This window comes from Numenius arquata, chromosome 5 (genome assembly GCF_964106895.1).
Source record: "Numenius arquata chromosome 5, bNumArq3.hap1.1, whole genome shotgun sequence".
In the NCBI taxonomy this organism is placed as follows: domain Eukaryota; kingdom Metazoa; phylum Chordata; class Aves; order Charadriiformes; family Scolopacidae; genus Numenius; species Numenius arquata.
This window is the reverse complement of record NC_133580.1, coordinates 29,573,999-29,646,087: the sequence shown is the minus strand read 5'-3', so window position 1 is coordinate 29,646,087 and position 72,089 is coordinate 29,573,999. Positions and strand designations below refer to the sequence as shown.

The 72,089-nt window shown below is 39.0% G+C and overlaps 1 protein-coding gene across 1 annotated transcript; it reads right to left on the bottom strand.

Annotated features, from left to right (window-relative positions):
- Window positions 1-27,397: 27,397 nt before the first annotated feature.
- Window positions 27,398-71,109, bottom strand: PAPSS1 (3'-phosphoadenosine 5'-phosphosulfate synthase 1). The gene is made up of 12 exons (XM_074147271.1): window positions 70,814-71,109; window positions 63,809-63,923; window positions 60,140-60,375; window positions 58,644-58,782; window positions 56,453-56,571; window positions 49,646-49,759; window positions 47,637-47,748; window positions 46,521-46,726; window positions 44,364-44,499; window positions 42,481-42,749; window positions 37,329-37,558; window positions 27,398-28,222 (listed from the first exon to the last, which is right to left on the bottom strand). Exons 1-12 carry the CDS (start codon window positions 70,871-70,873, stop codon window positions 28,084-28,086), a joined length of 1,875 nt encoding a protein of 624 aa, XP_074003372.1. The 5' UTR covers window positions 70,874-71,109; the 3' UTR covers window positions 27,398-28,083.
- Between the last annotated feature and the right edge of the window lie 980 nt (window positions 71,110-72,089).

Here is a 72,089-nt window from a genome sequence, read left to right as displayed (position 1 = left end):
TATTTTTTCTGCCAAAATATGCAATTACTTGATAACTAGCAGAATCTGACTTAAACTTGTCTCCTCAGTACTGACTTCCCAAGTGGCTACAAATAGGCACTGGAGGGTAATTAAATCAATAAGATTGCAGCGAGTGGAAAACTTGCTTATCTTGTACTTGTCAGCATGTATATAACACAGCTTTCCTCTCTGCCAGGAGCCCCTAAAGCTCTGCAAAATTAGAACCTCCTGCTTCAGCTGATTGTTTGGCAAATTGTTCTTATGCTACAGCTGAGTGCATTTTTTTAAATTTTTTTTTTGGCCACAGATTATTTTTACAATATTTTTAAAACTCAAACCACTGACATTAAATTTTTTTAAACATAAAATTTTGGTGCACTGTTGACTAGTTGATTGTCTTTATGCAAGGTCCATTCCAACAAAAAGCACTGTTAACTCCGACAGTGTGGATCTGGACTGAATGAAAAAACCACGCTTATCTTCTGAATCACCAGTGATTCAAAACACTTCAATGAAGTCCATCCACTACTATAATCTTTCATGAATACTATGAATTACCCAACAGAAGCTGCCATGCTGTTGCAGGCAAATTATTAAAAGGAAAATCTGTTAGAACCGACTCTGAAGTCAACATCAAAGACATGGGGAAGAGATTTTTAATTTGGAGTTTAATCACGAAAGATGTCACAGCCTCTAGTCTTCACTCACACAGAGAAACTTGAGTGGAAGTTTTGTCTGAGAAAGCAGTTCAGAACTGGATTTATTACTGGTCTTCAGATCCATATCAAGTTAAAAACCAGTGGGGATTATCTGCCTTGTCTCAAACACTGACAACACTATCTATGACTTTCTGGGGCTGCAGATAGTCAACTTTCTGAACAGCTTTTTAATATCTGATGAACTTTCTGATTCTTAAATGATATCTGCTTTTCATGTTCTTTATTAATACTACAAATTAGTGATTATTAGATCAACAAATTAGAAAGCAAAGTATCTGGGATCTCTTCTCACCTTCAATTGTTTGATACATATTATCAGTTAATCATGCCTTTTCCTCTATTTCCTGCTCATTTACTTCTACTTGTAAGGAATACTGAAGGAGAATACTAAGAACTGTTTATTACTCTTAAAAACGTTTGTATGGCAGGGTTTTAGTTTTGCTCTAGTGATCTGCATTGTACTGTTACACAGCAATACTGCTGAAGACCTCTATAAATTTGCATAATGTTGTTCATGATTTTTCTCTGCTTAAATAAGGGCAAATGTAGTCCCAGTAGCCCCATATTCCAACACGAGCCAGTGAAGACCCATGTGTAGATTTGAAAATGTGTGCATTTAGGTACAATGATTACAGGTTAATGTTTTTCATGAGATCCTCTGAATAAATGCATACAATAGGAAGCAAAATATAAGCAGTACTAAAGTAATACCTGCATGCAACAATACTCTAAAAATGGGTTTAATCTAATAATGTAACTTTACATGCAATAGGCTTATAATGTCCACCAGATACAACAAGATAGGAAATTAGGTGGGGGATATATTCAGTAAGGAACTTCAAGTTTCTAAACAACATCAGCATTGCTGACTACACGGGTTAACAGCACTGCTAATTAAATTTATATTGATGCAGGTAAACTGTCCATGGAAAATCTCCAATAAATTCAAAATGCATTTTTGAAGATAGGCAATACACCACTGAAATCTTGTTTTGACACCAATACCACAGTTTTCCATTCCTCTTAAACCTTTCCAAGGCAGGATTAGTAGTGCTTTAGCTGTATTAGGGAACTTCTGATTTTCTCTATTCTGCCTAGTCCCATGTCTGTTCCCCAAAACTCTGCCTAAGGAACTTCACTCCCTCTGAAGGTTGAAGTTCAAGATGGCAGGGGGATCTGAGCCTGTCCCCCTTAGGTATATGCAACACCCTACATCAACACAACTCCCACCAGCAGGAATGCATTGACCACACCAACGCAGTAGCTCTGCCCCAAGTCCTTGCCAAAGAGACAGGAGCAATGCCGACTGTAGACATAGAAAGAAATGTGTAAAGTATCAACACACGTAGTTTTGGGAGGGTTTGGGCATGGCCACAGAGATAGCAGGGACACAGTAGGGCCAAAACAAGCTCTAGAAAGCAAACTGTGTTGCAAGTAGTGAACCGTTACACAGCTACTACATTAAAGCCACAATACTACTGTGGTACTGATATACTATATTCATCACTAGTTCACTCCTGATAATCCTGGATATTTAATGAAATAGAGTCTAGAAGAGTTAAAAATTACCCATTGAGGAAGCAGGAATAGTAGTAATTTATTCTCTGCATCAACTTTGCCTGAGGTATCTTTTAATTCAACCACGTTAAGTGATGAAAAATTTGTATTACGGCATTCACCAGCAGCTACACGAAAGTGGGGTTGCACTTACACAGAAAACTTAGCATTTAAACAAAGAGGAAAAGATTCCTTCGATCAACAGATAATGCAAGGCTAGGAACAATGAAACCAGTAGGGGATAGATGCCTAAGGAAGGGTGGATTCACCAACAAGGCAGAAGCAATAGCTGTGGTAGGACAGAGCAGCATGAGCTCTCCATCGTGTGGGACAGCTGCATCCTACTCAGCTAGGCACCTCTGAACATCTGGCCACAGCGCCTTGTTCCAGATCACATGGGAAAGAGGCAGCAAAGCCAAGATTTCTTTCAAGATCCAGCCTAGCTCTTAATCATAAGAAATCCCTTCTTTTGGGGCTGAATTTACTGTGTTTAGAATAAGAACAGTGCGCCCAGAACTCTGAGACAAGAATGAAACAGGAGTGCTAGGACATAAATGTACTTTTTTTTTTTTTTTCTCCACTTGAAGCACTTGCAATTACAGTCCAAAGGTCTATTGAGGCTTCTGGTTGGTTGGTTGGAGGGGAGCTTAATGAGGTGGGTGCTGTTGATTTGTTTTTTAACTAATGCATATGATCTGGAAGGTTTCAGGCATTAAAAGGTACAGCAAGCCAGTTCCAGACTTCTTATTTCCAATGCCACAAATAGCAAATACTTTTTATCAACGAGTAACCCACATCAAACAAATAAACCACTGTAGAAGGACCAATTCTGGTGAATACACAAGACATTACACAGAAAAAACCAAACTGTTCAGGCACTTGATGCAAACTATTCACCGGCATTTAATGTTTGTTGTCCAACAAATAGGTTGCTAATTTATCAATATACAGTGTGCCAGTCACACAAAATCTCCTGTAACTAAAACTTGGACAATAACTTTATGAACTGTATCTTACTTATTAAATTCTACCCTTTTATTCATGTAATAATGCACCATACCACTTGCAAAGTAACAGGGCACTCAGTGCAACTAATGATGACGGTGTCTTGCAATTAATAAAAAAATAATCTTTCCATCGACTTGAAGGTGTTTGGGATGAATAGGTTTCCTAGCAAAATGCAAAAGCGAAAGGTTTGATCCCTGTCTTCCCGAGACTCACTGTGGAACAAGTGGGAGATTTTGCCAGATGAGCCGACTAACTTAATTTGGAATTCCTTATCAGCACTGGCCTGAAAAGCTTGTTGACATCAATCTGTATCTCACTGCTCAGGAAATTATTTACTTTTTTCACTTCTCCTTTGCCCTTAGCTTTCTTACCTTTCAGCTATATTGAAAAGTTTATCAGCATAACTTCTACATTTAAATCCTTCTCCACCAGCAGCATGCTTTCAGTCTTTGTGATTTCCTCTCAGTAAAATGGAGGTTAAAATTGTCTGCAACAGCGTTCCCAACCTGTTCTCATTGGTTCCTTACCTAATGCCAGAATAACTGATAGCTGAAGTGCTATATTCTCAGTCTTCAGATGTCACATGAATTTAGTTTTACCTTCCTTTAAAGATGCCAAACGCTGAACAGGTGGTTTTGATTCATTATACACTGTGGCTCACTCAGCCAAAATTCAAGCAGAAAGGTAACGGACATGGTGTATCAGAATAATCAAAATAAGGAAGCAACAGGCAAACCAAGAGTAAAATTATTTTGCAAATTCACTGAACATTTCTTTAAGATGGTCTTAAGTTTGACCCTGCTGACCCTGCCTCCACCCCACGCCACGCTCAGTAAATATTTCAGCATACGCCTAACCAGGTATCTGCCACAGAGCAAAATTTATGCCCCACTTGACTATGTTTAGTCAAACAATGCAGTGAAGAATCAGGTCATTAAAGCAAAAGAAAATAGATTAATCACCAGATATTTGCTAAAACAGGGGAAGGGATGAGATTATACTTGGACTTCACGCTTCTACAACATACTTGTCTGAAAAAATGAACAAGCAGGTTTACCTTTTCACTCTTATCTGGAAAAACAGTAGAAATATGGAATCTTACATTCCCATTCCTGAAGAGATAATGTTTCTTGTTCACTCAGTCGCATTTAGAGGCTGGAATCTGGATAATATGAGTGCTGTCAAGAGAGGAAATTCTCTGACGTTGTCTGACACTGAAGTCTGCCTTTAGTCTCAGAATTCCCAATCTCTGCACTGCAGTGCAAGTCTATGTTTTTCATAACAAAAATAGAAAATTTTGAAAAGGAAGATACAACTGTATGTAGCACTACTGCGATAACCGTTACAACTGACTATCTATTGACATTATTATGTTCTTGCCCCATAATAGAAGCGTTAGGAGCAGCATGGCAGAGTGTTTCAAGAGAAGCTTTCTTAAGCAAAGTTCAATCTTTGATTCTCCAGCTAAAAGAGAATTACACTCACCGTGATAAAAATAGAGTAAGGGAATCAAGAAGCATTACTGGTGCTCAATATTGTCATTTACCTAAAAGGTGAGACAACTGGTGGGAGGTGCTTTTTTGTAAGGCAAACACAGCATATTTGAAGTTAAGAAAATTAATGGCTGAGGAGCTAGAGCTGGAAGGAACATTTACAAAACTGTGTCAAAGAGACAAAGGCAGACAAACAACAGCTGAAAAAGGTCAAGCCCTACAAAAACAAATTCTATACCTATTTTAAGGTAGAGAGGCTCTGCTTCTACAGTCTCCAAAGTATCCAGATGCATTATTCATCCATTCTGATCAATCTTAGTCAAAGTAGTTTGATTTCCTTTGGAACTTATAAATTCACCTATGTCAATATGCATACAAGGTATTTACTGAACCATAAACTGTTACAGAATAATTAATGTTATATAGTTTATTATGCTATATAATTCTTATCATAAGCAGTAAAAATGGACAATATTTACAACACAGGATGAATTTCATTAAATCTGAAGCCAATTTTGTCCTTCATTATTTAAGGAATTATAAAGTTTTTATTCTGCATCCAGCTCACTTAGTACCTACAAAAAAGAGCAAGTAGTACATTTTCGTTGCTAATTAAAAAAAAAATTTAAAAAGTGTTTCCGAGTCTTTGAAATAAATATTGTTAAAATGAGTCAGATAAATTCACATTAAAAACCAAATTAATATGTTCATGGTATTTTCTTAATTGTTTTTCTATGTGAATACTTTCCGGGTTCCACCCAACATCAGGATCTGGCAAAGATATTGAAATAAAGCCAGGAAGGACACTTTCATGCTCTTTCCAGCTCCCATCGAGCTTCTGGCATGCAACTTGTTCAGCCGTCTGTGGGACCAGAAGAAGAAAGTGGCAGTGAAAAGAGCATATGCATGACAGCAGTTAGTCAAAGCCAGCCCAACAAGAAGACCAATTATGACATTCAAAGCAACAGAAATAAGTGAAAAAGAAAAACACATTCTAACCCAGCACCATCATTCTAGGATATGATATTTCTGATTTTGCCTATTGTTCTATAACATGAATGGATGGGAGCAGCCCTGAGGAGAAGGACTTGGGGTGTTGGTGCATGAGAAGCTCAACATGAACCAGCAATGTACGCTCACAGCCCAGAAACTCAACCGCATCCTGGGTTGCATCAAAAGAAGTGTGGCCAGCAGGTCGAGGGAGGCGATTCTCCCCCTCTACTCTGTGCTCGTGAGACCCCACCTGGAGTACTATGTCCAGCTCTGGAGTTTACAGCACAAGAAGGATGTGGACCTTTTTGTGGACGTGGGTCCAGAGGAGTGCCACAAAGATGATCAGAGGGCTGCAGCACCTCTCCCATGAGGACAGGCTGAGATGGTTGGGGTTGTTCAGCTTGGAGGAGAGAAGGCTCCAGGGAGACCTTATAGCTCCAGGGAGACCTTATAACTGGAAGAGGGTAGATTTAGATTAGATACTAGAAAGAAATTTTTCACTTTGAGAGTGGTGAGACACTGGAACAGGTTGCCCAGAGAAGCTGTGGATGCCCCATCCCTGGAGGTGTTCAAGACCAGGCTGGATGGGGCTTTGAACAACTTGGTCTAGTGGGAGGTGTCCCTGCCTGTGGCAAGGGGGTTCAACTAGATGATCTTTAAGGTCCCTTCCAACCCCAACCGTTCTATGGTTCTATGAACTGCGACAAGACCTAAGCCTTTGGTTGTTTTGTGCAACAGATGTGTCCATAATTGAAATTTTGAAGACACATTAGTAAAGGTCCAGCTTGGATATCTTCATAAAGCTGATACCGCATGATGTTGAGTGCATTAGCTGCTCTTGAGTTCATATGAAATCAAAAATATCCTTTGCTGCTTTGGATCAGATGCTCTTAAACAATGCAACAAGAAGAGCCGAGAATTTGGTTGAAAACAGGTAGTAGTCTGACACAGCTGCTATGCAACACTTCATTAGTGGTTTCTGACTGCTCCAAGGAAAGTTGATAGATATTTACTTGGAATGGACACATCTGGAAGCAACAGAATCACTAAAAAGGTCAAGAGAAAAATGAAATAACAGAACATTGTGCATAGAGTTGTTCAACACAGTTGGGCTGTGGTACAAAATATGCTTGATGTTCCCTTTCCTGTAAAAATAAGAACATAGGTGAAAGGAGCTACTTCTGTTTTTTACCTTCTTGAATACAATAAGTTTATAGTGGTAAACAAATAGCAAAATTTTCACTACTTTTTGACTTACAGGTGCAGAAACTCAGCTATCCAACAGCCAAAGTAAATCCTCCTCAAATTCAGGCTCCTCCTTCTGCCCACAAATCAAGATGGTAGTTTAATGTCCATTTTCCATCTTCATGGCAAATGTACAGTGCCTTCTTGCAAGCCTTTACAGAAAAAGCTTGTACCAAGAGAAACTGGATTTATGCCTAAACCCGCTGTGACAGACAAAATGTTTTGGGTTTTGTTTTGGTTTTTGGTTTTTTACATTTTATTGCTCCTCTAAGAAATTAGGTGGACAACTTGGAGAGGGGTGCAAAACACCGCACTTGGTAGGCACAAGATTAATGGAAGGAGGCCAGAAGGATTACAATATGCAGCAGGCCAAAGAGCTGCAGCAGGAAGCTTCATACAGGGGACAGAGTCACTGAATTGACAATGGTAAGGATGAGCCTGCAAAAAATAGAGCAGGCAGGAGAAGTGGGGGCAAGCGGGAGCAGGGGAAATCTTCAACCTGTCATGCCTCTCCGTGTCAATCACTTTTAATTTACTCTACTTAAAAAGTTAATTACTCTATTTTTTTATTGTAGTAAACCCTAGCCTTGAGCTTAAAAGCACTTGAGTCCACTTTATGGAAATCATAGGAGGTCTAAGGCATGCCAATAATGAGCAATCTTTGGCCTCAAAGCCTTTTCTTACACTTTGCAAGGATAAATTTCTTCCTTAAAGTGAGAGAAAGACTACAGTGAGAAAACAATTGAGAAGACAGTATTTTTCCTTAGTTTTTCCTGAAGTTCACCTTTTCTTTCCTTTTCTCCCCCTCCCCTTTTTTTTGCCACCTGAAGATGGAGATTAACAACAAGATGGTAACGCCTATGGAACAGATGTCCTTCTACAGCTGAGGAAAGTGATACAATAAGACAAGTAATTCTGTTGTCTTATAAGACGGGGGGCGGGGGGGGAGAAATCATACATCTAGCTTTGTTAGAACAAACAAAAGCAAGTATTTTTATTCCAAAGCGTGTCCCTCAAAGTGTCTAGATTTTCTTTCATGGGTCAGTTTTAACACCACAAGAAGTAATTTTCATCAGATCAATAAGATTCTTTTATTTTTTTTCCTAAATAAAACATTTTGTTCTTCCTTTTTCTCCCTCAAGATTCATAGAATAATTTATATCAGAAGTGACCTCTGGAGTTTATCTGATTCAACCCCCTATTTAAAGCAGGTTACTGAGGATCTTGTCCAGTTGAGTTCTGAACACCCCCAAGGACAGACATTTCACCTGCTCTCTGGGCAACTTTTTCTAATATTTGGCTACCCTTGCTGTGAATATGTTTTTTTCTAATAACTAACAATTTCGTTTGCTGTCACTTGTGTCTGTTGCCTCTGCTTTCTTGCTATGTCCCTCTAAGAAGTGCCTGTCTTCGTCTTTTTTAAACCCTCCCATTAGATAGCTGTAGACAGGCACAAGGTCTCGCTTTAGCCTTCTCAAAGGCTGACTGGCCAAAGCCAGCTGTCTCACCCTCCTCTTGTTCTTCATGTGCTCCAGTCCTCTGATGATCCTGGTGGTCCTCCCCTGGGCTTGCTCCAGCACGTCAATGTATGGCCATACTTGCCTCGTGTCCTCTTTGTCTCCTAGAAATCCCAGGTCCCTTTCGGCACAGTTGTCACTTAACCCTAAAGCGAAAAAGGAATTCATAATTTTAAGTAGCCATTCCGGTGAAAGATTCTAGTGTTTTACTTTACCAGGGTCTTCGGAGTCCATCAGTTCTCTTTCTGAAGAGCTTGGATTTGGTCTTAAATTGTGAAAAGGTGATAGGACAAAGATTCAGAGAGTCTTACAAATGCCCTTAGAATATAAACCCTACAATTATAGCACTCTTGCATGTGTTATTAGGGCTATTCTAGCATAACCTTGCATGATTAATAATGAATCAGGTATCTTTACTTCTCAGTCCACTATCGCATCTTAATAATTTAATTTTTATGGAAAAATGAAGCAATAATTTCATATGCTTCCTTCACAAAAAAACTTTGATCTGACACCAAACTTTTTAAATTGTTATTTAAAAAGGTCAGCTAACCAATATTTGTTACAGCCAGGGGACTCAGCTTACATAATGCCAAGAGACAGAAGGAATGTATAAAGAAACTCTTTTGAAAGAAAGGCCATCTGGGGAAAGGATTACTCTGTCCTCATCACACATGCACATACACAAAAAAAACCCAAACCAAAACAAAACCAAGAGAAAGTCTCCATTATTAATTAAAAGATTTAAGCAGCCCTGCAACGTACTTTTTAAACATTTGTATCAGAGAAGACTACATATTTCATTTGCTTATTTGATTTTGCATGTTATAGAACAAATAAATTCTCCCAGAGTTAACTAACAAACAAAACTATGATATTTATAATAAAACCAATGGATCCAAGTGGTGTTCATGTAGATCTCTGACCTCCTGCCACAACTCTATCTAGCGTTACTTACCAAGATTAATCAAATCACCTCCTCAGACTTTGCCCTTGGGGTAAATGACAGTACAGTTTTCTTTCAAGCATGGAAAGAGAATAGAGGAATTCAAAAAGTTTATAAATCTGAAGACGGGACACCAAATGTACGCAGCATTTGTTTTTCATGACAGTATGCCTTACTACCATTATATTTTCCTATCTTGTAATGTTTTTTTCTTCTACAATAGTGAAAGGCCGTAAGGTCTTCAGCAGACTGCTTCCCCCTTAACTCAAAAGCACGGCATTCATTTCAGCAGGGACGTGCAATGTATGCCAGCAACAAAACAGCTCATGAGATCTCTATAATTATCATCACCCTCAACAATTTGATGTAGTAACAGCACACTTTGTACCATAAGATTGGAAAAATGCTATCTTCAGCTGTCAATTTAAAAGCATGAATAGGTGTAACATCCCATACACTCTGGATGGACTTCCCAGTACACTGAGTACAGAGAAGATGGGTATGAAGTTAATGTATTTCAAAAGTATACAATAAATCATCTGTATTTTTATAGACATTTTTAGAGATATTTTATATAGATTTTCTTTTTTTCAGATTTTTTAAAGTAGATATTTTTAGATGTATCCTAATATCCTACACTTCTAAGATGGCATAGAGTATTCTGTGGTAAAATAAGTTTGTCTTTCAGAATTAATAGCACATTTAAGCAACTATAGTATTCTATACAGGACAGTTGCTATTGATTTGTGCACACAATGACTATATAGTGGGCAATGATGTGATACATACATCCATTTTATATGAGTATCAATGCAATTTTATATATATTTCATTTTTAGCAGCTAATGATCCAGTCTTCAAATGGCAAGCCTCTGATTATGAGTGTGTGTTCCTGTATGCAAATATAAAGCCTTGAAACCATCTGAAAAACGGCCAGCTTCAAACTGGGGTGTTTTTGGAGTGCTCTATCCCTCCCTTTTCCCCTTTGGGCCTATCAGTAGGGCTAATGATGACATCCAAAGCCATACGTCAGAACTCTCAGGATTTTGATAAAGGGCTGTAACTGAAGATTTATTCAAAGTACAGTGTTAGGGTAGCAATGGAAATGCTTCAATTCCTGTAAACAGTGCTTGCAGTGCAAAAAAAAAGTTTTTGCTTTGGTCAAGCAGGAAAGGTATTCTGACCGTGGCAGGGACAGGAGTCACTTTATTCCCCATCTCTGCCTCCTTGCACCTACTTTATATGTCATATCCCTCTGTGTAAAAAACAACAACATCGCACTGGCATAATTTTTACACAAAAGTTGTTTACCTTCTACACATCTTCTTACCACCAGATAACAAAGCTACCTTGGTAGGGTCTGGAGTGTGTAGTTACAGCAAGCCTGCTACTCCAAAAGAACCACAGAAGGGCATACTTCACTTGGGTTACTCCTTTTGAAAGGCAGTAACTTACCATGAGGCAGGAGAATTGAGAACTTCCACACACAAGCAATTTGCAGGGGGCAGCTTGCTCCCTCTGTGTTAACATCACTGCTCTCCACTACCAGTTGGTGAGTTTGACCTCTGTGAGTGAATCAGCGCTTTCCTCTCAAAGGCACTTTGTATACTACAAGTTCTCATGCAGCAGTTCCACTTAAAATCATTAGCAAGAAGAATATAAGGGAGAGTCATACTACTTGATATAAAACACTCAAGAGTTGTTATTTTTTTTCCGACCACAATGAAGAATGATTTGCAGTTTATGAGCAAGAATTTTCCAAAAATGAAGTGTTCCAACCCTCTCCTAACAACAAAAACCACAGCAATCAGGGCTGGCAGCTAGCATGCTAAATTTCGGCTGGGTAAAATTAGAAATGCCTCACATGTGGGAGCTTAGAAATTGAATTTGCCTAGCAAAAATGCAACAATTCTCTGTACAAATACCTCTGTTCAAAGAGTTTTTAAAGTCCCTCTCTACCACAGATGTTTATTTCCGTCTTTATAAATTACAATGAACTATTTTTCGTTCAAGTCTTATTTAAATATCTTGTTAAAAGAAAGATTAATTGTCCTGAAGTATTTATTTTTCTTTGCAATTACATCTTTTGCTAGGATTAGGTAAACATCTAAATTAACAGTAACTTCCAGCTTTATACATTTCTTGTTGAAATCAAGGTATGCCTCTCCTAGGTACTCTCGTTCATCTGACAGTCACAGCGAAGGGTTGCTGGCACTCATCACCCAAAATCAGCAAAAAAATGCAGGTGATCAGCTTTCAAATCCAAAGCCAAAGCGGTGTATTAGAACCATCCACACATGTGCATTTCACACTTGCCCAACAGGAATGCATAATGGATAATACTGGTTAATAATATGCATATTTTCAACCTTTTAATTAGTCATTACAAACAATGGTGGGTAAACAAAAATTTAAACAATAGTGAGCAGCGTTGCCTTTTGAAAGAAGTTAAAAGAGCTTAAACACAGTTTAGCAGTTTTAATTGTGAAACAAGTTCTCACTAGAATTGCCTGGCTGCCTGCGGCTTATGATTTCCATATTCCAAGAGTTTTTCTGTAATGAAACCACAAAACCATCAGGCTTTTACCACTATTGGCTTTTCTGGAGTTCATAGATCCACCAAGCAGCATCATCAGGAAATACGTTGTTCCTCTTTTGACATCATTAGCCTGCTTATGTTCCCCTCAACCTTATAAGGAAGAAAAATTTGGTCACAGTTGAATGCTTCTGCAAGTCACATTCCTCTGTCACTGCAGGCAGAGCGACATATGCAATCTGGGAACTTCTCATTCAGGACAAATTATAGTAGAGATTAATATATTCTGTGGAGGGACCTTCCTGTGGATCAACTGTATACCTTTGTATAGCTTCTCCTCTTGCCTACAGTGTTTCACCTGGATACTCTCACATCATGCCCAGTTTTGTCTACAGCACCTTTCAAAGACGTGGCCTTTTTATGGAACAAAAGATAGAGAAACCATCACACCTCCCACTGGTAATCATGCTAACTAGAAAATACATCCTTATTTCTCATTTGAATTTCTTTGACCAGTTTTGAAACACTGTGGCTGTGTCTCCCTTTATATCAAGGATCTCTGTTCCTTCCCAACTTTAGCCTAACTTGGGCACTTCTCAGTTTCTTTTTTAATGAATTGAATGAATGATGGAGAATTTCAAATGTCTTTCTGTAAACGCTTTCCAGTTCTAAATTTATTTTGATCTTATTCTGATTTTTTGGTATTCTTCCCTCCTGCACTAACCTAAGATAGAATCTGATGCCAGTCTTCCCTGATCTGTAGAATAACAGAATCCCACACCCCTTCCTACTGCTGTTTCTGTTCCCTGTTTATTAAAATTCAGAACTTCAGTAACCATCATAGTCTCACTGCAAATAAAGTTTCAACATTTTTACTCACTACAACACCGCAATCCCTTTTAGTGTTTGCACCCTACGGAATTTGCATGCTTTAGTGATCTTCCCACTATTTGAAACACAGCCCTTATGAGAAATACATGATGAATTCACTGGGTCACATGAAAAAAAGGGGAAAAAAAGGGAAAAAATAATAATAATAAAAAAAACATACAGAAAAAAAACCATAAGATGAGCCTCAGTGAAGGTTTAAAGAAAGTTTGCTGCTCATCCACTGAGTTTGGTAACTATCAATTATGAAACACTAAGAGTCATTTTCTGAAAAACAAGAATCTTGCATTTTGTCATTGCTCTGTGTAGAAGGAAGGTCCGCTTTATTTTTCAGAAGGTAAAAATCTAAACCAGGGCTATGAAAATTACAGTAGGACCACCTTCCAGGGCTCACCTTTTAAGTTATATTTTATTTATTCCAAGACTCAAAAATCACATCATCTCTTACAAAGTTGCCTGTGAAGCTACAAATATCTTGATATTACGATCAAGACAAGTGAAGAAAAACTACAGCAATGGTATTTAAAAAAGAAACCCAAAACACCACACTGTCTCCGATTCCCTTCCCTATAATTTTTAGCAATAGGCATAGAATTAATATCTTCTAATCAGTTCCGTATTCTGTTGCCTTGAGCAGTACAGGTGCCCAAAATGCAGATGAAACTTAGAGTTCATACATGCTTTCAGAGGTCATGTGTTTTGGGGTTGTTCCTTTTTTCTTCTTTCTAGTAATCTACAAGACTCCTGGCTATAAATTGTTCCTTCTAGCAACCACATGCCATGATTTTGCTGGCTATTTTTATTCATTAATACCAGCTGCTTCACAGTGCCTGGAGGTAACAGAAAAAATATGTATATGTGTTTTAACCATATGGTAAAAACTGATGAAGGCCTTTTATGTAGGATAATCCATATACCCAGGGTAAAATTCACTCTTGTGCAAAGACCAGGCTAAAAGGCCTGCTCTCCACTTGAACCTTCAAGGACCCACATCACTTCAAGTTTCTGAGCCAAATCCAAATTTGCACTGCTCCCCTGAAGTCAGCAGAGCAACACCTGTTTCCATCAGTGTGGATTTTCTGACCAAGTGGTAAGCAAGCCTTTACTAGCCTTCTGTACAGGCATAAATTTTACCATTGTACTTGAAGCTAGAAAAGCATAGACTCCCCTGTAACAATCACTAGCCAAGCTAAAGTGTTCTGTTGCTATCACTGCTAAACAAATAAGGTTTTCTCTGAGATTATCTAGTTCCAAAATTTAACACACAGACACACAAAAAAAATGGGGATGAGATCGCTGCAAAAATAACGTATTCAAATGATGTGTCCTAATCATCTAAAGTATTAAATAAAATCAAGGACATTAAATGCTAGCACATAATCAAGTGCAGGAGATTTCACTTCAGCAAATACTAAGTTTGTTCACAATAGCAAGTTTCATATCTCTTAACACAATAGCCCTGAGCACAGTATCACAGGACACATCACAACAAAATATAGGATCAAAACAGGGAGGGAAATGGGGTTGACAGGAGAGCAACAATAAAAGAAGGTAGAGAAGAGTCATGAATGGACTTCTCCAGGCGTACTAATTAGGATCCCAAGTTGAACTAATTCCCAGAAACTACCTTGATTTCTTTTTCCAGAGGTTACAGAATATTCTACGTGACCCTTTTCTTTCCAGGATGATCTGCCAATTCAGTTAATGAATTATTTTTAATTCCTGACATTTCTGTTACATAGCAATAGAACAGGATTTTGTTGTTGTTGTTGCAGAAATGTACACATTTGTGAATTTTCTTTCAAATCAGTCCCCCATTTTCTCCTTTACTACTACTTTCAGAGATAAAACATTTTCTCCTTAATGTAGCCAGCATGTTCTCTGGCACAAAAAAAAAAAAAGGACAATCAAGTCCTATGAAATCTTGAGCATTCATTTGTGCTGCAACTTAATTAAGAAACTGGACACGGAAAAAAGTATCCTTGTATCATCAGGGATACGACGCCTTCAAGATTTGCCGTTGGCTTAAATAGAAAAAAAATTTCTAAGCATGGAAAAAAGTTATACCTACTTGGAAAGTTAATTCTTACAGAACTCCTCAGTCCTATAGAGTAAAATTAATCTCTTAAAATGACACCAAACTGAATTTTACCAAGTGATTAAATGAAAGTTAACAGTGGACTTTTTCCTTACTATGCTCTCTGTAAATATCAAGGTAATTCAAACCATGATTTCTCTATGTTATGCATTACAAGAGGAAAAAAAAATTAAGAGCTTTGTTCAAATCTAAATTTACTTTTAGGAAATCCTGAACAGTAATAAAATCTAATAGCAGTGAAAATCTCTACACTTTTGGCTTAACAGGCTTTTCTCAGTGATACTATCTATTCTTTCTTTGCCGTTGCACATGCACCATTAAGTTAAAACAAGGTACTGCAAAATCACACTGAGTGTGCTTCTCTGAGCAGGGAGGACATCACCTTGAATACTAAAAAGCTTCCCTTATGTGTTATATGTTGACTTTCTTCTCTACTGACAATATTAAGAGGCCTAGGAGGTTTGTCTAGGCAACTTTGACAACTGACGTAACCTGAAAGTGCTTAATAACTGTTTGCTCTTTCTCACTGGGTTTCATACTACTGACCTTCAACACACAAAGCTTGGTTGTATGGCATATATCTTTTTCCCAACTGCCAGCAGAGAAAGAATGACAGCACCTGAAAAAATCACGCTGCATTATTTTTGCCAGAGGCCATGCATCTGCCCTCTACACAAAATAACCAGACTAACCAACCACTTGGCTGATTAAGCAATATGGCATCCAGCTCATTCGTCCATATCTGTATTAGCCTGCAACCCCAACAGGGATAATCATGTGGCTTTGTCACTGAAGAAAACAGATGAAACTCAATAGAAACATATGTTGTGGTTAAGATGCTTTCTCTCTTTTCACATCTCTCTCTATCTATTCATGTATATACAAACACAAATACCTTAGTATCTCTTAAATGTGAACAACACAGAAGAAAAAATATATGCCTCCCCATTGTCACTTCATTATGAAAATAATCTTTGCCTTACAGGCAGAGTTTTTTTTTAAAAAAGCTCTCCTGTATTTCTCATTACGTGCTTAGTACTAAATAACACTTAGCACTAGAACTCTACAGAACTAATTCTGCATGTCAGAAAGGATCAGTTACAAACTCACCTCTTGATCATAAGTTAGGATAAAACTCATCTAGTGACATGATTTCACCATACTGAGTACACCTTGCTCACCCATCAGGCAACTTGTCCTGTGGAAACAGGATAGCATTTCTAGTGCACATTCCCAGTAAATGAGAAAATCATCACAACATGAAAAATGAATGCAAATTTATTTGGAAAAAAAAAAAAAATTGCTTCTAAAGATGGCTGAAGATTTATGTCTGGTTTTGATGTTAATTAAACCGGTTAAGCCACAAGCAAAGCAGTTTGGTTTATAGGTGATAAGGATAAATATAATTTAGTTTAAATACAGAGAAACCAAAAAACTAAGTGATAGAAGTTAGATTTGGCAAGTTCTTCTGAAAAGCAATGAGAAGCCCTATCAAACAGCAGAAAGGTTAATCTAGTCTGATTTTATGTCCCCTGTAAAACTACATATCCCAGAAACAAAAAAGCAAGTATTTTTGCTTAGGACTGACAGTGAGAGAAAAATTAATAATTTAATTCATTATTTTCTTTATGACGGAATTAGCCTGATGTCATTACACTAAATGTAGGCTTCTGTCAAAAGGAAATTAAACAAAAAACAACAAATCAAACACCAGTGCCTAGATGGCTCCTTATTAAAAAGAGAAAACGGAGAGCAGATAGAACCATGCCTCAAAAGTTCTACTCGGATACATACAGACTCCACAACTGCCTGCATAAAAGAAAGCTTTAAAAAGCCCATAATTAAATCCTATTCAGTTCCTGCTTTTTTATTTGGGCAAAAGATCAGAGCAAATGCAAATAAGCGTGTCACATATGAACAGCAGGTCTGGCTGGTATTTAATTCTGAGGAAGACCAATACAGTCCTTATTCAGCAGCGCTCTGCAAAAGGCAGATTTTTATTCTTCTACACATATTCACAGAGAATGCTCAATTTTACCAAATAAGACAGAAGGGGAAAAAGAAATCCCTCAGCAACCGCTGAAGTTTTCGACAGTATTCCAATCTTCCAATTTAGCCATTCTAATATACAAGACAGAAAGGTCTGTTCAGCGCTGTCAGGAAAAGATCAAGTACTGACTCCTGCAGTGAAACCACAATGCCCTTTTTTTGCACTTACAAAATTACTTTTCCAGGGACAAGATTCACCTCTGAACATAAAAGGGCATCTGCCAGCACTGACTGCCACTGAAAGAAGGTCCAAGTAGCTTGAAAGTCTACCAAGGCAAGAACATGCTAAGCCAGCTGTTCCCATAGCAGCCTGTTCTCACAGAAGTCTATGTAGCATTTTGCACTGCACCCATTAAATTAATCCCAGAGCATGAGCAGTAAGGATATTGTTATAATGCAGTTATCCCATTGGGAATATCTTCTAATTAGTGCAAGGTCAACAGGTCCACAGAGAGGCTGTGACAGAGCTCAGAGACATGCTCATGGCTAACAACCATCAATCTGCAGATTCAGCTTTGTATTTTCAGGCTGGGCTGAAAATACTCATGGTACCAGAGAACAGCAAAAAATCTAAACCATCAAGAAATTTATCACATTCCAAGTGCACTTTTCTGTCCTCCTACAGTTTAAAAGTGCTATTGATTAAAGCAAATTTAGCAGCTCTTGAATAATTGTGTCAGTTTGAAAACAACAAATACTGATACTCGGTTCTCTGAACAAGCTTAATCTTGCAGCTTTTATGCAATGTAGTCTTCAGTAAAGAACCCTGCTTAAGACCAATATTAGTGAAAACACTAAAATCCTTTAGTATTTTGTCCCTGCTGATTTGAAGTTTTAATGATCCCTCATGCCCCCTTTTCATTGCAGGATTGATTTGTTTTTACTTGGAGAACAGAGGGCTTCCCTTTTACTTTTTGTTTCCAATAAAGCCTGTAACAAATAGGCATTTTTGATTATTTCCCAGTTTGTGCATCAGTACCGTGGATGGTGTTAGAACAGTTCCGTGAACATTTTGCAAATGAAGTGCTACCAGATGCAACTTAACTGTGTCATACTTCAAACAAGGAGGCTTTCCTCGCTACCATGATTATTTATCATTTTACCTTGAAATACTGAAGAATCATGGCCTTTATGTCAGACTAGTAGTGAACAAGGTTTAATCTCTTTGATCCATATTGCTCATCATGGAAGCATTAGAGAAAACGAAATATAGAACAATGCAGAGATGAGGTCAAAAGATGATGTATTATTAAGAGACTTTAAGAGAAAAAGACAATTCAGAGCTCTTCACTTTCTTAATTTCAATTCAGAATTTCAGTTCCTTCCATATCACTTAAGCTCGTACTAGTCTTCCTCATTTCTTGAGGAGAACCCATTCTGATTGTTGTGCTAAAAAAGTGATATATCATGGCAAGAATAAAAACCCTCCTGCAAATAATCGCAGTGCTCTGCTTCCAGATCTGGCACAAATTCTTTCAGCACTTCACACTTACATTACCACTTGATGTTCCACAGATCGAAGCAGATAGAAGTACAGCAGTCACACGCAATTGCAACTACCTTTACCATCTCTCTGGCTACATCAGAGGAGCAGTTGCTGCCCAACGTGGAAAAATCTCAGGATTTCTGGAGCTGCATCTGCTCCAGCCTTCACAGCTCCAGTCAACAAGCAAAGGTTTACTGGGTTTGGTTGGGATGGAGTTAACTTGCTTTACGGCAGCCCATATGGCATCGCCTTTTGGATTTGGGACTGAAACAGTATTGATAACACACCAGTGTTTTGACTACTGCTGGACAGTGCTTGCACAGTATCAAGGCTTTTTCTGCTTCTCAGCAAGTAGGCTGTTGACTGGAAGCTGTGACATGAAAAGCAGAAGCACAGAGAGATGACAAACTAGGGACACTTTGGTTCATACTACAGCAACTGTTGCTTTCAGCTCCACAAATATGAGGGGGGAGCAAAAAAAAACAACCCCACATCCCCAAAACCACAGACCACAAAAACATGTTCCAAAGACAGTAAAAATAGCAAAGCTCACTGAAAAGCACGCTTCAGGAAGCCTAAAAAAAAAAAGTGTCTGTGAAAGAGATCCAGCATCTGCCACAGTGAGAAAGCAGCTTAGAGTCCAAAGAGAACCCGCTCCTGAAGCCCCACAAAGACAGCTAGAGTCCAGGCAAACCAGTAAGAAAGGTTAAGGCCATCAGGCCCAAGACAATCCCAAAGCAGCCAAGGTTAAGGCAGCAACCACGTGCCAGACAATGCTTGCTTTTCTAATGAGAAAAGCAAGTGGAAGAACATTAGTACTCTACACGATTTCTTCTTTCACTGACAAGGCTCAACATTTTCTGTATACAAGACTATTTTAGATGGACCACCATCCAGGTTCCACCAGGTAAAGCAGTGCTATTTGTCTTGGCTCCTACTGCACATCTAACATACAAGAGATCCAGTCCCTAAGTTCAGGGTCTCAGTTCCTCTTTTGCTCCACTTCCTTAACTAGAGGGCAAGAGTCATCTCTCCTTCAGAAGCTTGCCTTCTAAGCCTTGGTTGGTTTGGAGCTGTTGTCTTAGTTTTCACTGGGTTCTTACCTGCATTTGTGGTGATATACAAACCCAGACAGCCAATACATACCAGCAACTGTCCTGTATGTGGTGAATGTAAAAAGGAGTTTGCCCTAAATGGGAATGTGCTAACCCCTCAAATACTGCCTACTCCATTCATTTTCTTTTATTCTTTCCTTTTCTTCTTATTCTTGTTTCTTTAAATGCTTCTGTACTTTGTAATTTTATACAGACAAAATTCATGAAGACTTTTAAGCTGTTATTCTAGAGCAATGGTTTTAAACTTGTGAGTTGCATTTCCCACAAAGGCTCACAGACTACCATTAAAGGAAGCTCAGAAGATAATTAAACAATAACAAGATTACAGGCTGACTGACGCTTACTAAAAACAAACAAAAAAACCAACAAAGGAAGAAAAAAACCCCAAATCTACATACCTGTAGTAGTCTGCCACCAAAAAAAGATTGTAGGCCCCTGTTATACTGGCCCTGACCAAAATTAGAAACTCCATTGTCACAGAACACTCTTCAGCCCCTTCTCTCATAGTTTTCACGGCTGACTGATGAAACTCTAAACTGCATGAGTTCCCTTGTAAACTGTGATGCTTCTCTTGGCACATCCAAGTCTAGAAAATTTTCAGCTTGAAACAATAACAGAGTGTTTTATGAGAAAAGGAAGAAAAAGATACAAGAGCAGAACGTACTATAAGCCCGTATTTTATTAAAATTGTATAGATTGAGCAGATACTGAAAACTCCACAGGAACCATGAAATGCATAATAAATTCATACTGCATAAAATCCTCTTCGATTCTGGAATTCTTCACATTAGTGGTAGTCTCCCTGGGGATATACACAGGCAAAAATCTCTGGGTTTTAGTGGGCAGGCCTTCTTTAATTTGTACTGATCATTTTGTATGCCACTAGCTAAAAAGCTCCTAGTTTACATTTTTATCTTTATTTTACTAGTTAAGATAAATCTATTTCTTTGGAAACCCCCATTGTGTCACATTTAAGAAAACAGTGACTTATGCCTTTTCTGTCAAAATAAAGATTCTGTATCCCAGAATTCAGGCACAGACTTAAAGATAGGAGAGTTAGCAGGCACTCTGCGGGCTCTCAATACAATCAGAATCATTTCTCCACAGGCAGCCAGATCTTTCTTCAAGTTCACATTAATGAACATCAGTGTCTTCCAGAGTTAACGTCACAAAATCAATGTGGAAAGGCACCTACTTCCTTAGCATTCATTTCAAGATCTACCGACACACAGAGGATAATAATCAAGTCAAGAATGGGTGAAGAGACTGAATATTCTTTCATTAGTTACATGGTTATGTATAAAAATCTGAAACGAGGAGTTGTTGCAAGTTACATACAGGTGAAAAAAAGTAAATTAATTATGTCTAAATGAAAAGACAAGTTTGCTTGTTTGAAACTATCTAGTGTAGGGTTGGTCTAGATAGACCACAACTTTCAGTTCCTTGCCAATATTCAGCAAATCCTCAAACTCAAGATAATGCAACTGGTTGAGTAAGAGAGAGAAAACACGTCGGTCTCACATCAAGACACATCTTTAAATATGGAAATGGAAAAATCTGGACATTTATGTTTCATTTTTCAAGTACAGTAAAAATGTGAAAAGGAAGTGGGGAGTTTTTCACTTCTTTCCGTACGTCGTTTAAAAAGAATATGCTGCTTTGAATTTGCATTTATATCCCAACTATGATTATAGAAAAGGCACAATATTCTTTTGAAAGAATTACATATTACAAGATGTGGTCTTCTACTGCTAGTGCTTGAATGAGGCTGTCCTGGAATTCTCCACCATCAACTCACCATCTTCAAATACACTCTTCTCCTGCACATGAAGTATTTGACAAGAAATCCTCATGATATGAATGAAGGACATCTCTGAACCAGAAGGTTGTGTATGAAAAGGAAACCAGCTACAGTTATTTTAATAGCTGATGAAAATTCTGTACCCAATCTCTCTACGTAAGATTCAGATAAGATTTTTTAATTTGTTGCGAGGGAGAAAATGACCAAACTACTATAAGTAAAATAGTCAAGAAAGTTTACAAAGACAAACTTCAAACCTTTAACATTCTTTGCAAAGCCATTTAATTGTGGAACTCAGAAGCGTGCATGTATTTAAAAAATACTCACAGTAAAAACTATGAAGAATCACTGCCATTCTGAATGTCTCTAACTACCAAGTAAGGCAAACAGATTTTCAGTTTTCAGAAAGAAGCAGTATTTTCCCTTGAAGAAATAATGAACAAAGGAGTTATTTATAACTGTCTCTAATGAAGAAATGTCAATAATACTTAGCATTTTGCACTGTACTTCTGTTGTTGACTCTGATGGCGTGTTTATTGCTTTGCCGTCACATAGTATGACAGGAAATCTTCTCTCATACAACACTGGATCTTTCGGGCTGCATCCTAGTTTAAATATAAACTATAATACTGCTAGGAAAGTTATGTTTAAACATGATCTTGTCTCACGATTGCCTTATTATCTAGAAACAATTGAATCAAATGATCAAAATACTGTTTTTCACAGGTGGTAGATGAACTATAAGCAAGGCAGAACTCAATGTCACATGAGCAATCCTGCAAACAACCTTCTGTGGACCATCAAGCTGCGGTTCTCCATTCTACAGTGGGCAACCCATTTGAACCCAATGTCTAAAGTTTAAGGAGTCTTTCCTGCTTCCACTTAAGCATTTGAGAAAGCTGTTAATGAAATCAAATTAAGTACAAAAGCCTAAATGTTTTCTCTTACTCTGAGGAGCACTCCTGGTATCAGAAAAATGTTTCCTATGTTAGAAGAGTGGGTTTGTACTCCTGAACAAAATGTCATGTTTTGTAATAAATAAAACGCACCAATGATGTTCAGGGAATATTAACACACAGATACTGGTGTCTCTCATCTGTCTCATCACAATTATTCCAACAAATTTTACTAGACCACAAAAATTCAGGCACAGGTCATCTGGGTAGAAAGCCTGGAGATCTGCAGGTACTCAGCAAAACCTAGAATCTTTTGCTTGCAATCATAACTGCTGTTATGAGATGAAAATAAGTGGATATGGCCAAAATGTTTGTATTGTTCTCATACGAGGCAATTTAGAGTGATGAGTGTAGGACTCCACAGACAAAACAGCTTTGTTTGCACAGGATAAAAGCAAGATTTGGGCACTATTTCCACCCCACTGAAGTTTATACTGAAACTGATTTATTATTTTTTCCTCCTTTTATACATCGACAGGTAGCGTTCTGACTGCAATCATACTTCAAAGCATTGTGTAGATGGATTTTAACATGAAGGTCGGGTGACAGTCCTTATACTGAATCCAAGGCTCCTAGAGTTTTATGGCATATAAAATCTCTGTATTCTCTGTTTTAAGTTGGAGCCATTTACTGTCTAAGAATTCCAGATGTGGCTTTAAAGCAGTGTTTTCTAGCTTTCAGTGTAGTTGCCTTCCCCACTCAACTTCAAAATGATATCAAGATGAGGTTTCTAGGGCAAACGGCTCTGGAAATGTTGAAGGCATGTTTCTGGCTCATGCACATACATACCCTCCCATAAAGAAGAAAAAAGTGATTTTAATAAAGACTAAATAATGAAAAGGGATACAGGTAAAAAAAATCCTAGTACCACAAAACGCAGACATAGAGTTTGCAGGAGACACAAAGAAAACCCTTCAACGGACACTTCAAAAGCCCAGTAAAAAAAAAAAAAAAAAAATCTATATTCATAATCAAAAAGTTTTTTGTGAAATGAGAAAGCAAACTTAAAAGAGGCCCTGCTATTCCAGCCCTCAGGCTTTCTTCAAGGTAAAACACCACAACTGAGCAGAAACCTCAGCACAGTCTTCCTTTAAATCACGTTTACACAATACTTGTTTGGCTGCTGGCAAGGAACTCTCATATCCAATGGGTCAGCCACTGAAGGCTTTAAGTTTACCCTTGGCAATCTAGCTTCTCGGCTCCATCTTGTAAAAAAGTCTAAACATGAAAAAAATGGAACTAGTGTCACTCTTCTCTTGAACACCATCTAAATCGGCAGTTTTGGTAAGCGAGTGTCTGAGACCGATTCATAAAGAACCACAAAATGCTAATTCTGAGCTACCAGTTGCTTTCATTCTACAATATAATTCAGCCAACTCACTCCATGCTGAAGTCCCTATTATTTTACAGGTGGTGGTGAAGGATTCTGTGCCAGGTTTGAGGAGTTCCATTCCTACACATTCTTACTAGTATTCAACCACCACAGTAAATCCCATGCCTATAGAGGGATAAGCAGATCTGCACGTAAAGGTAAATGAAGATTCTGTTTCCATCTTACTTTGTCCTGTAGACTCTCCTATATTAAGTGAAGGAAGAGTTTTCCCTTTCCCAGTCTTTGGAGATGATGCCACAGATGCAGTAAACTTATCTTCTGACTCACAGGTGAGAAGAGATGAGAGATTTTTTTCCATGTTCCTACAGTGCCTCGCACAAAACCTTAAAGATTCATGACCAGAGATATAACGGATGACACGTGTGTAAATACTGAAAGTGACACACACAAACATTTTTGAAGCTGTCAGCATTTACAGGGAAAGGGAACAATACATTGATTAGCACCTTTAATCTGCCAGGAAGGGAAAAGGATCTGGACTACTGTTAGTATTTGGTCAGATGCTCAAAGTAACTTTTATTCTTCTTGTAGCACGGAAAGGCAGTTAGGTTTAACCCTTTGTGTGACTCACCTGTGGAACTTTTTGAAACTACAGAAATATGAAATGCAAGGGAGGTCCAAACTCAGGCCAATTACAGTATTGGCTACACAGCTCATGGTAGCCCTGTTGTATTTCCACCACCACGCCAAGACATCCACTATTTTCCTCCCTCTCCTCTATGGAATTATTTCAGACATAGAAGCTTGGTTAGCTCCAGACTGCATCTAAAAAAATAACCTGTGACCTAGTCTACATTTTCCATTTTGCATCTCTGATATATTACTGAGTTGTTAGTGCTCAGATCCCCTACTGAAAGAAAAAAAATCAGACAGAAGTCAGCATCCTCAGCATTCCTCTATTTTTCCATCACAACCTGTAGAACCTTCCGTGAAAAGTTACCCTGAATATTCACATTAGTTAAAAACAGGCATACGGGAGCTCACATAGGAAAATAAAATTCTCAGCCATGAGAATACAAAAAGAAAAAGGCAATTTTTTTGTAGAGAATTTTTTAAGTTGCTCATAGGTACTGCAGGAATCAAATTCATCTGGAATTAATCATTTCACCTAGGAGAGGTAGTAATTTTGTACCACTCATTTAACCCTGAGGATTAGGGTTTGGTAATCTCCACCTACCTCATTAATCTGTGTATTTTGGAAAGCTGGGTCCAGATTGCCATTCTATCAGCCATACGAATTGAGGGTGTTATTACTTTCATACATCACATGTCCAATACATCAGAACGATCAGCTAGAAGTGAATAACCATCCTGAGACTGTACAAAAAGATACGGTAAAGAACCATTTATAAGGTAGATCACACAGAAGGTGGGAGGCAAGGGGAATACTTTTTGACATTTTTCATCTTAATGAACAGAGTAAAACTCCTCTTGATTGTTAAAGCAAAATCACCTTTAGAAAAAGGGCATACTTGGAAGCTTGATTTTGCAGTTCTTCCTAAGAAAACAACACACCTATATAATTCCTTAGATTCGTGATTCACGTACGTATCAGTATTTTTTTAGTAAAAAAGAGTTGGTTTAGGAACTGAAGAAATGAGGCATTGGAGCTTTTTTATTTTCCCAGCCAGAAAATTAGGTCCTGCTTGTCCTCATATCCATGAGGTCATTGCTATTTGGTGACACAGCAGGTGTTGAAAGACAGGTGTTGGGTGCAACAACCATTACCTCATTAGTCCTGTTGCCGTCTCCTGGAAGACACCCAACTGTTGTCTCAGAAGTGTCTCAAATGCCATAGCACCCTTAAGGAAGCTGAACCTACTGTTAAAAATAGAACGTTAGGACTGGCCAACTGGCAACGCTACCCACTGAGATAAGGTAGAGAAAAAGCTAAAGAGACACTGGCAAAAGAGTAATTTCTGAGGTAGCCCTTTCCTGTAAGTATGGCTTCCTTAAAAAAAGCAGCTGCAGACAAGAGGAAGAATGTGAACTCTACAGTGAAAATTCATATGATACAGGAAAATACTGTATAGAGCTAGTCCTGCCCACAAATCGACCAGATGCTCCTGTTCTTAATCAGCATTATGCTGTGAATGCCATGGCCATTGGCTTAAAAGTTAGAACAAACCTGAAAGCTTCTTTAATACAGAGCCTTGCAAGGAATGCTTTCCAGAAGGTCTCTAAGAAAGGGGCCTCAGCATCAAACCAGCTAAGTATGAAAACTAGATCTGCTTGTTATCACTATATTAATTTGCTTGAAGGCATTCCTGCTTCTAAATTAGCTTTACTGGATGATTCACATTCATGCTCATCACTACCACTTATTTTCTGGACTTCATACAGCAATGTAGCACTTTTAAAACATTAACTTCTGTAGACTTTCACCTGTGTCTGCTATTCTGCCAGAATATTTTTATTATCTTTCATCATACCTAGCAGAAGAACCAAACCTGGCAGCAAAGAGTCCAAACTCCAACTTCCAACAGCAAATCCCATTTTAGCAGCTGATAACCCTTTTTTACCTTCACAGTTGAACTTGAAATTTTGCATGAACAGCTGCACACAGATGAACTGACTCTTTCTTCTGGATTTTGCATATCCTACATATTGATACAATCAAAAAAAGAAAGCCAAGTTTTAAGAAAATCTGTTCAGCAATTCTGAAGAACTAAGCTTTACACTACCAAAACACAGCCTCAAGTAATTGTTGTGGTTCACTAATAAACATGTTTCTTGTCTTTTCCCAATTCTGTCTTACTTTCTATCAGACGTAAGAATCCCATTAAAAGATACTTTCTACATCTCTTCAAAAGAGACAGGGGAAGAAAACAGAAGGAAGTAATTCTCAAAGCATTTTTCTTAAATTCTACTGTGAACAATTAAACAAAGATTGCAAGTAGCATTTGTCCCATTCATTACACAGTTCCCCTTCTTCACAACCTTCCCCCCATCCAAAAAAATCTAGATGAACATATGCTTCATCCAGGCTCAGCAGCAGACCAGTATCAACATTCTAGAAACAACATTGAGCTTGTTCCTCCTACATAAAAAACAGAAAAGTAAGTTTCCGTGAGAAAGATACGAGACAGTTTCTAGCTAATAGGCCAAAAGGGGTTATGACTGTTCATTGATTACCTGCAAATGCTTGAAAAGACCCCAATAGGTCAGTGTTACTTTACAATTAAAGATTTTGTATGTTTTCCTTTGGCAGTTAATGTTTCACATACTGAATTAGCCAACTTCAGGATTTTTGAAGAATCCTAGAAGAAGAACATATGCTTTGCCCTTCAAGCAAGCAAGGCTGAACCAAGAGAAGGAGATTACTCTTTGGAGACCTTGAAAAACAGCCAGAAAATTAACCTCAGGACTATGCATTTGTACCACAGGAAATTACAAGTTTTAAGGACTTTTTTTATTTTTCTTGCAATAATTAAACATGAATTCAAGGTTGGTCTGCCATATTTTTTTTTCAAGTTGTAGTACACTGAACAAGTATATCTGGAACCAGAACCTGGCAAGTTATAGCAAATGAAATGAAACACTCCTCATTGGCACCTATGGCAACAAGCATATATAAAAAAAATCTGGAGCAGTTATCAAATGAAAACAAGATATTTTCTTTTATTCATTACTTGGCCATCTTTACAGGTCCACAGCAGAAGAGAATCACCAGACAACTCAATGAACTCCAAAACTAAATAAAAGAAAGCAAAAAAGTTTAATTATTTATGCTACATAAAAAATGCTGCTTTTTGATTACATACAGTGAGAAATAAATGTTAAGTGCTTCCAGAGATGATGATGAGATAAAGTTGAGGACACTTCTATGGATGTTTTAAAACTTACTTACTTTTTTGATTTATAGATAATCTATTCATAGTTAAGGGTCTAACCATTACATTTTCTCCTACAAACTACTAAAATCAGACACTACCCAGAAGTTTAAATAACATGAAAAAAAGCTGCATCTATTTAACAGCTGCAGAACTTATAGGACAGAGGCAGTAAAATATAAAAAAAAGACAAGAGTTAAAAATCCTACTGCAAGAATAATAACTGTAATAAAAGAGAAGACATTAAACCCAGCAGCTAGTTAGGTGCCAGGACATAATAGATCCCATAAGGACAGGCAAAGAATGATGCTAAGTTAGGGAGAAAGAGTCTGTTTTCAGAGAAGAACTTCCTGACACACACCACAACAAAGCAACATGAACGGTGACTGTGTGGTCCCCTTCTCGTAAATAAATGAGGAGTCAAAGGTTGATCTGCAGTTAATAAGAGGCCTAAGCCTTCTCCAAGGATTTGTAGTATTCTGTCAGCACAGTCCAAGCCTTAGGAGCCATGAAGCCTTCCGGTGGGTTTTGTCCTTCTCGAGCCAGCTTGCGCATGCGGGTCCCCGATATAAATTCAAAGTCTTCATGGCTGAGAGAGTAGGAGGGGGGGCAAGAGGGGAGAGGGAGAGGAGAAAGCAGGGGCAGGAAAAAAAGAACATATTTTAAAAGCAGGCAAAGTTGCTCATATTCCTTCTGCTTTCCATATACGTTACATATTTCTTCTTGGGAGTATAATGCTGTATAGCAAATGTCATTTCCAGACATTTCAGCCAGTAAATCTCTAGAATATACACCCTCTACAGTATTCAGCTTAGGTAACTCCTGAGGTTTAGTAGCATGGTCCAACTGATCTCCTGCGGACTGAATTGAGTCTGTGCTTTCATCTAGGCTGGGCCGCTCTCTATGAGGAAACAGGGAACTGCTGTTGGGAGAGAATCACCTCCTCCACCTCCTGTCTCAGCTCTCTGCCAAGCAACAGCAGCCATCCTATTTTGCACTGCCAGGGCAGCAGACCAACCCGATGTGCTGGCTGAAGGAGATCATTTCAGTGCCACTAGAGAATGTGAAAAAACAACATTGCACAAAATCTTAGTGAAGGACAGTTTGCAGAACAGAGAAAGTAAAAGCCTCAGAGTCCAAAGGCAAGCTCTACAGCTGCCGCAGCTGGGCCGCTGCAAGCCACTGAGCATGCATACATATATATATGCATATCAGTAACGTGGCATATACAGTTCAAAATAAAGAAAAAAGCAGGGGAATAATAAGAAATACCTTCCCCTGGAGATGTTTTTCCTTAAAAAACCCCCCCAGAATTCAGTTGCACAAACACACAAATGAACCCAGATCAGGATTATCATTGTTAACATGACAGTCTGAATTAACTTCTCAGATATGTGGTCATAAGCAGCAAAAGCTCCACAAGTTAAAGTCTTACTCCTCACAGGATTGAAACAGTAAAAGCAAGAGACAAATGTTAGAGTTCTACCAAATGCTCCAAAGGAAAAATTATTCTTAAATTAAATATGCAATTTTACTTACACCATTTTCTCAATTTGCAACATATATGTATTACTCATTTTTTACTTGTCTGTTTGAAATAAAAGCCAAATATTGATCTCAGATGAACATGCCTTAGACGGAAAGAAGAGCCAAGTGCCTGCATCAGAAGGCAGAACTTGGCTCTAAGTGCTGAGCTATGCTCAGTAGGGTATGGAAGTTAGCAAGATGCAGAAAGCATTCCACAGTTCCCTTTCACAAAACCATTAGTCCCATGACTTTTTGATTTGGATTGTATACATTTACACAGCAGCACTGCCATACATGCTCTTTTCTTATTGCTCTCAATTTTGTTCCTTGGCAGAGAGATGCCCACTGTTCACTAACACTGCCTGAAAGTAACTTGCATTCTTTGTAAACAACTATTTCTATAAAATATATGTGGGGAAGCGATAAGCCTGGTTAATTCCAGTGAAAAATTAGTAAGTCTTCAGATGACCAGGAACACAAGAGTAAAGCAAGTGCTATAACGTTTCTCCATGTGTGGTTTTCTCCACCGTGTGCTAGCAATACCAAAGCTTGAGCATGAAAAAAAAAAAAATTAGCTGTTTTATCTCCTCATCTGTTAAGTTTTCAGAACACTCAACTTCCACCCATGCCCTACAAGTAAAATAAAGGTATTAAAATAAATTTAGATATGCCATAATTTTGCTTCAATAACACCCCCAATTCCTTTAGCATATCTTTATCCCTAGATGCATAAAAAGCAGCTCTAGGAATTGGAGATATCAAGAAATAGAGAAACACAAAAAGAAGCTAAGGAGATCTACAGAAATTATAAGAAAAGGAAAGAAAAACATAAGTGAGAATTATTTAATCATAGAATGCTTTAGGTTGGAAGGAACCTTAAATCATAAAATCATAGAATGGTTTGGGTTGGAAGGGACCTTAAAGATCATCTGGTTCCAACCCCCCTGCCATGGGCAGGGACACCTCCACTAGACCAGGTTGATCAAAGCCCCATCCAGCCTGGCCTTAAACACCTCCAGGGATGGGGCATCCACGGCTTCTCTGGGCAACCTGTTCCAGTGTCTCACCACTCTCAAAGTGAAAAATTTCTTCCTGATATCTAATCTAAATCTCCCCTCTTCCAGCTTGAAGCCATTACCCCTTGTCCTATCACTACATGCCCTTGTAAAAAGTCCCTCTCCTGCTTTCTTGTAGGCCCCCTTCAGATATTGGAAGGCTGCTATAAGGTCTCCCAGGAGCCTTCTCTTCTCCAGGCTGAACAACCCCAACCATCTCAGCCTGTCCTCATAGGAGAGGTGCTGCAGCCCTCGGATCACCTTTGTGGCCCTCCGTTGGACCCACTCAAACAGGTCCACATCCTTCTTGTGCTGAGGACTCCAGAGCTGGACACAGTACTCCAGGTGGGGTCTCACCAGAGCAGAACAGAGGGGCAGAATCACCTCCCCTCGACCTGCTGGCCACACTTCTTTTGATGTAGCCCAGGATACAGTTGGCCCTCTGGGCTCCAAGAGCACATTCAGCATCTCATAACATTTCTAGAAATGTTTCAAAAATACTATTAAAAAGCACAGAAGTACTAATGATGCCATCTCACTATCCCAAACTTCTCTTCTGAATGGGTTTTTCTTTTTAAAAAAATAATCAAAATAATCTCTCAATAAGTAATCACTAAAGCAACTCAAATGGAGCTTTGGCAATATATACTGTATGTTGAAACAACATGGTAATTTTTGCATTTTTAAAATTACTGCATTGGCAATTTTATGTTTCCAGTTTAGTCTCTACTTTCATACTTAACACAGAGTATTTGAATAACCACTCAGTACTCACTGTCTTTAACGAATGGTAAAAATCAAATGTCTTGAATATCGCAAACTGAGACTTCCACTAAGCAGAAATACCTTATCAGCACTGGCACTGTGCTGTGAACCACAAGCATTTTGAAATAAAACGTATCAGTACGAGTAATTTGCTTTTATGGAAAAAGAAACCAGGAAGAGGAGTCAGGTAATTTTGTTCATAGAGAATGTTGAGGATATTAGGAGATATATGGATTTGAGCAGAAGAGGGGGAAACACTGGACCGTTAAAGCTGCTATGAAATATAAATGCCAAAGCCACCCAAATTCCACTCTCAAGTGAGATTTAGGAAGACTCTCAATGAAACTTAACCCAAGCCTTTTCTGAGCATGGGATTTAAGTGACTGACATTTTTATTCAATGGCTGCTGGAATTAGCTTTCTTTGTGCCACACTGTATGTTAGTACATGCTTTTAACATTGATTTGACCTTTCACTACCAATTGAGTTTGACTAGATTAATGCAATTAAAAGCATTCTCCAAGAGAAAGAGGATTAAAAAGGCAGAAATAAATCCACAACAAAAACTTTTCAACAGAAAACCAGTCTTGAAATATATTGAGACTGATATTTGTTCCATGGCATAGCAACGTAGAACCCTAATACACTCACTGTATTGAAAAAGCCTTACATACATGAGTTGCAAAATTTTACTTATGCAGGATGGGTCTAGGGAGACAGAAAATACATAACTGGTTGGGCTCTCATACACCTAGCAAAAGCAGAAAAAGAATCTTTTCTTAAACTTCAGATTGTTCCCACTTTCCACACACTGAGTTATACGTATATACAGCCACCAACAGCACCTTAATACAGTGACAGAGGAGGATATTTTTTCCACTTCAACAATTATTCCCTACATGTTTAATCTAGGTATAAAATATATTACGTAACTGATTTTTCACTTGGGAGCACTAAAGATCAGCCATAATCTTGGGAGCCTCGACCTGTTAAGAGTTTCTTGTGCTGTGTAAATGACCTTCGTAGAATTCCCATTCTCTGTGCAGGGCAAAGTCTGGTGGTCTTAAGGTCTTAAGAAATCACTCTTAAATACAAGAATCATCCATAGTTTTGCTTATTCATAAAAATATGAATATATGAAAATAAATATGAAAATATTTATTTTTTGAAACAAATGCATGGAAATTAAACCATAACATGACTTATTCACCCTGGTCTGACTTCAAAACAACTGCTGTGTTCTACTCGGCTGGTACACTTTAGGATTAATTGCTAGGACAATTCACAGCCTCCTTATCTGGGGTCCAGTCCTTTAACAATTCTCCTTCTCCAACTTCATGCTTCCTGAACAGGATATGTCAATGAAGTGAAATCTAACCTTACAATCCTTTTCAGAAGGATTTTCACTGAATTTAAATTTGCTTCTGCAGCATCAAGCCACAACTTAGACTCTAACTCCTATAGGAATACAACACTGTCCCTTACGGTGTCAAGTCTTTCTTACGTCAGTCAATGTTATGCCTTGGGATAATTGCCCCACGATGCTGAACGAGCAAGCTAGTATCACGCTAGGTTCAAAACCTAACTGGCCACGAACAAATTCTTTGTGAAAGCAGAACACAAAAATGTGATCAATATCAACATATACAAGCTAATCCTTCATCTGTTGTGAATGAAATTCCTTCCTGACTGGCAGGAGGGTTTAAGTCTTTTGAGCTGCTGTAGTGTTTCTATGTATCTTAAATTATGTACTAATGTTAATTGAGAAACCATATTTCACATAGCTAAATTAAGGAGGGCAGACAAGTGTGCTTATCTCAGCCTCTTACTATCACTTTAAAAATCAGGTATCACACCAAAGGAATTTGAGAACAGTATGTACTTAGTGAGATCAGCTTTCCTGTAAGTATGGCTTGATAGTATTAAAGCAGTCATGACAACCAAATTAAAGGTTTTTCCAAATAAATTATATAAAGTTAAAATCTCTCCTTTTCACAAAGACCCATTCACATTTTACAGGAAGTGTGAACAGTATGCCCCAGTAACCTGACTTATGGGTTCCTTTAAGCCAAAATGACCTTGTCAGTTTTCTTTCAGGACCAAAATAAAAAATAAATTAAAAAAAATCATCCCTTTTTCCAGACACTGCTGTGGTTTTTTTAATTGCCAAACTAATTTCCTCTCTTTACTGTTTTTTTTTTTTTTTTTTTTTTTTCTCAGCAGCAGTCTGTGGCTGCATTTTATAGGACTGATCTTCTGTAAAGAATTGGGAACCTCTGCTCACCAAACAACTACTATTATTAAGCCACCAATTCCAAATTATACTTGTCTGTGGTAACTGCTTGAGAGGCCTTTTTTGGGTGAAGAAACACACTAACTGTCTTTCTGAAGGGATTTCAGAACCACTTGCAACTACAATTGTTGTGCAGCTAGTATAAATGCTTTTACATCAGTCTTTTCTTACCCTCTTTCCTCACACACAATGCTCCATGATTATTTCAGAACGCAATCAGGATATCTCTGCCTTCCCTTATAAAAAGAGGCACATGTAGATACAACCTACTGGTAAGTGACTTCAGCTCCAACACAGTATCACAGCAGCTCAACATTGCCAAGCACCAGCATGAGGTCCAGACACCCAAAGTTAACAGTCATGTTCTCCGGATTGTTCCCAAGCAGAGATACTGGGTCTACTGAAACTCCAAGGGCAGCATGTCTTCTGGACAATACTAATGGAAGTGAGAAACAAACTTAACTTCTGTATCAACTCCACAAAACTGCACTTGCATGGACACCTTTGGGAGCTGAAGACCTCTGAGAATCACAGGTAGCACACCTGAGATGTAAGAGCCTTTGTTACTAATTTGGAGGCAGGGCCAGTGGGAGGCTTTTTGATGCTTCCCAGGCTTGCCATCAGGTCACGAGCAGCTTAGCCACAGCAAGGTAGCACATAATCGCCCAGTATCTTATGGTACATAGTTGACCAACGTATGAAAACCTATCCGCACAGGCATATATGGAATGCTGTCAGCAAATGTTAACATCTTTCTCATAAAAACCGAGTTTAGAGATGTCACAAGCAAAGCAACTCTCTGCCACTTCTAACGCTGCAGCCCCAACTTGTCACATCATTCTGGCAGTTGGATCAAGCTTTTGGTGAACTTTTTTCACCACCAGCCAAAGATTCATCCGCCACAGTCCCCATGGCTTGGTATCGTCTTCAGAAGGAGAAAGATAATTCACTAACATTAGCAAAGAGCCCAACTGCAATAACCTCTGCATGTCTTTGCTGCCAAGCCAGGAGTGCATCCAACTCTGCCAAATTAGAGAGACACCCCAAGATAGAGGTCGGTGTCCATTATGGCTTCTCACAAGCACCTTCCCAGATAGAGTAGTCTAGGAGGCCTGAAAGAATAGAAGGGATGACCTCTCAGGGAGAGAATAACTAATTCCAGCAGCTAAGACACACAGCTCAGCTATAGCTCAGTCCAAAACAAAACCCATGTGCCATAACCTTCTGTGCATCCATTACTGATGTACATTCTTGAATTGCCTAGTTGGCTGACAAGTCTCCAAGCCTCAAAGAACTGAGAAAGGTGCAACAGAAATCAAGTTACCCATTTCCAGAACAAGTCAGAGCAATGCTTCTATGCATACAACCCTCTTCCCCACATTTTCATTTTTTTACCAGATAAATGGTGAGTTCAGGGAAGATTTCCATGAACAAGGGTCTTCCACCAGTACTGATCCTCTCGTATTTCCAGACAATCCTCTGTTCCCTGCCATCCTCCTTACAGAGTTAAACACCACATGGTCCAGAAGTCTGCCACATTTTCAGCATTACACAGACAATCTTGAAATGCAGCCAGCTGCACCCACCCAAGCTCTAACTCTGTCTGGAGCCTACCACAGTGTTCTGTCTATGGCAAGCAGGAGCAATAATGGCTCTCTCTTCAGGGACTCTACATGTGTCTGCATTGCCATCTAGAGGATTGCTGCCACACTCCAGTCCACCCTGCAGTTTACAAACAGTATCTAGGGAAGGAGAGGACAAATGGTCTTACACTCTTGACAGCAACAGGGCAAAACTGCATGTAATAGCAGCATGGTCTTTTTTCCATGGTAGTGGAAGAAATGGGGAGGGGGGGAAAATGCCTCAATCCCCATAGGCGCGATACAAAGATAACAGGGTGTGCATAATGCAGTGTGTGACAACAGGCAAAACCTCTTACCACAGAGGCTTTTTTTATCGTTCGTTCTGGCTAATGACAAAAGTACAATTTTACTCCCCTTGATCTAAATCAAATCTATCCTGCTACAATATCAATGATCACAGAATCAATATTCCTCTACAAAGATTTTCTGTTCCATGCAATGGGAATTCTGGCCTCTCACACTCTCAACATTGCAACTCCCCTTCTATTCTAAATTATTAAGTGACACAACAGAATAACTATCTCACTTTAATCTTTGTGTCCTTATCTTCTAAAACTTGCAGAATCGCTTGGACAACAAAAAAGGACAAACACCCATAGTGTCTACTATGACAGCCTTTTGAATCATTTGTTATAATGTATACAGGTTGGCATAAAACTAGCAATATCTCCATCACAATCTAGTTATTGTGCACAACAGATACATCTCAAATAATGAAATGTGGAAGTGTTCAACAGCTATCTAAGAGGCAATCATTTTAGGAAAATACTTTCACACGTCTAATACTGTAGGAGCATCCTTTCCTAATGAAAATACCATATACACCAGGGCACAGGTCTGATGTGATGCTACCATCCATAGCTTCACTTGAGAAGAAAAAAACAAAACAAAACAAAAAAAATCTGCTGCAATGCCATCCAAGGAAAAGGTTCACAGCACTAAGGAGAACCTTACGCTGGAATGCTGCCTGTACAGGATAGAAGAGGAAGGAAGAACAACATCAGCAAACTACAAGAGCTAATAAAGCCTCCCTGATTAGCTCCAATTTTAAAACATCTGCAATGTAGCAAATCACCAAATTTCTAAACACATATGGATGTCATAGAGTAATACACAGTGAAACTATTTTAATTCTTGTCAGGCTTCAACAGATTTGCCTTTATCATGCTACTTATGATGTCCAAACAACAAAAATACATACCATAAAGTTATATTTAGTTATGTAAGAGATGATAACACTTTGCGACTTTTAAAAATAAAACCAGACTAATTCAGGTGCTTGGAATTTACTGCTGAAATATAAAGAAGTTACATAACTTACAATCAAGGTTAAGCCAGCACACTATCTACTAATAAACATAATTCATGGTAAGAAAGACACAAGTTGCTGAATAAAACTTGGTGGTTGATTGTCACAAGCCGCAGTGACACCCTTGGAGACTTTTATACTCAGTGTCACTGCAGCATAAGCAGCTGAAGAACACGACATAAGAGATGGGTTCATTTTTCACAGATCAATCCATCCCATGCTGAGTTCATGCTTTCAAAAATGAACTGCATTGTACAGACATACTTCTTCAGTTAGAAGCAGTAGGAAATAGTCAGAATATAAAAAAATATAAGCTTTTTTTTGAAAAACACTTTGCTCGACAGTTTGTATTTCAGTACTAACTTCAACTGCAGTTTGATGTAAAACAAAAGCACAGTTCAATAATCTGAATAAAGAGGTTTAAACTAAAATGACAAGTCATCTTGCCAATCCTGCTCATTGGCACCACAGCAACACATACAGTGAGTTTTGGGCTCCACTATGCCATTAGTGAAAAAAAATACTGGAACATGCAGAAGGTGAAATTACCTGTCATGTAACTGGATTTAAAAAAAAAAATTCCCAGCTGAAAACCCTGGGACATACAATGGACTTAGGGCATCATTTTGCATTATTGTTAAATAGAGCAAATAGCTATTTGTCACCCTCTCTTGTCCAGAATCTTCTCCCTGCTGCACTCTCTCGTTGTTTGTCTTCCATCATATCTGATGCATACCTAACACCTGAGAAGCATCTTTAGAAAGATAAACCATCAGGAAGCTAATCTTACCATTATAATAAATAGTAATATTTTTCTGCGGATTTAGCAATCTGTGCCAACATATTTCAGAATTAGAGAAACTCCAGTGCCTGGGAGGAAAAGGGGAGCTTCCAGTGGCAGCTAAAATTGGATCAGGTTAGTTGTGCCATGAAACTGCACCCAAATCATGCTGAAGTCAAGTTGCATTTCATGATCTAAAACCACATCTAAGCACTTCCATCTTTGAGCAATATGAATTTAATTTAGAACATTTTTTTTTTTTTTGGGGGGGGGGTAAAAGGCAGTTATTGCTCAAAAAGCCTTAAAACAAAAATACTACTTACTGATCAGAGTTATAATAATCCATGCACTTCTTTTTCTTATTATAAGCTGCAACTCTGAAGGGTACAATTTCCAGTGCTCGGAGGCCTGGAGCCATTGTCAACACTTTGGCACCATGGGTTGGCTCATACAGATCTTTCCCAGTGTCAGGGTGTGGCATCCCTGCTGGATCTCGCCCTACAATGTAGAAGTTCGCTCCTGCAACCATCCGTGATCTACAGTGCCACTGAACCTGGAAGAGGGACAGGGTAAAACAGTTAACAGAAGAAAACTGTCGAAATATGACCCTTAAAATGAGTGTGCATTGTATAATTACCACTTTTTCTGTAATCAGACATGATTTTTACTATTGAGCCACAACAAAACAAAGAATAAATTATGTGAATCACCACCAAACTCACAGCTAAGATATACTACTCCTGTTTCATTTGCAAATTAGAATGCTTAAAAAGTTACTTTACCACAGTGTTTGGAACAGTATAATCAGGGCAAGCAAGATGGAGCTCATCCATTTCTTAGCCCAGCTCCTCCTGATGTTGTCGCCCTCCATCCCTTTCCTTTTATATAAAAAGATTAATTGAAAAGCAACTGCTTTGGGAAGCTTAGCGGGATCTAGACATGCATTGTTCTATTTTGATCACAGTAATTTCTCTAAAAAGACACCAATAGATAGTTGCCAAACATCTCATCGGAAGAAAAGCAAGATAGGCTACTTAAACGCAGCGCCCACAAGCTATCTAATCAACCTACCTACACATTAAAAAAGAAAAATTAGCCATACTCAGCATTGTCACCTGGTGCACGTGGCAAGGATGTTGTCCAAAGCAGAACTTTAACATTTAGTGCGTGTCAATTTTAAGAGCCAAAGGACATATAAACTAGGCACATACCGCACATGAATGCTTGGAATAGGCTTTCAGAGCACTAAGCCTGCCTATTTATACCACAAGCTTTCAAGATGAGAACTAATAAAGCAACTCTAGTTTTGGTAAATATTTAGTCACTTTTCCCACAATTGTTTTGAAATAATTTGATTTAAACACATCTATACGAACTGGGTAGGAATTAATGTCAAAATCAGAAACTTTAGGTTTACTGAATTTTTGCTTGGATGCACCCACTCCCACCTAATATTTGAAGTACCGTAAATATTGACAGCTTTCCCACATTACTTTGCTGCACAATCCAAAACGAGCGGTTTCATAACTAACAACTTGATTTTTACTTTTTTCCTCATAGCTCAGTTACTACTGAAGGTAAAAAAAATGTACTACAAAGGAAATTCTGCACACAGACTATTCAACCATCCATACCCTACAACCAAAGAAATTATTTCAAATTACTTAGAAATGCATCTCTTGTACTAAATATTTCTCCGCAAGACTGCAGTATTTCCTAGATCCTAGACTGTTAGATATGTTACACTTATGACAGTTTTTTGACTTATTATGTTATAGGACTTTGGTGAATTTTCTTCATTTTTATATGTAATATTTTCAATAGAAAATTTGACTGTACAGAAAGGAAAAGTAAAATAGCTATTACATTACTTCAGGTAACACAGACACTCCACTTCAGAAAATGTCAATGAGTTCTCATACTGAGAAGTATTCCCCTAAAAGAATTGTCAAACCATATATATAGCTTAGTATCTGCCAAAGGATACTCGGAAAAGAGTTTAAAAAAACAGTAAGTATATAACAGTAGTTTCTTATATATGCAGCCTTACCTTCACACAAATGAAAAGGCCTAGCTAGTAACTGTATAGTGTAAAATAGCTTCACAAGTTGAACTATAATAAACATCTGTCAAAACATTTGTCAAGCACTAAAGGAAAAAAAAAAAAGGGAAGGCAGGAGGGGAAAAAAACACAAATCATAGGACAAAAGTTGCTGTCACTACTTTGTACTAAGTGGACAACACGATGGATGAATTTTTCTTCCATTACAAATAAAAATTTGAATCTGCCTACTGCACATCTTTACATACTAAACCAGTGTTTCCTATTTTAGTCACTGTGCATGCTGTTCTGTTAATAAGCTTTAGGCAAGAGGTTCAAAAGTGATTTTCCAAAGTAGTAACTAATTGTTAGTTCTTCATTAGTTCTATAATTGTTATAGAAACCACTCAAGGAGGAAGTTTTGCAGTCAATATGGACAGAGATCTGTAAATCAGTAATCAGATAATGAAATCAGGAACCAGTCACGAGTTATAAGGATATTGTTGGTATCAGTTTTCATCTTGACCACAGCCAGACATTACACATGACAGATTACGCTGCTACTCAAGCATACAGGGTGCTATGGAAGCATCTGGATGCTAATAGCTATGCTAATAACTTAAATATTTATAGTAATTTATATTAACACTATCGATATATATTAATATTTACGTATTGGGTTTGCATGGCAAGATTTTGGTATCAGGGGAACTACAGGGGTGGCTTCCAGGAGAAGTTGCTAGAAGCTTCCCTTACGTCTGATAGAGCCAACGTGATTGGCTCCAGGTGGACCCACCACTGCCCAAGGCCAAAGCCCACCAGTGACAGTGGTAGCACTTTTGTGATAACATAAATTTAAGAAGGGTTAAAAAAATAAGCTGCACAACAGCAACTACAGCTGGAGAGAGGAGTGAGAATATGCAAGAGAAACAACTCTGCAGACACCAAGATCAGTGAAGAAGGAGAGGGCTGAGGTGCTCCAAGCACTGGAGCAGAGATTCCCTTGCAGCCCTTGGTGAAGATCGTGGTGACGACCATGGAGAGGCAGGCTGTCCCCCTGCAGCCCATGAAGGTTAACAGTGGAGCAGATATCCACCTGCAGCTCGTGGATGACCCCACACCAGAGCAGGTGGATGTGCCCAAGGGAGGCTGTGACTCTGTGGGAAGCTCACTCTGGAGCAGGCTCCTGGCAGGACCTGTGGCTCCATGGAGAGAGGAGCCCACGCTGGGGCAGGTTTGCTGGCAGGACTTGTGACTCCACAGGGGACCCATGCTGGAGCCGTCCGTTCCTGAAGGACTGCACCCTGTGAAAAGGACCCATGCTGGAGCAGTTCATGAAGAACTATAGCCTGTGGGAAGGACTCACATTGGAGAAGTTCATGGAGGACTGTCTCCTGTGGGAGGGATCCCACAATAGAGCAGAGGAAGAGCATGAGAAGTCTTCCCCCTGAGGAGGAAGGAGTAGCAGAGACGATGTGTGATGAACTGACCACAACCCCCATTCCCCAACCCCTTGTGTGCTTGCAGGGAGGAGGTAGAGAAATGGGGAGTAAAGTTGAGCCCAGGAAGAAGGGAGGGGTGAGGGGAAGGTGTTTTAGGATTCAGTTTTATTTCTCATTATCCTACTCTGATAAATTCTTTTTCCCCAATTCGAGTCTGTTTTGCCTGTGACAGTAATTGCTGAGTGATCCTTCCTTGTCTTTATCTCAACCCACGAGCCTTTCATTATATTTTCTCTCCTCTGTCCAGTTGAGGAGGCGGAGTGACAGAGCAGCTTTGGTGGGCACCTGCCATCCAGCCAGGATCAACCCACCACAGTTACAAGCACAAAGCGGGCCATACACATGAAATTCCAGCACACCACAGCAGCTAGCAGCATATTTTCTGAAACTATTCTAGCATAGTTAAGAAATCTAAGCTTCGCGTTGTCATTTGGGTAACAGCAAGCAAGAACTCCATTTTGAATAACTGAAGCTATTTCACTAAGACAATATAGAACAACATAAACCACATTTGAGACATAAAACTAGCAGCTCTTGTCCCATTTCTATACATCCATACTACTTCCGAACATATTTACTTTCCCTAAGCAAGTGAATTTATTGTATTTTGATACAGAATTTTCCCTTATAGAACTCTTTCTTTTCTTCCAAGGTGATTATCGGGAATGTTAAAAATACAAAAATGCAAAATTGATGCTTATGAAACACATCCATTAAAAGCTTTACAGACCAGAAAGCTACATTTATCCTGTAGATAACTGTAGGAACAGCTGCTTGTTGTTCTGTAAAGCACTTGTGCTACAGAAACAGACCTGGTACCCATGTCTTTTAAATGGTCTATGGAAAATGATTAAAAGAAGAGTCTCTTTTATTACTTGGCTACAAACTTTATTGTCAGGTGCTTTTCTTAGGTCACTGGAAATGCCGTATAAGTTAGGAGAAAATTCTTAATTCTGTTCAAAATTAGGATTGTGGATTTTGTTCTTCCTCATACACTCATGAATGTAAGACTGAAGTAGAAGATTTCTGTTAATTCTCACAAAAGGTCTTTGGGGAGCAGTACAAGATTCCCTACAGTAACTCACTCACATGCCTCAACCAGATCTGAACTACAGGTTTTTCTCTGGATTGAAAGGCAGCGCAAGCTGTTTGATCAGTCAACCAGCCAGCAGAAAATAAGCAACACCTGTCGAATTTCATTCCACTGGTGAGATCTCCTATCTATCAAAACACTACCACAGAGTTAGCCTCTGGAGCTCAGATAGAATTTGACCTTCCTGTGATTCAGGGAGGGGTGAGGAAAAAAAAAAAAAAAGGTAACGAGATAGTGAGATAGAGAGCCAATATCCCCTAAAGGAATTGCCCTCAAATGAGAACATTTATTCTCTCTGCTTCTTCCCACAAACCTCTAGGGATTCCAATCCAAGACCTGGCTTCTAAATAAAGTGATGCCAAATAATTATTTCATACAAAAGCCTTGAAACAAGCCTTGCCAAAAAATAAACAAAGACTTTCTGTTTTCTAATTTGTGTATAGCCCTCCAACACACAAACTTCTTGCCTAAGTCATAAAACTTAAGTATCTTAACATTCAGGACAACTATTTGCTATGTTAACAGATCTCATAATTCCTTCTGAAAAACAATGTAAAAAAGGAGGAAAAATTAATTCATTATCATACCCCTATAACTGCAAAGAAAGAAGCCCATAAACCCAACATTATCTCCCACCATTTCCAGCAAAATTCTCCAATATAGAAGTTTCTTCATCAAAGAATGTTTTGGTTGATGACAGAGGGAGCCTTTACGGTCTGGTTTCACAAGGAAAATTAGTCTCCTGTCTCCATTAAAAAAACCCCAAACCCACAACGCACAAACATCAAGCATTGCACAAAATACATGAGTGTTTTGTTTTAAGCTTTTGATGTATTTACCTCAGTTGGTCCAGCATACATCATGGGGGAAGGAAATATAGCCACCACAGTAGTTTCTGGATTCAAGATTCCCTCCTCCAGTACTGCAGCATGTTGCTTCATGCGCCACATGAGAGGAACATCATCCTCCTTTGTCCAGCCTCCAAGTGGATGCAAGAGTAAAACTGGGCGCCGATAGCCACGTTCCAAAAGCTGCTTATGGGTATCCTGCATTAAAAGAGCATGCCCATTGTGCACCGGGTTGCGTAACTGGAATGCAAAGACAGCATCTATGGAGGAAAAAAACAGACAGAAGATATACGGAAAGCAAGTTATTTTAATTGGGAGTTGTACAACCACAGAAAAATCTTCAAACAGTACAATCCTTCCTGTGAACTCTATTAAACAAGTATAATAGCAGTGGTCACAGGTCATTAAAGGATTACGAATTATTATAAAATCATTATACTCAATAAGCAAAACTAATAAAAAACAACCATGCTAAAAAAAAAACCCCACAAATCAGCTTCCTTCCTTTTTGAGATTTCTGGAGAATTGCTCTAGTTTCTCTAGTATCTATAATCTTCTCTTTGGATTTTTCACTTGCATAAGCGTATAATATAAAGTTAAATTCTAAGAGGAAAACAAATTATGCTACCTGTCTTAAAGGCTCAATGTATTATCAGGAGAACAAACGGGCATGTTTGCAACAATGCAAATAAAAGGGGATTTAATATGCCTAAATAAGTTTCCCTCACCTAAACAGCATAGTAGAGTTTACACATAGTAAGAATAAAGCAAGGCTGCTATTCCGAAGTATTACAAACCCTTTGACAAAAAACCCTGATGCAACCAGCATTTCTCCCTTTCGCAAATTAAGATGAACTAAGGTACCCTGCAAGACAGCAAAATCACCATAACTGAGACCTTTCCCAATAAGAAATCAATGAAATCTAAAGAACAGGGTTTTTTCAGATATCGAATTCATTTATTTAGGGGCTAGCTAAAACAAAGACTGGTATCTTCAAACCTGCAGATCCTGGAAATACTGACCGCACTGAAAAAAGACAGGGGCTCAGGACCAATCTCTGCATTCTTGATGTTAATCTCTTCCCTCACGCTTAGAAGCGTTTAGCAGACGCTTGCCAGTTGCTGCCGCAAGGCAGTAAGTTTGATTTTTCTCTGCTTTATGACATTACTCGGCCTCTTACTTGCCCAGAGAAGCTGTGGATGCCCCATCCCTGGAGGTGTTCAAGGCCAGGCTGGATGGGGCTTTGAGCAACCTGGTCTGGTGGAGGTGTCCCTGCCCATGGCAGGGGGGTTAGAATTAGATGATCTTTAAGGTCCCTTCCAACCCAAACCATTCCATGATTTATTTCCATGATTATAAACACAACTGCTTTAGTGAGAAAAACTGTTTTGTTTTTTCTGGAATATAAAGCTAGCAGCTAGCTCACAACTTTTAACTGCGATACATTCCACTTTGCACCAATCTACTTGCATTACTGTCATAAGCTTTGCTCCCCAGAAGCAGCATGGAACAGGCTTAAAAATAGAAGAGCTTGAAAGCTCAGCACTCAACCATACCTCTACGGTTTTAGCCGAATCTGATAATTTTTAAATCATGCTCTACCCAATTTATATTATCTTTTCTTGCATTAGTAACATGTCTAGTGTGCATGGAAAGATAAAATTCAGAACCTCAGGCATTATCAGCTTCTCTTGTGCATTTAGGCAATGCAATGCCTGAGATAGTAAAAATTAGTACCCGTAAAAGGCAAAGAATGCCACCTAAGAAAGCAATAGATTTTCATCCTTAAAACAATGCTAGCCCTTGTGGTATTGAGGCAGCAGGCATTTGGATAAATCTGCAGGAAAAAATAGAACAAGAAAAATCTACTCACCTGCATTCATTTCCTTGAATTTCTGCCGTAATTCAGCTGGGGTGAGACGGTACTGATCAAGTCCATCATTCCAATAAATACGATCAAGGACCTGTAGATCTCCACCCACAAGCCAGTTCCCTTGCTCCATAACCATCTAAGAAAATAAAGGAAAATCCTTATTAGGATTGGTTGTTAGCTTCTCCTGAGCATTTAGAGCATTGCAATGGAGGCACATCTTTACTGAGGGAAGAATTCTGAGTTAATTTTATTTGACAGTCTCAAGTCAAGCATCAATGTTTTAAAATCATTAAATCAATAAAATCACTGGAACATACTCCGGACATGTTATGCCATGGTGCAGGAGAGATGTGTAAACCTTCAGTAGGCATATGGCCCACTTTAATTTATGAATAAAATCAGAATCTTTGAAGTAGGACAGCTTTTGGTTTCACAGCAACACTTTAGCAAGGTAACATATATTGTACGCTCACCAGGATTCTTTTGATATCTTCAAATATCACCTCACCTTTTATCAAAAAATAATTATGGCAAGCTGCTTATGATACTCTAGCAATGGCCATAGAAATCACTCAGAAATTATTAGCTTCTGTGAATGCATTTGCTTTTGGAGATGGAACCACAAAACACTTCCAAGTTTCATACACATTTCTGATAATTTTTTAGCCTTATGTAATTTAAAGATGACAAAAAATGTTGATATAACCTAAGACATTACATACTAAACCCACAAACCAAGATGTTAAAATTAAGTGTGGATTTTTCAATTGTTTTTTTTTTTTTTTGCTTCGAGACAGATGACCTGCTGGAACTGAATCATGCTACAGTCATCACCCCCTTCTCAAAGAAAATGCCAGTCTTTGACAGCTTACCAGGGTGGGGGGAAGATGTGATAAAGATACAAAGATGAGAAAACTCTGCACTACATTAACACTCGGGCACCCAAAGATTTCTGATTAATTTAGAAGGGCCACCAGATTCATGCACTGTCTTGATACTACTATGCACACATTCATTGTGCTGTCATGACACTACTATATACCCAAGTACAGATATAAGAACATAGCTCCTCATCTTCTACATTAGTTTCAGCCATGTCATTCTGTAATTGCTAAGGCTTTATAACGAGTCATTCAAGTCTTGTCTGCATGAGATTTTCTTACAATTTCTTAAATTTGTGTTAAGTTTTGAATAACAAGGCAGTCTTATTTTTATCAGCACAGAACATACCAAGGGCTTTGAGAATTTTCCAGAATGCTCTTACTTGTATCTAGCAGATGACCTTTTTCAGATATACTCCTGAACACAACTTCAGTCAGTAAAAGGACAACATTACACATTAATAAAAAAAATTGATTACACGTTAATAAAATGAAAAAGTTAAAAAATCCATAGCTTTCACATATGTACAACTATTAGTCATATAGATACTTCTAGAACACATCAAAGGTTTTCCCTTTTTAAGAGCAAGCTCATAATTTGACGTTTGTTTGACTTCAAGCCATAGCTGTAAACAAAAAGATACTATAGAGACAAACGAGGAAAGATACATATTTTGGTCTCTGCAGAGCCAAGATGCAACATTTACATCAGCTTGCAAAACCAAACGCAGCATTGCGATGGGTGTGTTACAATTAGAGTATTTCAGTATGACATACACATAAGGTCAAAATAATAAAACATATTGAACACAATGGATGGGAAATAACTCCCCAGAGAGTTAAATGATGAACTCTCCAGGAACGGGGCCTATTTCAAAAGCATCTAAACCAGGCAGTTCTCACATGGTCCACATACAGGCAAAATAGATGTTTTCTTGCCTTCACAATGCATGTATCGCTGATTAAGGAGCTTTGATGATCCATCTGGCTACACAGAGGGATGTGCTTGCTAGGCACACTTAGAAGGCAAAGATCTCTCTTCTGTAGCACAGATTCTACAGTACATTCTAAATTCATTTCATGTGTACATATTGACATTAGATTTCCACACTAAGTGCAGACTATTCAACAGCTGCTTTGTTTCTGCTCAAATGTTTTAATTAGTTCTCTAATTTTGCTGTTGAAATACACCAGTCACAGACATCAGCTTCGCTTAATTTGCAGCTCCACAAACAATACCGCCAGCAGGACTAGATTTTCAGCTTTAAACACACACCTTGATATAGGGATGTTCCTTGCATGTTGTTCCCCATTGCCTAGCACAGCGTTCCTCTTTCCTGTGCTCGTAGAATTCGGGATTACGGAGAATGGCCACGCGGCGACCTTCATACACCAGTGCAATTGCTGTGCATCCATCCAGTCTTTCTTTGTCTTCTTGAGTAGCTGTTAGCACTATAGGCACTGACAGGTTAATAACTCCTCCTGCAGAGCGAAGGGAAAAAAAAAGTGCCCTTATCCTTAGTAATGGTCATCAATAGTATTACGAAAACGTACCCTCCTAAGAAGTTACAGTCCAGGCTGTAACTATATCACACAACAGATAGTTCAAGTACTTATTTTAACTGGCCTTAAAAGCAACTTTTAGAATGAACTCTTGCATAAGATATGTGTGCTATAAAAACATGGAAACACTGGGTTTGAGGAAGAGCAAAGGCAGTACTGAAAATAGCAAGTACTTATAGCTGTACACAAGTATTTAGGCTGTGAGGATACCACTTTCAAGCGATCTCAAATGAATATCTTGTTCAAGAAGCTATATAGTAAGTAGACATACACAACTGACATTTTTAAAAAGATCATCTGAAACATTAGGCAAGATTGCTACCGGAGTTCCTATTTCTTTCTTACTCATTAGCCTCCTCAGTAGCCGTATTTTTGGACCATAACAAAAGTTCAAGCAGCCAAATGTACCCAACCAGTTAGCATATATAATTCAACTATTTCAAAAGGTGACTTTTGCTGTTTACTTAAAACTGCATTCAGATTCAAGCATGTATATTTCAGAACAAATCTTTTGGCCACAGAGTTAAACAGCAATTAAATTGCAATTCTGAATTCTAAAATCAATTTCTTCAAAACAGATTAGAAGTGTGTATTTTAGGTTGAAATTTGTAAAGTCAAAAAGGCAAGACGTTCAAACTAACACAATGGTAGGTATAAAAAGAATAAAACCACCAGGTTTAAAACTGATGGTTGTAAATCCTATTCTCTTACCCCAGGTTGTGCACAAGCCTGATAACGTGTCATCACATCACCACTAAGCAAAGCACCAACAATATTTTAGAAGTAGGATTAGTTTGCTCGGTTTTACAAATGGTAAGTTTTACCCTACCATCGAGGAGACAATCAAAGTGAAGGCACTGTAGGTATTCTCTCTCTCTCATAAAGCCATTCAGGGGTGTTGCCCAACCTTCTGCTAGCACTTGCACCCACTGCATATCCACCTTGTAAAAAAAAAAAAAAAAATGAAGAAATAGAGCAGATAAAAAGTTGTTACTTAATGACTGACATCAGGTATTATTAATAACAGATCATGATTTACCCATAAAATTCAGGACAATCTAAATGGAAGATTTATCAGTGTTACAGTTTTTAATGACAAAGAATTCTAAGTTTCTACAAGTAAGAAAAAAAGAACAACTTGTTCCTCACTGTTCATATTTTTGGCTATTTTCCCGTCCTTACACTAGATCAAATTTCCATGTGTTAAAAAACAAAACAAAAAAACCAAACAAACCCCACAACAAACTTTATTTGTAAATGGTTGATAAAGTTCAGCTGAACTGAATTAGAGCCCCACTTGCATTTATTGCTTTAACAAAGCAAGATAACCAAGAGGTGGAAAAAAAAAAAGAAGAAAAACACCACAAAAATATCAGAATTATGGGGGTGAATATTAAGAGGTCTAATCTTGAAAAAGATTAGAAAGAAAATTTTTATTGCAGAAACTAGTGAGACAATCCAGAAGTAAAATTCTCTCAGGACTAGTACTTATTTTAGTTTAAGAGGTATCAGCTCACAGAGAATTTTCTTCCTTAGCACTTTAACAGTCACACTATGACTTAATGTGTGGCCTCTATTATTTCTGCAAGTGCATTACTATGACTTGGTCAAGTCTTTGACAAGGACAGGCTTTGCTTGTGCAAGTCTCTTTTGCAAAAAGCATGACTAATTTTATTACACTGTTTAATTTATGCTGAGGCAAGTACAAAACACATTTTCTTCCCAAGGTTATGTCATATACTTGCTTGATATTTAACAAACCACTGGTTAGGGGTAGAGTGGGAAAGGATTTGTTTTTCTATATAGGGAGCAATTTAGAATGGGACACTATAGAAATTTAATAATGGCGACCTAAATATTTATACCTCATCAAAGCAATAAATAGTTTTAGAGACACATATGTGAAAGGAATCTAGTAAGACGCAGTGAAAGGAAGTATTAAAATTTATTAGTAGTAGAAGGTTAGGCAAATTTTAAAACTATGTAATGCAGAGCTCAGTATGTCGTCTAAATCCTTCAAAGTCAAGTTACTCACTGCAGATTCTTAACTCTGAGCTTAGCCAGCTCCTAGATCAAATGCTTAGCTTTAAGTTATAGTAGCACTGTGAAAAAGCTAGTGAAAAAACTCATGCATTCTGTGTTCAGGCCTAGTACTTCAAAAAAAGAAGATAAGAAAGAGCAGAAACACAGTCAGAAGCAGCTTTGTCTAATTTATCTGAGCTAGACAATAACGCATTTAACCAAAACAAGAGCAGAGTGGATCAAGTTGATCCATGCTTTTCCACATTTTTTCTGCTGGAAGCCAGAAAAGTTGCATGAGTATGTTCTAACCAGAAAAAAAACCTAACAACAAACAACCAAAGTAGATCTGATCATCTCTCTGTAGACTTAAGTTTGCAATTGTTTGAGTCTGGTATGTAAGGTTACTATCGTTCAGCTGAAGGTTACCAACAAGGAGAATCAAAAAGCAGCAACTGATTTCCTTCATATTCCTTGGCCTCATTAATACTCATACGAGACATGCCAGGCATGGTTTAGTCCATGGATGGGGTAGGGGGGAAGAAAGCGTAGGAGTGAATCACTGTAAATTTAATCTCCAGGCTTGGGATAAACTAAGTAACAGTATACCAGACATTATTTATGAAATTACGAAGATTCAATTTTTATCTCTAGTAAGTGATCAAAGAAAACACAGACGCTGTGATTCCTCTCAAGAAAAAGAGAGAAACAGTATATCGAGATACATTCTGTACCCACTACAGGTATTTTGACTTTATCTGCTTCCTCAAAACAGACTGTCTTTCAACATGAGCAATGAGACAACTGAGTACACAATACCTTATTTATTTCCAAGGTTAACAGAGACTCAGCATCAGTTTTGGCCAACTGTAGCTTGTTTTCTGGCACATAAAGCTCTTTAACCTCATAAGAAGCATCCACTGGTACGATGTCCTGCATAAAAGGAATAAATGGAACTTAAAAACAGAACTTAAATGTTTGCTCAGAATGCTTCTTGGACACTGAACACGTAGTCAAGAAGTAAAATTCTAACACTGCACTACTCTGTAGCAAGAGTTTATTCACTAAGCAATTATTACTCATTTAAAAAACAACTGTTCCGAGATTATGTCATATTGCTAGCCAAGCTGCTGGCTTGAGTAACTAAAGTGAAATATTCCAGCAAGAGATTTTTTTCTAAACCTTAAGTACCCCACAGAACATTTACCTAGTAAATATTTAACTACTGAATTGGGTGCAGTTTATATGACTCATTAATGCCTTTATAATGACTTTACACTTGCTAAAAAAGTAAAAAAAAAAAGTTTTAGACATTGAGCATTTATAAATTTAAGGCATTCACTACATAACATACATCAGAAGTGGTAACATGGAGGTAAAAAAAAATTTCTCAACTCAAAGTGATTAATAGAGAAGTACAAATGAAACGTATTATCAACAGCTAATAACACCAGCGTCCTAATCTATATACTAACAGAACATTTAAATATGAGGCCATCTATACATACATAGACATGCAATGAACTGAAATCTAGTTTTATAATCAGAATACCACAGAATATCAATTTTTTTTTTATTTGAAAAATATTCAGTTTTCTTCTAAGCGTTTTAAACAAGACATTCTCACTCCGCGATGTCAAGATCTTAAATTTCTCATAAGATATTAATATAATGAAAAAAATTAAAAAATTAAAAAAAGGGAGAAGGACATCATGATAAAACTTTAAAGAGTCTCCTCTGACAAAGGCTGGTGTAAAATGTCAAAACTAACTCGGTCAAATGTTCCAGTGATATTCAGCAGAAAAAAAAGAAAAAAAGAAAAAAAAAAAAAATCAGTGAAAAGCAGACGACAGTTCTTTTTAAAACAGGTTTTTCAGAGTTTTGGAAACGTCTGCAAAGTAATGCTTTACTTATTGAGATAAAAAGCTCACCCTTACAGCAAAGTATATACAGACACAAAACAAGAATAAATAAATTATTTTTCCAGTATATGTAGCCCAGAGTAAATGGGTATGCCTGTAGGAAACACAAAGTTTGCCCAAATATTTTAAAGCATTTATCAGACATTAGGCACTATCTCCATAGAAAGTAAAACAAAGGGAGTGACATGATGAAAGCAAGTGGGAGATAATATGACTGCAGGAGTAAAAAGATGTGGTTAAGTCTCACTGGCTGCCACATAATTTGCATCCCCAAAGATGACTAAAAGGAAAACAAATTAAACTAGCACTTGGAAATTGTGTTTTGAAAGGAAAAGCTCACTCCATTAGATATCATCATCTAGGAAGCTAATTTTATTAGATAGTGAGTTAGGCAAAACCTGCCTTCTATTTTCTCTGCCTGAGCAGCAGCATTACAGCCCAGGAGAGCTGCAGCAGGCTTCTGACACAGCAATAAGCCCAGAATCAAATAAAAGTATTGGCTGCTGTGAAGAACAGCAGACATTATAAGCAAAGTACAATGACTGCGTATACATTAGGCTGCTTCACAGAAGATTCCCCTCTGGAACCTAGTTCATTACCATGCTAGAATGTCCTAATTTTACAAACCATCAAAAAGCTTAAAATAAACGTGGCTACTGAAAAGGTGTCTTCAAATACTATCCTGTTTTTAGCGTCCAACTAATGGGAAAAACAATGGAAAAAACAAAGGTTTCACATTGCAGTTTCTGTCAACGCCCTACCTCATTATAAGTATGTAAACAGCTTGAAGACAGTTCTAACAACACTGAGTCAAGACATTTAGAGAATTGTAGGATTAGTAAACCTAGACTCCCTTGCAGACATACAAACGGTATGTAAAACAACATCTTAAATTTAAAAAAAAAACAAAACAAAACACCCAGCAGCAAGAGGAAGCCTTAGGTCTCTAAACCGTATGAATTTTAGGAAAATGCTAGGCTAGCAAGCCATCTAGTGACTGCTTTAAGGTACTAACTTTACTCAAAGGTTCATTCTACCAAGGGACAAGTTACACAATATTTCTCAACGTTTTATTATTTCTCAATGTGTTCATATAAATAATGGAAAATTAATAGCAGAAAATAAATAATAAAAATAAATAAAAAAATAGCAGAAGTGCATAATCAGATTCCAGTTTAAGGGGTAGTATTCACAGAGCTGCTGTAAGTTGATGTCCTTAAGAATGGGACTTTTATACAAAGGTAGTTAAAATTTTGAAGTTACCCACTGGAAATGAAACTCTTTCCTCGTACGCTTTTGCAATTCCTTAACAATAAAGGTGGCATTCCTGAGCTATTCCTTTTTCTTCAGAAAATATTTTCCAGGCTAAATATTGAACATATTCCATAGTAAGGAAACATTAATTTTGTGCACTGTTTTGTGCTAAATCAGCAATGTTTGTTGACAGGAAAAACAAGCACAAAAACAATGAAATCTTTACAGCCAAACATCCACACTAAGCTAGCCTGACTCCATTGGAAAATATCAGCAGATTTAAAGCCAAATTTATCAAGCTTAAAAGCCACATAAGAGTGTCTGGTTTGTATAGTACTGAAACAAGTTGGGGAAGGAAAAGAAAAAAAAAAAACGGAACTTTTCATATGACTCGGAAGGTTTAGGAGATACTTATCGTACCCTGCATTCTAGGTCCCTAAAAAGAACTTCGAATCATCTGTTGCATTTACATGCAAAGAAACCAAACCAGGCGACCCTCAAAACCAAGTTATACCATGCAAGAACTTTCCAGATTCAATAGCTGCTCATTACTGCTATTTCTGTGTAGTTACCTCCCGTTTTCTTCCATAAAGGACTGAACATGTTTCTGGAAGAGACCTGATTAATTTTGTTTCAGACTTCTTTTAAAATATTATGAAAAATTCCAAAAACTAAATAATTCCAATACCTAAAAAAGAACAATTTTTCAAATTCTTGTTTAATAAACATACGTGTAATCCTGTAATCCAAGAGGAAGTAGTTAATGATTTGCTTATGCACCTGGACACGCATAAGTCTATGGGGCCGGATGGCATTCACCCAAAGGTTCTCAGGGAGCTGGCAAGAGAGCTTACCAAGCCTCTCTCCATTATTTATCAACAATCCTGGTCAACAGGAGAGGTGCCAGATGACTGGAGGGTGGCCAATGTGACGCCCATCTACAAGAAGGGCCGGAAGGAGGATCCTGGAAACTACAGGCCTGTCAGCCTGACCTCGGTACCGGGAAAGATCATGGAGAGGATCATCCTGAGTGAGCTCTCAAGGCATGTGCAGGGCAGCCAAGGGATCAGGGCCAGCCAGCATGGGTTTATGAGAGGGAGGTCCTGCCTGACCAACTTGATCTCTTTCTATGACCATGTGACCCGCTTTCTCGATGAGGGGAAGGCTGTGGACGTTGTCTACCTGGACTTTGGTAAGGCCTTTGACACCGTCCCTCACGGCATTCTCCTGGAGAAACTGGAGAACCATGGCATAGACAAGTGTACCCTCCGCTGGATAAAAAACTGGCTGGATGGCCGTGCTCAGCGAGTTGTGATTAATGGAGCAAAATCTGGTTGGCGGCCGGTCACCAGTGGTGTCCCTCAGGGCTCAGTTTTGGGGCCAGTCTTGTTCAATATCTTCATTGATGATCTAGATAAGGGGATTGAGTGCACCCTCAGTAAGTTTGCGGATGACACCAAACTAGGTGGGAGTGTTGATCTGCTTGAGGGTCGGCAGGCTCTACAGAGGGACCTGGACAGGTTGGACCAATGGGCCAAGGCCAATGGGATGAGGTTTAATAAGGCCAAGTGCCGGGTTCTGCATTTCGGCCACAACAACCCCAGGCAATGCTACAGGCTTGGGGAAGAGTGGCTGGAAAGCTGCCTGGCAGAAAAGGACCTGGGAGTGTTAGTGGACAGCCGGCTTAACATGAGCCAGCAGTGTGCCCAGGCAGCCAAGAAGGCCAACGGCATCCTGGCCTGTATCAGGAATAGCGTGGCCAGCAGGAGCAGGGAAGTCATCGTGCCTCTGTACTCGGCACTGGTGAGGCCTCACCTCGAGTACTGTGTTCAGTTTTGGGCCCCTCACTACAGGAAAGACATTGAAGTGCTGGAGCGTGTCCAGAGGAGAGCCACCAAGCTGGTGAGGGGTCTGGAGAACAAGTCCTATGAGGAGAGGCTGAGGGAACTGGGCATGTTTAGTTTGGAGAAGAGGAGGCTGAGGGGAGACCTCATTGCCCTCTACAACTACCTGAAAGGAAACTGTAGAGAGGCGGGGGTTGGCCTCTTCTCCCAAGGGAATAACGACAGGACCAGAGGAAATGGTCTGAAGTTGCGGCAGGGGAGGTTTAGATTAGATATTAGGAAGAATTACTTTACTGAGAGAGTGGTCAAGCACTGGAACAGCCTGCCCAGGGAGGTGGTGGAGTCACCATCCCTGGAGGTATTTAAGAAACGTGTAGACGTGGCTCTTCAGGGCATGCTCTAGTGCCCGGGATTGTTGGTTTGTGGTGGGGTGTTGTGTGTGGGGTTTAGTTGATGGATGCTGCTTGCTTTTTTTTTTTTTTTTTTTTTTTTTTTGGGGGGGGGTGTTGTTGTTTGTTTGGTTTTGTGTTGTGTTTTTTTGTTTGTTTGTGTGTTTTTGTGTTTGTTTTTTTTTTTTTTTTTTTTTTTTTTTTTTTTTTAATGTGGTTGGACTCGATGATCTCAAAGGTCCCTTCCAACCACTAAGGTGGTTCTGGTTCTGTGTATGCATATCTGTCTGTCTCTATCTCTACAAATATTTATACAGTTCTACCTGTCTTCTCTTTACTGCCATCATTGTCTGAACTAGCATAAAAACAATCCTTGAAATTCAAGGACAACCAACCCTTTGAGCGGACTTCTTCCCAAAGTTTTGCACAGCTATTGAAACAAAAAAAACATTCCAAATTATTTTTGATGCTGCTGGCCTATGGTCTTTTTCTTTACTAATCACAATGGATTATTAAAGAAGAACATAGACACAGCTTGTTCCAAATAAAAGAAACCTCCAGAAATTATATTCTCAAGATATCACTGTATTAATATGGCCTGAGAACACGACATGCCTGTTCAGCCATGCCTTGGTTTCATTGTCTTTTGTTAAAGTAAGCAACCACTAAGATATCTTGGCATTCATGATACCATTGTCTACAAAGAAAAAAAAAAAAAAAAGGGCAAAAAGGTGCCTTAAGCAAAGGAAAGGGCAAAGCTGACTGGGTCAGGAGTCAGCATTCAGCTCTGTGTACCAAGTGTACTAATGCAAGACTTTGGGGATCACTATCTTGGCACATGTGACATTGGTTTCTACAGTTATGAAATGTACTCAACTGTTCTTCTGAGCAGGAAGCACAGGGTGTCCCACAGTCAGGAACTGCTACCTCCCATAGGCAGGACTTCTACACAGCACTCTCCTTTTTGCTTCCAAAAAATATTCAGACGAGCTTTAGGATAAAAATCTAGAATTTTGCTGTAGTTTTCTGCCCTGTCTTATTTTCTGAGCAACCTTGAGCAAGCAGCGATGTATTAACAGATTTTTCTTGAAAATTTAGATACAAGAGACTAAATCTCTCCAGAACTGTACTGGAACAGAGGATTAAAATTAACTCAATGCTGACTACATGATGGGGTCTTTTGCTTGGACCAACTTCAAAGCTTGGTGAAGCTTTACTTAAGCTACTGCCTACTTCCTAAACTTCCAGAACATCCATCTCACAAAAAGACATGAATAATTGTCTGCTAGACTATCTAAATTAAAATGTCTGAAATGTCATCCCACTCCCTACTGACTATAGATAAGATCGTAAGGAGACACCATTTCTTCTACATGAAGATTAGCAAACTCTGTGGGTGTGGTGTCAAGAGGATAAAGCCATCTCATGGCTGCCTTCAGTTTTAGGGAGTTTTGGGTTTGGTTTTTTTTTGTCTGTTTTGTTTTCTGTGGGTGGTTTGTTGGGGGTGGTTTTTTGTGGGTTTTTTGTTTGGGTTTTGTTTCAGGTTGGGTAACGAGCTGAATCCACGTATCAGACAACAGGAGGAGGCACGGAGGCTTCAAAAGGGATGGTGTAGATTACAGGCATGAATAAGGAAAGAGACATACCTTTTCAGAAGCTATGAACCATTAACTCAACTCAGCCCTGTCAAGAAGATCAGCTTCCTAAACTGGTCATTACGCAATTGCAGGACCACTTTTACTAGTGCAAGAATAACAGTAGAAACAAGGGAACCCAGACACAACCGCAGTAACCCCTATTTAAGACAGCTCAAATTACTGCATAAGCGCATCCCTGTCTCTTCACACCTGCAATATATATTAATTTGTACACTATAGAGACAAAGTAAAAACTTCAAGACTCTTAAAAATCCTAGCAACCAATTTTATTGTCAGTTCTGTAACAATTGAACAGTTGCATTTCCCTTTCAGTTATCAGTTATGATAATTAATATAAATTAATTTTCCCCTTGTCCAAATCTTATCCCACTTAGAGATCAATATTGTTGCAATGTTTAGATTTAAAAAGGAAACACATAATAGGACAAGTTTAAAAGCTAGAATTTAAAGACATATAAGCCTTTAAAAATTGTCTCTGCTTTTCCCAGCACATACATTCAGGTTGCAGGCACAAACGCTTTGAAAACAGTTACTAAGATATATCTGCATTTCTGCTCACCCTCTCTTGAAGAAGTTCTACAACTTGTTGTATACAATCATTCACATCACAGGAATCAGTTTTCAGCACGAGCTCTGGGGCTTCCGGTTTTTCATACTCAGAGTCAATCCCCGTAAAACCTACAGATCATAAGACAAAAAATCTTAAGTGACTTTTTCCAAAAGATTACTCCATTTTAACATTGTTCACAGTTTTCTAAAAATAAACCAACACAACAGGCAAGAGCCCAGAGTTTTACCTTCCTTAATATAGGATTTCTTAGGGAAGTCAACAGGCTTTTTCTTTATAAGACCATCTGCTAATACTACTACATGACTGCATCAAACTTCAGCATTGTGCAGCACACACAGCACGTTTTTGGTGGTGAAGTTATTTGATTTATACTGTGAATAAAGAAAAGAGCACTGGCAGAAGAACTGTGCACATCAACCCAGAGTCAGTCATCCATCAGCTATCCTTTATTACTAGTGCCCCATTGTTGTGGGGTTTTTTGGAATACAAAGCCTGATGCTGAACAACCAGTATATATGTACATTTACACTCATGCCACCAAGCAGTACTCTGAAGAGCAAGGAATTCCAACACCTATTACATCAGTTTAGCTAATATACCCATCTTAAGATAGCTGTTAATGTAAGATAGATGTGTCTGTTTATTATAGTTATAATAACTATTGTCGTAGCTGTACAAGCTATCAGCGACATTTGTTCTGGCCTACTTAGCAATCTGCTTTGAAACAGAGGAGATTCGGACTAACCATGCATAAACAAGACGGAAAAAGTCAAGCCTAAAGGCAAAGCACGTAAGCACTACAAGTCAGATCTGCATGAGAAATATTAGCTGGGCTACACCAACTGAACATCTGCATCCTCTAGAATTGCAAACATTAAAACTCATGTTTTTCACTTCAGACAAAATACTTTCAAAATTAGTAGCTTAATTCCCCATCTAAGAAAAAGATCAATTGCTGCAGTACCCGATGTGACAAAGAAGGACTGGAATCTGTTCCAACTGTGTACTTTCTAAGTATCTGATTACTGAAGGAGTGGGAGTAGGGGCAAAGAAAGTGTCCCGTTACCATTGCCAGAGAAAAAGATGACAGTTGCTGACATTCCTTGTGAACAGGCCAGTTCATTTAATTTTTATCCTTCAGATAGGTCATGAGATACAGCCACTGTTAGACCCACTTGTAGCTCACTCCGGCCCTGTACACCTCACTACCACTTCTGAAGTAACACATTCTGAAGTAACACAGTTTCATTACGGGGCTTGTAAAATTAACAAAATTTCAAGGAAGTTCTACAGCCCAAATAAAGATTCTGTACAGAACTGTATCTTTGTATCATGCGTGCCATCTTGTTTTGATTCTGACCAAACCTTAGTTCAGCATTATTAATTCCTGGTCTCCAAGTGATATATTTGGTAGTACTAGAAGTATCAAGCAATCAGTCATGTGGAATGCCTTAGATTTCTTGAATATTATATCACTTTTGATTAATTACAGCATCTGCAAACTCAGACCCTGAAAGTGATTACTTTAAAAACCGCTTTGATTCTTAATACAGGTAAAAAGTGCTATGGTCAACCTCTGCAAACTGTAATATAACACAGAGCAAAGAAGCTCTTGAAACAATACTTGCAATGAGTGATCACATATTTCAGCTTTTTTTATTGCAGGCTGCACTTGAATCTTGATCTGGGGCTGGGGATAGGAAATTATTTTCATAGACCCTAGCATAGAACCCTAATTTCAAAATAAAAGTTAGTTTCTTCAGAAGTGTTCTTAATGGTCTTTACAGAAAGACAGTGACCAAGTTTTACTTTTTGGAAGAAGTTAGTAACTCTTCTTAACTCAATTCTTTACATACTTTAGAGAGAATCAGTCTCTTTTTTAACTACTCAATGAACGCACAAAGGAGACAGACTAATCCTCAGTCAAAAGAGTTTGCAATAGAAACCTGCTCAAGGTTTTACATGCGATGACAGCCAGTTTTGCCCTTTCACTGTCCTATGCATTTAACTAATCAGTTCCACGAGCCAGAAGTTGATCCCGATTTTCTGCACGGTTCTGTCCCCAGTCCATGCTGCTTTCAAGGGTGGTACACTCGTAGATTTGAGCACATCCACTTACATTGAGTCAAATTACACCAATGTTTCACTTATGAAAGGATGTAACTACATTTAGGTTCACCTTTAATTTCTCCAGCCCTGGCTTTCTTATAGAGTCCTTTAACATCTCTCTGCTCGCAGACATGCAATGGAGCATCCACAAATACTTCAAAAAAAGGCAGACTTGCCCCTTCATGAATTCGTCTGGCATTATTACGATCCTGAAAGAAAACAGAAAAAAAAAAAAACCTAAAAGATTGCACCCACATATTATTATTGTCTTTCTGCTTTCAAAGGTCATTCTAAAGAAGCTGATAGTAAAATGTAACCGAGTTTTCAAAGTTTGAAAAAAGAAACATGATTTGATCAACTGATGTCCCAAAAGCTACATCACTTTGGCTACAGTTCATCACATGGTAAAAGCTGACATGAAGATACGAGGTATTTCCCTTAAACCTGATTTATTGGGGGGGGGGGGGGGGAAAACATCCAAAAAAAAACCCAAACAAAAAAAAATATATATATAAGAGAAACCCAGGCATAGAGTGCAGGATTTTCTATACCTGCCCCTATTTTAGGAGTTGCATCTGCCTAGCTCACTGCTGCTCTTGGTATGACCACCCTTCTCTGCAGAGCACTGGATTTCTCTACATTTGTTAATCTGACAAGACTTGCATACTCCAAATATTATTTTATTTGTATGGCTTGCCAAGCATTGAAACAATTGCTGAATTTAATTTAGAGAACAAAAAACTTTCAAAAAATACACTAAAACCAAGTCTTACTAAATACAGTTATTTTTCCTCCTATCTGAAGACTCCTGTTTTACTGCAGGATTTTGAGTTCCCTGAATTATCAGAAGAACTGTTTGGACTACTATAATCAAAGAAATAACTCCTTCTCATGCTGTGAAATGTCTGAGCTACAGCCCCTGGGGTCACTCTTCAAGATACTTGGTGTTCACACATCCTTTTTGTCTCTCCCATCCATGTTCTCATATAGAGAAGAAAAAAGTCTTCACAAAAAAATGTGAACATGGATTTAGGTTAATTTTCAGTATTATCTAATGTCATGTTGTATACACAGCATGAAATAAAGTAAAAACAACCACAGGCAATTAAACTTTTTTCCCTTAAGCCACTTGGTAAAATATAGCTCATGCTATTCATTCACTGAAGGAAAAGTTGCTTTTAAAGACAATTTAACTGAGTCTTCAGGTTAAGTGTATACCCAGTCTTTGTATTTGTAAAGTACTGGAATCTATGTGGATGAAACAAGATACTGTAATTTTCAGACTCTTTCTTGCAGTATCAGTTGGGCTTGTTCCTAGTATTAGATTAATAATTCTGCCTAATAGACTGAAGTACAGTTCCAGTTAGAGGAATAATATAAACCTTTTTTATATTTAAGATTAATGTTTCTAAAATTTGAGTAATCATCTCTAGAAAGCACAAATGTCACAAAAACCCAAGCAAGCATTTGATTCCGGCTAAGTTCAGCAAGGGATTCCTATAACTAAAATTCTGAGTGACATTTTGCATTTTCTCTACACTTTATCTAGAGGGTTTTAACATTTACCTGAGTATAAGGAGAGATGAAACTAGTAATGCACACCAAACCAGCATCTGCAAACAGTTTAGCAACTTCAGCAATACGACGGACATTTTCTTCTCTATCTTCTGGTGTGAAACCCAGATTCTTATTAAGGCCTTGGCGAATATTGTCACCATCCAACGTGTAGCATGGAATGCCATGGCATACTAAATACTCCTCCAATGCCATGCTCACTGTAGTCTTCCCAGCACCAGACAGACCTAGAATATTCAATAATAACATAAATATAAATTACAAGCACAGAAACAAGTTAGGGCAAATTGTAGTACATGTACCGCTGCTAGTATGAAAAATCCCAAGTGACAGGCACCAGTAGCAACGTCTTTTGGAGATGCTTACCTGCAATATAAGCCAAGTGTCTTTTACACAGAAAATAGGCATAGAGAGAGTAAGACACAAAGTTAAAGAGTGCAATTAGAAGCAGATTAAAGAGTTTGGCATCGAGAGCTGCTGCTGCTTATAGAGGTGGTGCACATTCCCCAGTGCTGCTGCTGGCAGTTGTTACTACCTGAGCAAACTAAATTCAGAAACCCAACACAGAGTTAAGATGTTACATTTACATCAGAAGTGGAAGATCTCACACTGAAGCGAAATTCAGTCAACAAAAGAAATGGGATCAGACCGAACTACACTCTGTTCTTACTCCTTGCCAAATAAGGGCACTGAATTAGACACCACAGACACAACAAAACTCACTAAGAATCTGTTAGAAACAACCAAAGACAATTTTTAATATTAAACTTTGGTCCAGTTCAGAATCTTTGGCAACAAACCTTTAAACAATTGAGAAGTCTTGCTGGCACTAAAAAGTCTACTCTTTGCTTTAAGATGAAAATGTATTGAAATAATTTTCCAGACGAGATTTCAGGAGTTTATATGGAGCACATGCTTCAGCTTATAGAGAGCAATCAATTCCTAAATGGGACACAAACTCAAAGCTTCATAAAATGACCTTAATTCTTTGAGTAAGAAAAAAAAAAAAAGGGTAATGATAGCCTAAAAAAAAAAAAAAACAAGCACTAGTGGGTGAAGAGAAATGTTTTGATCTTTATTAGTGGTGGTTAAGAATTATTCTAGCTTTCAGAGAAAGAAGCAAAAAAAAAAATCACACAAAATAGCAGTTTGCTATTAGTTCTAAGACCTTTAAAGCAAAGGATGACAATCATGATAACAACCACATTCTAAGAAAAAAAAAATAAAGTGCAAAGGAAACCTTGACACGTGCAATAGTTTAGGTTCATTTAAAGAATTCATTGCATTGGTTCCTCCTTTACTGAATTTAATATGCAGAAGATGCAGAGCAGTCAACTGAAAACATAATAATATGTGTATCCCAGGACAAGATCTACATAAGAGCTTCAGCCAACACCTCTCCCTCAAGAAAGGTCCCCACATCCCTCTCACAGGTTTCAGTATGGTTTGGCTTGTACTCAAAACTATCAAAAAATTGCAGAGTTGTGAATAATGACTTACCATCATCTATGAAGTTATCTACGTCTTCTTGGAGAACTCAAGTTTGTGTCAATGTTTACCTCTCTACTTTGAAAAGAGCAACAGCTATACATGATGAAGCTGAATGTTATGACTTAGGCCAAAACCAGATTCCAAAAGGGATGGTCCTACTCTCTGGCCCTCACACCATCCCACCACTATTAATCCACTACCTTTGGTGCCTGTTAGCCAACTCAGTTTGCTAATCTTTTTTTTTTTATTTCTTTTTTTAACTTTTGCATGTGTCAGGGGGAAGCTGTGTTAAGTTCACTGATGATTTAGCAAGTTGAATAAGCTCGAGGTCAGACTGGGCAAGCACTACAGCAAGTGCAAGGCAAGAGAAGGAAAGCAAGGCTGGAAATGGAACAGTCGTCTTCTAGCAGCAATTAAGTACAACCTCAACCTAGAAGATAAGCATGGCGATCCAAATTAAGATTTTAGTGACTTCATCATCTACTTCTCATTGAAGAAGTCTTTGACTTGCAATTTTTGACCCCACATCTAGCTTGCAATTCACTCAAATGCTCTTGCATTTCATACATCATTTGGTCTCCAACATGTAATGAAATGCAAGAGTTAAGGTTATAAAAGATTGAATTTTGAAAACAGCTTTTGAGCTGACAAGTCTTAAAAATAACTTACACTCTCAAAATTGCATATTATTTTACACATGAGAGTAATGCTTTTCTGTATTTTTGATACATTCCGTAGGGTTTTTTGACTAGGACCCTCTGACTTGACAGCACAAGACATTCATTAGCATTTAGCTCTCAAATAAACCTCAGCTTAAAAATGAAAAGTGATCTCTGAAATAACTTTCTGTACACTCCCATCCCATAAGTTCTGATGAGGTGAGAGGATCTTGAAGGGAATATACAAAATATCTTTAATAACCTAGCTTCTCCGACACACTCTTCTTAATATCTTACAGCCTTCCTACTTTTCTGTATTCTACCACCACCCTTCTTCCTCCTGAAAAAAAGAAATTGGGTATTAAGATTACATTTGTTTAAAAGGAATGATGACTGGAAAATGTTGCTGTGTAGATAACTGAGTAAACATTTTTATCATGATCTTTTTCAAAAGGGTATTAATGAATTACCAGAAGAAACAGAAAGGCAGCGTACCAAATCATTCGAGCATTGAGAGACAGGCCAGAGCTACGTGATGGAAATAAAGGACGGACTCCATTCTTTTACCATAGAAATACCTGACAGCAAGCTACTGTATCATATCTGTTTGGAATGGCTCTCAGCAATTTGTTACCAACTACTGCTTTACCTTTAACACACGTTCATTAACGCTAGTGGAAACAAATTTTACTTAAGAGTAGTAATTTTCTCTAATACTCTGTGAAGATCTTTTGTTTTGTATGGTATCCCAATATAACAGTGCTCTAAATGGTTTACAAACTAATTCAATACCACATTTTGTCATATTTATTTGTCATTTTCAGTTTTAACTGAAAAAACTCCAAAGGAAATATGTTAAAGCTTCCAGGAATTTTGAAAGACAGAACAAAAAAGTTCCTCTCTCAGTTATGAAAAAAAGCTGTCTTCCAGAATTTACTTACCCCCTCTTTTTACCATCAAAACAATTCAGTGAAAAAAACACTGTGCTGATTTCAAAAATTGCAAAAAACTCATTCCCAGTATGCATTGCCTCGACACGCAATTGCTGTCCAAAGGCATAGGTTTATGTTGAAACATTATTTCAACCCAAAGAGAGAAGAACATTTCAAAGAGAAGAGACCTTTACAGAAAAGGTTCAGAAATACACACTCTAAAAAAAGAGTTTAGGTTTCATTTATTAATGTGTAAAATGGGCAGTTAGAAGACACAGAATTGGTTAAAACACACACACACACGCAAAAAAACCCATGCACTCCAAAACTCAACTGGAGTTAAGCGCAGGCAGTGCCTAATAAACAATGCTCCTAGAGCACTGAAAAAAATACATTCCCAAGTTACTATCTGTCCCAGAGCAATTTCTTGCTAGTCCACCTACAAATAGTAATAAAATTGCATCAAGGTCTTAGATTCCACAAACATTCAACTTTGCACAAAAAGAAGGAGCTACAGCTAAGTAGCTTTTCAGAGAAGTAACTAAAACAAAATGATCCTCAGAAACCTGTGACTGTACCTGTTAACCAGACTGTGCATCCACGAAAACCACTTCTTGTTCCTACCACTTGACCTCTCTTATTCCTGCTGACATGATGAGCTTGGTAGGTAACGTTGGTCGCCCTCTGCATTCCCTGTAAAAGAAGTAGTTGATTAGGTCTTTAACTTCTGAAAAGGTGAGCTGGCAAAGCATACTAAAACTTATTCACAGGCACAAAGAAAGACCTGAAGACAGACCAAGGGAAGTAAAAACTTCCAAATCCATCAGCTGCAGCATAGATCAAAGGAAAGGACACAAAGGAAATTAGAAAAGCCACCCATAGCAAACCACAACCCTTGTGCTCGTTCTGTGAAACTTGAGATTGCCAGGTTAGTCAGCTACTATTTTCAAGTACAACTTGTTTAAGAAAAATCAACTATAAAAACAGTGATGAACTGCTAGATCTGCTAGGCTTGACTTCTATTCAAGTGATTTAAATCTATGAAGATCAAATGGATTCTCTCTCTCTCTGAGCTAAAGGTTTCTTGTCGTAAAACAGCCAGACGTTGGCTCATTCTTAACTCTTAAGAGGCCTTTTCATTGCAAAGTATGCGTGTCTGGTCCAACCTTCAGTTCAGCAGACACACCTCCAAGCCACCCTGCCTTTACCTATGATATCTTCAGTCTCCAGAATTGAGACAGTTATCATATATTCTCACTGTTTAAAGAAAGTACCATTTCTAAGCGACCTGTTAGAGAATTTACTTACAGAGATGGGAACTTTGTAATATAATTTTAATTAAAACAGAGCTGGTTACAGACTTTCTTAAAACTATTTATTTATCATAATTATCTGCTGTATGACTATCTTAAGCAAGATGACACCACTGTCAAAGACATTTCACAACCTAAGGCAAGAGGACCCACAGGAATATAAGCTTCATCATTCCCTTAAGCTTTAATGGTATCTAGTTATATGAACTTTGTTCATAAAAGATAAAGACCATAGATAACTAGTCAGAGTATGAACAATCAAACAGAAGAGAAGGCTTAAAAAAAAATAAATAAGAAGGGGAGGAGGAGGGATTAGTGGTATATGTAATGCTGCTTTGACTTCTCTTGATTACAAACACATTGCAAGATATTTACACTATCTTCTCTTCCATCATTGTATCAGTGCTAACTGGAAAGGAAAAGACTTATGACATTTAATTAAAAAAGAAAGAAAGGAGGATATTAATCTACAGAATACTAGCAGAGAGCTGTTCATAGTTTTAGAGAGAGACACTCCGAAGTAGAGCTAACAGAAAATGGCATTTACTTGCAGCTTCAAGAACTGCTGCTGCATCATTCTTCTATAGAAAAACACTTCAAAAGTTTATCTATAACTTATTAGAATTCATGAATTTGTGAGATTGTATGTCCCCACTTCTGTACACAGCTGGGCTCATAGTTAATACAAACAGAAACTCAAGGTAGGAACAGATGCTCCAGTTCTTAAATACACCAACTCCGTAATTCAATGGTGACAGTCCAGCATCTAGAACTAGATTAAGACTGAATACCAGCCCATAAGGAACTGCCACCTGCAAACAGATTATAACCATGCAAAATGAAGTTATACTTGCTGATGGTGATATTTTCAAATAATTTATCTCCTAAAACAAAGCTGTTTTGCACACACAGTCAGCACGATACAGCTAACTAAAACCAGAAGTCGGAGTCAAAAAAATCAGAGTCTTCCTTAATACAGTAGAAACAGTTAAGTACTCCATGAAATTGGAGATCTCAGCGAGCAAATGCATAAATTGTGGAATTAAAAACAACAAAAAATTTCAGTACTTAGCCTTCAGTTAAAAGACAGACATACTGTGCATAATGAATATATACAGCAATTCAAACTAATACATTAATAACATTCTTTCTCATTAATTCTAGTTGGACAGTATTGTACCAGGCACTGGATGAACAGAAGACAGTCTCAAAACACAGCTCCCACGCCACTGTCTCAGTAAGCTCTTTGATATTAAAACATAAAAGACACATGCTTCACTTTTGACTCCTGGAAACAAGTCTATTATCAAACTCAAATACTTCGGAGGTCAAATGTCTCATCCAAGGAGACTTCTTCCAGTCTGTATTCAGGAAGTTATATCAGTTCTCTTCGTCTTCCAGAACTAGCAAAGCTACAATGAAACAGATCAGGATATTGCACTAAGCTTACAAAACACATGAAACCCTGAGGAAGCAGGCAAGAGGGATTATTAAAATGATGAAAAAGACGCAACTTTAAAAAAGAAAAAACATAAAAGTATCAAGTCATGAATTACCAGAGATGACAAATCACAGCAACAAGGCGGTCAACAGACTGCTAGAGTACAAGGCACACAAGTGTAACAGAGCGGCCAGCAAGCTCAGCGGTGGAACAATAATCCATCTGTACTTCAGAAACAGGCATCTAAGACTAAAGGTTAAAGTGTCCAAACCACACCTGTCCCCAGCAGCTCCACCTTTTGTTTATGTGTGCATCCGCACAAACAAGACAGCTCAGTGCTGCCTTTGGGTAAAGTAGTAGCAACATCCTCTTTATCTTCCAATAAAAACCAGCTTTTTATAGAGGTGCTCTAAAGAGTTAATAATTTTAGCAAGTCATTCTCTCTTGCTGAAAAAAAAAACCCCAAAATACTATCAATGTTTCCTAATTATGTCCACTTTGCTACTAGATGTTTCACTACCACCACTGACCAACAAAAGCTGAACATCGGATCCTCAACAACGTAAGTTTTCAATGACTATCCCTGATACGTGCACTTACTACAAATATTGATGTGGCACAGAAAAATACTCAGGAGTAGGAATCAGTGGCTCACATTGGTTGTGTTCTTAAATTATTTAGCCAGTCTTTGAATTCCTGGACATAAAATTTGATGAGTATCAACTGAAGAAATTAAATGGCCATCCAAAACGATAGCAGGAAGAACAGCCATTTCCTTTTACACTATATCAAAGCATCATTCACCTTGGAGACTCATATTATTGATGTTAAAAGAAATGAAACGTAAGAAAATGAGTAACAGAAAAATTGCAATGAGCAAATACTCTTGAAAAAAGCTATTTTTAACTTCTTAGCCTAATTACATTCAGTATAATGGTCGCTACTGAAAGGACACACTAGATTTTTGTAAAGAGTCCAATGAAAAAAAAAAAGAGCCTTAACCTGAAAGGTCTATTTATCTGGGATCTGGGGTTTTTTACAACCATCGGAAATTTCTTCTCTGACTTGCCCACAAAAATGTTTCTTCCACCCTGTGTTACACATTAAGTAGTCAATACTACTTATACAAATACTGCATTTTAATATTTTCCCTCCTACTCACCATGTTGGAATATTAAAGTCACAAGCCTTTCACAGATGTGCACTGAAGTGCTGTGATGACAAGAGAGCAAGGAAGGATGACTCCACAGCTTACTTTTTTTAGCATAAAGGTAGCCTTTTAGTTTCACAGGTAGTTCACCAGGGAAATGAATACAGACATCTAAGAACTATGGGAGCAGAAGAAAGAAGGTGGGGACCAAAAGGAAATACTAACTCTGTCAATTTTTCTATGTAAAGATTTGGTGCAGTAGACTTGATGCATATGTTTTTTTCTTTTCTTATACTCAATGTTTTGCCCAGTTGCAACTGTAATTTTTTTTTTGCCAAAGCCAAATCTGATTATCAGCACCAAACACCTTTGATGTAAGAACTTGGATCAGACACCCAGATGAAGAAGAGCAAATCCAAGTTGCAACACCAAGATCAAAAGAGAGCGGAAAGAAATTATTATTGCTTAATTGCTCCACGGTTAACAGATGGACCATTGTACTGGCACAAACTGAATTTATTCTTCATTACTTCAGAGCAACAATGAAATCTTGTGCTTCTACAGTCACTTTACATCAAATTTTAACATTTCACAAAGCACGACCGCTGGGGTTGAAAGCAAAGCTTTCAAAGGCAAGCGGAGACTCCCCAACCTACAGCATCAACTTGAGAGAGCTCTGAGGTTGGAAGCATCGGGAAAGAGCTGTGTAAAGAACAGGCATGGTTTCTATGCAAACTATATATACTCAAGAAGCTGTGACTAATTCCATATTCTTCAGCTCTAAGATGACAGTATTGATTCACCAAGCTAATAACTCCTATAAGCTAACAATAGCAATGCATCCAGCATCACCTCTTAGACGTGGTCTTATCTTTAATGCCTTTCCCGTTTCCCAATCATCTCAGATATTTTCTAAGCCATTTGCTAATTTGCTCACCGTGTGCCTCTTACAAACCAGGCATACCCTGATAGCAACGCATTTTTATGACATTTACTCTTCAGCACTGATAACTCAATCAAATGATAGGTTTCTTTTTCCCCTCCAAACTACTCTCCTCAATAGCCAAACAGCAATTGAAGCAGACTGAACACTGCCCATCTTCTTTGGCTACATACAAACACAAGCAAGAAGAGGCATGGCTCCAACATAAAAATTCTAATACCACAGATGCTAAAACAACAGCACTTCACCCAAGAGTCTCTTTGTTCACATATTTAGATGAGGTTTCAGGACTTGTTCACCAAAAAGATCTGCCAGGAATGCCTTCTAAAAGTTACTTTCTCAAATTCTGGTTTGAAAATTTGTGCTTTGATTTGAACAACCGTGCTTGGGAAAGAAGGGTAAGCCCGGAAATGATATCTGAACAATAAGATGCTTTACAGTTATTAAAAAAACTAACAATTCACCAATTCATATTCTGGCATAGCCAACAGCATTCCATTTTCTCCCACTTAGACCAAAAATTCTTACTTTTATCCTCGCAACTCCAGAACACAGTGGGCCACAGTGATACTGACACAATAAGGCCTCTGAACACCTTTGCATGTAGCACCACCCAAAATGCCATAATGCATGCTCTCTTACACACCTTCTCTCCTGCCACTTACAGAGACTAGCCCATCTTCGCCAGGTGTTCTAACGCTGGGACAGTTTCAAAAATCACAGCAGCAGAGAGCAGCCAGAATCTTCTACAGTACTACAGATAAGCAATTCGGTGATAACCGTACTGTAAGGAGTATACCTTCACTCGCCACCTGCTGCAGTGACAGCATGACCAAAAGCAGACACAGCTTATTCACCAGTGCTGGAGTGGAGTCATTGGCTGACATGAGAGGGAATGGACAAAAACGAAGCCAGAAATCCCTCTGCTGAATACGCCCTCAGAAACCAGAACCGGAGCAAGTTCTCATAAGGAGTTACCTGCAAAATGATGTAACACCTCAGTTGCGTTAGGAATTCGAGTTACACTAAAGAAAGCATTCCACAAGTCTTCCTTGTGCTAGCTTCCTTGTTCCTAGCACTAGCGTGCTAGTGCAATGGCAGTATCTGGGGCGATGTTGTGTGCTGCTCTGTAACTTGGGAGTTTGCTGTGCTAGGAGGTGGGCTTGGTGAGGGGATTTCCACAGAGAGAGGCGTATTTAGTGCTGGATGCCCAGAGAAAGTTTGGAAGACAAGGCTTTCCCTACTCTCCTAGGGGTTGCTGATTCCGTCAGATTTATAATAGGTTGCTTTGACTTTGCTCTCAACTAAACAGATGCGGAGTCAGAAGTGCCAGAACATTTGTGTGTGGAGTGTGTGAATCAGCAGCAGTTTTTTTCCTGGTGGAGTTTATTGGGTTACAAAGAACACTTCAGCTGAGGTCTTCTGAAGAAAAAGGGAGAAGCAGAAGACTTCCTCTGCTTGCCACGTAACATATAGGGTTGCTAACCTCAACTGAACTCAGCAAACAGTTAACGTCAGTTAACTTTGTTTTTTAACATATGATTTCCCTGGTTTGGACAAATCTATCTTGGCTTTGCTTCTGACAAATTAAACGATACAGACGAACTTTTGAATACACTTTTTGTTACCCCCACCCAGACTTGATCTATTTCACTATCTTCGTAACATTTGATTTTGCCTTTTCCTCATAGAAATTGAAAGAACATACCAAGAACTTACCAGTTACTCTGTTACGTAAACAAGTTTGAGCTTGTACATGGTAAAAGAGGCTTGGATAGGCACAACATCTACTGAACGCTGCTTAGTACGACACTAACTCCCCCATTTTTGAGGCAACCATGAGACTCTTTTCTTCTTCTTTAATAATTTGTCATTTTCATAAGAAAGTTGTGGCCTGTACTACCCACAGCAAGACTTCCAAGACTGTTTTACACTGTTACTTTGCTATCGAATGTTTTCCGGATCTTATTTCTTGTCTGCTCCATCTCAGAATCGTTTGAAAGAAATCATACTTCCTTCATTTTTTTTTTCCCCCACTTGTCTTGCATCATCAAAAGTATCAAATGTTCTCAGCAAAGGCCTGCAATGTATCTTCTAAATAGCCGCATTTTGGTCTCCGCTGTAAACCGATCTTCCCCCATCTTCATGAACAAGAATGAAGGCTTTGGTTAGATTTTTTTTAAGCCCCGTCTCGACAGTTTTCCACAGAACACCCAGCGTACAAAGAACCTCAGTCTTTGGCCAACCCAGGTTTATGAATGGCCACATTGTACACCGCATTCCTAAGTCTTCCTCCTTCCAAAGCGCTGGAAACTGAGGGGTTCGCGACGGGAGAGGCCGGGATGGAACCCTCAGACCCCCGGCCTTCTCCACAGGGGCTCCCTGCCCTTCCCCACGGGCAGCCCCCGCCTTCCCGGGAGGCAGCGACCGAAAACCGGCACAGCGGGGACGGGCCGCCCCCGCCGGGCATCGCGGCGAGGCTCGCTGAGGGGAGCCGGCGCTGCCATTCCGTTAACGGCCCCGGCTCGCGCTGCCCCCGCGCCTGCCCTCCCGCCCCGCATCCCTCCGCGCCCCCGGGCGTGCAAGGAGCCCTCCGGCCCGGCTCCCGCTGCCGCCCACTGCCACATCACCACAGAGCTGGGCCGCTGCTGCCTGCCTGCCTGCCTTCCTTCCCTCTCCGCTCCGTTCCCCCCCCGCCCATCTGCCCGGCGGAGCACCGCTCTCCCGCCCGCTCACCCAGCTCGGAACCCTGTTGCTCAGCTTGACTTTCTTGCACTGGCTCTCGGGCAGCTCCATGGCCGCGGGGCAGCGACGGGAGGGAGGAGGAGGAAGAAGAGGATGAGGAGGAGAAGGCGCCTTCCCCACTGATGCTTGCCGCGGATGAAGCCGTGTGCGCCTGTCCCCGCCCGCGGCTCAGCCAAAGGTGGTGCAGGGAGGAGCCGCGGCCCGCAGGGAGGGAAGGAGGGAGGCAGGGAGGGAGGGAGGGAAAGGGGAAGCTGAGGGCGGGGTGGGGAGGGGAGGCCCGGAGGCCCGCCACGCGCGTGCGCTGCGCCGTGACGCGCGTCAGGGTGGGCGGTGGCGGCGGGGGACGGCAGCCATTTCCACAGCCACGCCGGCCAGGCGGCTGCTGCCCCTGGCGGACGGCGGGGGTGGACCCGGCCCGGCCTAACCCTACGTAGCCCCTGCCCGCGGCTGGCAAGTACCGTGTGATGGGTGGGACCGGGCTTGGAAGTGAAGACCGCGGCAGCAGCGAGAGGCCGCTTGCATGCGCCGACTGGCGGGGTGGCTCAGCGGGCACCAGAAGCTTCCCCACCTTCTCCAGTTAGCGGGCAGAGGCGGAGGACGGGCCGCTGTGTCCCTGAGGCCATCAGCACAAGTTGGGGGGTGGGCAAGTAGCCGCCTCATTTTTCTGTGGCAGGGGCGAGCTATAAACAGGGCCAAACCGGAGCACTCTTTCTACGAGCACCTTCGTAGGGGGAGCACCCTCTGCTCTGCGCTCAGGAGACCCCACCTGGAGAACTGTGTCCAGCTCTGGAGTCCTCACCACAGGAAGGACATGGACCTGTTGGAATGGGTCCAGCGGAGGGCCACAAAGATGATCAGAGGGTTTGGAGCACCTCTTCTAGGAAGACAGGCTGAGAGAGCTGGGATTGTTCAGCCTGGAGAAGAGAAGGCTCCAGGGAGACCTCATAGCAGCCTTCCAATATCTGAAGGGAGCCTACAGGAGAGCCGGAGAGGGACCCTTTGTCAGGAGATGTAGTGACAGGACAAGGGGTAATGGTTTTAAATTGGAAGAGGGGAGATTTAGATTAGATATTAGGAGGAAATTCTTTCCTGTGAGGGTGGTGAGGCACTGGAACAGGTTGCCCAGGGAAGCTGTGGATGCCCCATCCCTGGAAGTGTTCAAGGCCAGGCTGGATGGGGCTTTGATCAACCTGGTCTAGTGGAGGTGTCCCTGCCCATGGCAGGGGGTTTGGAACTCGATGATCTTTAAGGTCCCTTCCAACTCTAA

Bases quoted from the DNA above. Each gene is read 5' to 3' on its own strand.
- PAPSS1 (XM_074147271.1), bottom strand. From the start codon at position 70,873: ATGGAGCTGCCCGAGAGCCAGTGCAAGAAAGTCAAGCTGAGCAACAGG. The intron at 49,760-56,452 runs GTGAGCAGAAAT...CCTTTTATGCAG, and splicing joins TAGAACTTCTTCAAGAGAGG to GACATCGTACCAGTGGATGC. The intron at 46,727-47,636 runs GTAGGGTAAAAC...TTCGCTCTGCAG, and splicing joins CTTTGATTGTCTCCTCGATG to GAGGAGTTATTAACCTGTCA.